This window comes from Hipposideros armiger, unplaced genomic scaffold, assembly GCF_001890085.2.
Source record: "Hipposideros armiger isolate ML-2016 unplaced genomic scaffold, ASM189008v1 scaffold_602, whole genome shotgun sequence".
NCBI classification, from domain to species: Eukaryota; Metazoa; Chordata; class Mammalia; order Chiroptera; family Hipposideridae; genus Hipposideros; species Hipposideros armiger.
Window position 1 is genome coordinate 933,919 of NW_017731952.1, and position 59,180 is coordinate 993,098.

Consider the following 59,180-nt stretch of genomic DNA (forward strand, 5'->3'; position numbering starts at 1 on the left):
TTTGTTCTTCAATTTAGTTGTGGAGGATGTTGCTTCACTGGCCCAAGTTGGCACCATCATTGCGCTCTTCCCGGGCGAGGCACATCAGTCACTGGCTTCTGGACGGCCGCTCACGTTGGCTGCTGGCTACATAGGGTAGCCCATGGCAACCCACTGCTGCAGGGGCGGCAGCCTACGCCATCGCCGTCGCCTCACAGCAGCCCAGCTCCAGGTTGAGCTGTTTATCAGCATCTTAGCTGTGGAGGGCAGTGTCACTGGCCCTCATGTAGGATCCGAACTGGGGCCCTGCTGCTCAGAGCTGGCGTCCCAAGCCAGCTCTTAACCAATGCTCCACTCGGCCGGCCCTACTTTGACATTTTAAAAGTTATATTCCATAACCATTTTGAAATGCTGGGCAAAATTTTTTAAAAATCCTACATGAAGTTATTTGCATTTATACACTGTTAATTGGGCATTTTGAAATTCGATAAAACATAATATGGTTGACATTTGCTAACATTTTAGTGTTAATTTTTACTCTACTGTAAAGTTTTTTATATGATGTACACACCCTAATTTATTTTTGTGTCTTAGTGTTGATTTACAAATTTATTACAGGAATCCTGAGCCAGGAACACAGTCAGGTTTCAGGCCAGTTTGATACTGGCTATTCTTAATTCTCACATGAGCGTAGGACTGATGACTAAATGTTACGTCAGTAGGACTGTGCTGTCTGTGGAACTTAATAAATTAATCATTTTCTTCAGACTTGAAGGAGAGTGATAAATAAAATTTGTAGTTATAGGATATTGATGTACAGCTTAAGGGTTAAATGTTTTTATAAATCAATTGTGAATAATGAATTATTAAATTAAATATTGACTTCAGTATATAACTACAAAAATAAAAACACATTCTCCAGCTTAAAAAAAAAACAGAAATTTGTCATAATAAGAAGTTAAAAAAATACATAAATTAATCTCTATGGATTGGTTGTTTAATACTTTGTATTCAACATATCACATTTTATTTCTTAAAGTTGCATCAGATATTTTTCAACTTTTTATTTTGAACTAAATGCCATAGCATTATTCTGAAGAAAGCTCACTGGCTGATACCTTTTTGTAATATCTGAACACTTTATATGAGGTATACTTGACTGAACACACCAGAGTAAGAAACCGCAGCAAATTAATGTAGAATCAGTCTACTGTATTCCCTCTAATTGAAATATGGTTTGGGTCTGGATTTATAAATGTAATGTGAATTTTATTTCATAATTCCCCTTTGAAAAAATTTTGTTGTGTCTCTATTGCCATGATAGAATTGATTTATGGGTGTTCAAACTTTGAAACATTTTAGAGGGTAGGATTCTTATTTTAAGCAGTTAAGTTGCTTTTGACACAGTTTTGTTGGTTTTTTATGGCATTTAAGTTCACAAACAACTTCACAGGGAATATTATTTTTGGGTAACACAGTATATTAAGTTTGGGAAGGGCTAGCAAAACAAAATAATAATAAAAAGTGCTTTAGACTGAAACTATTACTTTCCAGAATTCTCCCAACTTAAGATATTTATTTTCATTCCACAGAGTTCCCTTATTTCATCTCCTTCAGTTACAACCTTTCTTCCCCCAATAATAAACATATTTTTAAATCCACTGAATTGATATCAAAACTTTTTTCTTTGATATGAACAGTCACTTTGTATCCTAATTTAATGCACAAGATTTCTACTTTAAAAATACAAGCAGGAGACAAATTTTGTTTCTGCAAGCCGCCTTGTAGCTCTTTATATTAAGACCCAACAGCATGTTACTAATATAACAATAAATCTATTGGCATTGAATCATTATATAACACAATGTGCATCCTCTCACCTCCTGTGGAGAGTTTTGTACTGCGTTATTTTTCTGAGTTTTTTGATAGTAAGGATTTTCTAGTTAGAAGCTGAGATAAGCTATGTTTTGGGATTGATCGCATGATGTGTGATCTTGCTTGTTTAGTCAACTTCTAAATTCATACCTGACACGGAAACCTAGAATGAGAATCTTTTAGAAGCTCCAGTGAACAAGAATCGCTAGTCAATAGTTTTGTTTTCCATTTCCCTATATTGATGGTATTGTAAGCTGTGGCATGCTCTGTCTTTTTTTTTTTTTTGTGGGGTGGGGGGTTCACTCTAGTATTTTTATAGAAATTTGGGAAACATTAGAAAAAAGTTTAAGTTTATCTGTTCTTTGGGGGTTTTTTCTTTGTGATTTTGATTTTGTTCTTTCAGCTGGTGTATTTATCTTATATCCAAACCAGGTCTAACAGAAACATTTTCTTTCAGGATATCCTTCTTATTAATGTAGTAATTGAACAAATGATCTGTGATACTGATCCTGAGCTAGGAGGTGCTGTTCAATTAATGGGACTTCTTCGTACTCTAATTGATCCAGAGAACATGCTGGCTACAACTAATGTAAGAAATTACTCTGAAATAATAAACAGTTTTATCTCATCAGTTTTAGATTATTTTATATGTAATAATTATATATAAATATATAAATTATATATAAATATAAGATTTTTGAAAATCTGCAATTTTGAAAAGCAGTAAATAAATACGTATTTATACGCTTGGTATTCAAGTAGCATTGTATTCCTGTAGCAGTAAATTGGGGCAAAATATTGGGTTGTCAGAAAAGTCATGACCTATTTTTTCTGTTTTTCGTTGCAAAAATGCGTCATGACTTTTCCGACAACCCAATACAATATTGTAATTTGTTAAGATCTTAGTGAAATGTTAGCACTTCTATTTAGGGCCTTTGTGTGTTAACCGTCTTAAAAATTAACATACAATAACGTGAATTATACTGAAATATAAAGGTAACAATGATTAACATTGTAAATTTTTTGTGTTTTATATCATAAAAAAAGAAAATACATACTGAATGATCTCAACTTCAAAGTAAAAGGAGTCATAAAAAAAAGGATTTAAGAATTTATTCCAGAATATTAATAGTGATTATCTCAAAATAATGGACAATTTTTCCTTTATAAAATTTCCTTATATTTAGAGAACATGTATATTATTTTTAAGTCATTGCAAGTTTATGGTACCAGTTGTGTAAAAAACAGTAGCCCAGAAAATCAAAAAGTATTATTTTCCAAATTTTCAAGTAATAGATTTGAAAAAAATTTTAAATAGATCTAAATTCTATCCTGTTTCTAGTGGCTTCATGAATCAATTTGGTGGTTTTTCAAATTCCCTTATTGTGAAATCTGGGATTACAAATTTTAAGGAGTTACCGTAAGTTTCTCTCACATTGCTTGATAGAGTATAAGCCTATTTGGAAAAAAAGTGTTCTGAATAATTTTCTTCAGAAAAACTTTTTATAATACTATCTTCTTTCATTTTTAAATTGAATTTGTAATGTGAAATAGATTGATTTTTAAATTCTGCAGAAATAAGATTAAGGTGAATATAACTAATTTTTTATTCTTTCACAGTATCTTAAGTATGTTGTTTGTGTATGACCCACACTGCTAATTCTTAAATATGTTTTATTAATTATAAAGATAATAAAGTATTTTTTGAATTCTGTATGTTTCAGAAAACTGAAAAAAGTGAATTTTTAAATTTCTTCTACAACCATTGTATGCATGTCCTCACAGCACCACTTTTGACGAATACTTCAGAAGACAAATGTGAAAAGGGTAGGGTATCTTACTTATCTGCTTATGATTTCTGTTTTTAAAGAGTAAAATAAGCATTAAAACTAACATACTGTTTACTTGGTGCTTTATATGACAAGGAAATTACTACTGAAATTTAAACTGCAATATAAAATGATTTTCCTTGTTTCTGATTGACTGTGTTAGAGAATGGTATAGAAAATGTGGCAAAAAGTAGTAAACCTTGAGGAAGAGAGATATAAACACGTAGTAGAAGAAGATTGTTCCCAAAGTTGTTAAAGTTGATATCTGCAGTGAGTAACAGCACACAGTATATTGTCTACTTTAGAAAATCCAAGGATACCATCATTTTGGAGAACAATTTGGGAATATAGTAAAAGTTCTCCAATTTCACAACATAAGGATCAGAAATGGATGGGGTTAATCAAAAGTTGGTTAAAGCAGAGAACAGTTAAAAAAAAATAAGCTCTTTATAAGCATTTACTCTAAGCGCTGACTCATTTGCTGATATTTTGTACAGGGTCAAGGCTTTTTATTTTTAACATGTGTTTTTTGTTTTATATACACATTATCTTTCTTGTGTAAACTGTACCCTTAATTCATCTGCTACAATTTCTGGTTTCAGTCTATTAACATGGAGTGAAAACCTAAAGATATTTTAAAAGCAATCTGAATACAGAATTCTATAATGGTTTTATGTACTTCCCATTAAGTAGTCAGTTGTGTATATCTGATTTGGCAACAATTTTTTTATTGATTCTGTATTATGTAATATATACTGTATTTCATTAGTCCGCAATATTTAAATGGAATCATACTATCAAATATAACTAGCATAAACAAAGCATTGACTCTGATCAGAATACAACCCAACTTGTGAAATGAGATATATGTGGGACATACTCTCTGAGACTTGTTGAGTAAGTTAAGAGGAGATCAGTAAAGAGTATGTTTACTAATCTAATAAAGTTCTAGATGGGCACACCTGCACAATACCATCAGTTCCATTTCTGAGTATATATCCTTGGGAACATTTATGCATATGCATGACAGGTACAAGAATGTTGCATTGTTCATGGTAGGAAAAAAGTGTCATATATTTGTGTAATGGAATACTATATAGCAGTTAAATAATCGAATTTTGATTTAGCATCTGACTAGTTCTTAAAAATAGAAAGTTGAATGGGTAAAACACATCACAGAATGTTTTACTTGTAACTTAAAATGAATACATTTTTAACGTTAATTTTAAAATAAAACACTTCCAGCGTACAGAAATGTTTAGATAATAGTATAACAGTCACCCATATACTTCCTATTGGCTCTCTCAAAACTAACTTACCATAGTTTTTCAGATTTATTATTTTTTTTTAAGAAAATTACATATGCTATTGGAGTTTCCTATGTACCCCACATTCTCATTCCACACCACCCACCCCCGTCCCTCAAGGAATGCTGAATTTGGAAAACAAACGCTATGTTTGTTTATATTATTATGACATATATAATGTATTATTTTTTGTTTTCAAACTTGATATTCATTGACTTCCATTACTCTGCAATTTTTTTCTTTTTACCTACTGCTTTTTTTGAGATGTGTCCATATTTATACCGAGAGTTCTTATTTATTTTTAACTCTTGTGTAGCATTCTCTTATATGAGTATGCTATAATTTAGCCATTCTGCTTCTAATGTACATTTAAATTTGTTTCTAGCTTTTTGCTATTACAAACAGTGCTCCGATTTACATTCTTGTGTTTCCCTATACACATGTGCTCTAAGATAAGATGTGTGCTGAGAAATTGGAGTTTACTTATAATGTTCCATTTATTTTTTTTAATTCAAAGAGCAATTCACCTATTCACATGTGTTATTCTGGAAATTAAGAAATTCCTATATACAGAGATATATCCTAATTGTGAGAGGATAAAAGAAGGTATATCAGTCTTATCTCTGGTTGTAGTCTCCCTCTTTTATCAGAATATTTATAATATTGTCTTTTAATAATTCCTCATCTGCACCCAATTCTATAAAAGATTGCAAGTAGAGATATAATATTTGACTGAAACAACTAATTTTTAATGGCTATTATGCAAGTAAAATGAGACTATGATGAAAGATATACTTTGTATATTGTAGTGCTAGGGAAATGTGAGATATTATTCCTGAAGTAACTGATTTTTTAATTTTTTTATTAGATAATATAGTTGGATCCAATAAAAACAGCACGATTTGTCCCGGTAAGTATCAATTCTTATTTTTTAACTAATGCAAATTAGAATTTTTTCCTATTTCAAGTATAATGCATTTGTACAAGGCTAAGAAAGGTATATTTTCAACAAAAACAAAATCAAAAAAACATTTATTTTTCTTTATTATAAAGAAAAAATTCCACTTTCTCCAATATAAAAGATGGGAAACCATTTGTAATTTTATTTTGGGTTTTTCCTATAAATTTAAAACTTGTTTTCTGACTTTTTAAGAAGATGTCTGAACATTGAGGATTTAGTTTGTTCTTATTTTTGAAATCTAGTCAACTAAGGCCAATTAGGAACTCTAGTGTTCATGACAGCTTTATGTTTAAGTATTGTTTATGAGTCTGAGTGTAAATACTGTTGCTTTTACATGTAGCATGCATACCAGCCATGAGCCTGTAGTATGGAAAATGTGCGTGTGTGTACCTAGCATCCTTCTCTACCACACTCATAAAAGTTCTAGGAGAACCAGTTTCAAACAAGAAGACAGTTCAGTTATTGGGTTAATTAGAGATATGAGTAATTTTATGTCCAAATTTGGGAAAATGAAAGCAAGACATTTAATTAATCCTGTAGATCATTGTTATAAAATCCTTTGTAAATAAAATTTGGGAATTGAGAAATTAAAAGAATTTGTTTTTAATGGTAAGGGACTAGTTCAAATATTGGTTGTGATGTTGGCTGTTACACAAATTGGTCTGGAGCAAGTAAAACTGTTTATTTGCATTTAAAGTATAAAAGATCTTTGAAATACCAAAATTATATTTTATATGTTTAATCATTGTTTTATTGAAAAGAATGTTAATTTATTTATGATAACATATTTGCACAAAATTGTGTAATCTTGAAAAAGAAAACGTTGGATTAGATGATGTCAATTATTTTTTCTATTCAATAAGACTGTGATTCCAAAATTTGCTCACAGTTTTAATATTTCTTTGTCTAAAGCATTTTTAATGGTGTGGGTAATTACCTATATAAATTCTTGACATTATTCAATTTTGATGTTCAGGAAGCAGTTTGAAATCATTTCATGAATGCATAAACCAAAGCCTCTTGAGGAAGAAAATCTAGTGTATTTCAATAGGCCTCTCAGGGATATCATGGTTTGATGTTAAAATAATTTTGATGTAATCTTTTTTATTTGATCTTCAAGTAGCCAAAAATGTCCTTTCCTTAAAGATGTCTTTTAAGAAAGCATATTAATTTTTCTTGGGAAATTTGTGTTATATCACTTTAGGCAAAAAGTTTGAGGTACTTCCTCTTTATGGTGGACCTTTTTATAGATTTATTAATAATAATAATGAAAGCATGTATTAAGGAAACATTACGAAGAAAATCTCAATGCATTGAGGGTTTTATTATCATGTTTGTAGATGTCCATTGAGGGTTTTTTCCTCTTAACATTATTAAATATTTTATATAAGAGCCCTAGAAAAGTATCTATTTAGTAGGTAATGAAAAAGTAAAAATCTGTAGCTTCTTTAATTGATACAAAAAGGAGGAAATACAGTTTTACTTTTGCTCTAAAATATAGAACGCAAGCTTATTCTCTTTATTTGGATGTATTGCATATTTATTCTATTTTCATGTGATGACTTTCTTTGTAGATAATTATCAAACAGCACAGCTGCTTGCCTTAATTTTAGAGCTACTCACATTTTGTGTGGAACATCACACATATCACATAAAAAACTATATTATGAACAAGGACTTGCTAAGAAGAGTCTTGGTCTTGATGAATTCAAAGCACACTTTCCTGGCCTTGTGTAAGTAACAATTTAAGTGAACAGTCTTATAAAATGTTTTAAGGAACAACATTTATAACAGAGATAAAACCCAAAGTAACCCATGTGAATTTATTTATTTTAAGCAGTATATATGTTAGTAAAGAGATGATTGTGAGAAGTACTTGTTTTTTATTTAAAGGATAAGAGTAATAGATCATAGTGCTTACGAACCCTCAGTTGCTCACATTTAGATTCAGTTAGCTTAACTGAGATGATACCATGTGCAATGACAACATTTCACTAAGAGAACCAGTTCTGCTCTCTTTTACATCTGCTCATCAAACTCATTTAGTAATGACTATATTTTTGAGATATATTTTTGTGTAACACAGGTTATTTATTGAGCTTGTGGAATATTTGCTCTAGTGTTGATTTTTAACATTCATTGTTGACTTTCCTTTCCTCTTCGTAATTTCACCTGAAAATAGAGATAAATAAGCCTCCTTCTCCTTCCAAATAAAAAGAGCTCTGTGGGTTTTTTCTGAGCATAAAAATTATAGTTAAAATTTCAGCATTTGACTTCATGTGTTAGGAAAAAGTTAATCTCCCTAAGAATAAAGGTTAATCTCCCTACTACTTCCTTTATTTTTAAGGTTTTAAAGTAGCCACTGTTAACTGCCTGTACTATTTCTTTTCCATTCCTTTTCCATACTTGTACAAATTACATGAACATGTTTATACGTACAGTTTTTTTGTTTTAGTTTTACAAAAACAGGATTATACTAGCATACTTCTCAGTTTCTTAATGTTACTCTAAGTCATTGGATGTGATGTGAACCAGGTTTTTTTTCCTAAACGTAGTTGAGTGACATTTCCTAGAGTGGTTCTTCCACAATTTATTTCACCATTCTCTAATACATGGATTACAAGATTGGTTTGGTGTTTTGCCTCTCCAAACAATACTGTAGTAAACAGCCTAGGACATAAATCTTTTAAGTACTGGTTTATTTATTTCCATAGGACAGAACCCCAATAATGGACAACAAAATGTTTATATATTGTTAATATATCTTTTTAAATTATCATGCTGATAATGGAAAATGTATTCCATTTGTGTTTTAATTTACATTTTCCTTGACAACATTGTTTTGTATTTTAGTGCTTTTGCATTTTCCCTGTTGCAAATTGCCTATTTTTTTCTTAGATCTCTTCTTATATTAGAGATACTAACAATTTATCACATTTGGGGATAAAAATGTCTCAGTTTCATTTGTCTTTTCTTTTTGCCTTTATTTATGGTATTGTTTTCCATATGACTATTTTAAAATTCTTATGGCTCTTTTCTTTTTATGGCTTTTGAATTTTTGTCTTGCTTAGGAAAGTTTCTTATGTCCTAAGATTATATAAATATTCTCAATTTTCTGATATTTTTATTTCACTTTTTACATTTGTATATGTAATTCATTTATATATGTAATACATCCAAAATGTTTTTGCGTATAGTTTGAAGTGAGAGTATAGTTTTGTTCTCTTCTAGATAGCCAGTTGTGCCAACACCTTTATTAAATAAACTATTTTCTTTACTGAATTAAAATATCACTTTTGTTAAATAGTAAGTTACCATGTATACTTGTATCTTGTTTCTGCACTTTTATTTCACTAGATGAAATAAATGGGAATGTTTATTCTTATGCCATTATAGTATCTCTGCTGTAAAGTTTAATATCTGCCAAGTCCGCCCATCACTTTTTCATAATTTTCTTGGTTCTTTGACATTTCTTCTTTAGAATAACTTTAAAAAATATTTTATCCAGTTCATTCTGATTGAATTTACATTTAATTTTTATATTAATTTTGGAAGGGTTGTTCTCATGATAGATTTTCTATATCTGGCTTTCTATAAATAGGCCTTTTTGATGACTAAAGAGTAGTTCCATTTATATAGATGGCTATATCATAATTGAATGAATCTCTAGTATTTAAATATTTATATTGTTTCAAGATTTCCATTATTATAAGCAGTGCTGTTTTAACTGTAACTTTGTGTCAGTTCATTCACCAGCAGTGTATGAGAGTGCCCATTTGCTCACATCTTTGCCAACTTCAGTTTTTTTAATCTTAAGTAAACTATTTATATTTCTTATCCCACACAAAAGATGATGTTACAAGTCTAGAACTTCTCTCCACATGTGTTTAGTGTTGCAGTTATCAAATGTAAAAGATATCAAAATATTTTACAAGTCTAGAACTTCTCTGCATATGTGTTTAGTGTTGCAGTTATCAAATATTTTTACCTTATGTATCCTGTTTCTGTTTTATTCTCAGATAATATTTAGAGCCTCTTTCAATAGTCACAACTTCTTTTTTTAATGACTTCCATTCATGAACAGAGGGTGAAATGACAGACAACTTATAAAATTGGAAACCTTCTATTTTGAAAGATTTGGCTAGTGGTATCAATAGAATAAATTAAATTGGAGCAAAGTTACAAGTTAAAGGATCTCAACAAACATAAAAATAGGGATTAAAATTAGCCTTTGGTGTTCCATAAAAATTTTAGCAGTAACATTGCTAAATTTGTTTAGCTTTTTTAGCTAGAGAAAACACTGGTTGAAAGGAAATTTTCAGTATTCTAAAATATGAAGCCAAATTACACTGTTTATTTGTTACTCTATTCTCTTTTACAAATACAGTCTGATCTGCCACAGTACATGTTTACCTAAGGCAAAATAGTTCCTAAACAATTGGCGAACAAGAGAATGTTATAATGTGGAGGTAGTGTTGGTTCACAAATGATTTTTCCAAGGCAAATGGAACTAAAATAGTAGGAGTGGAACTATAGCCTTCATCAGAAAAGTAAAAACCCTTTAACTCTCCTGTTAAACTGGCAGCAGGAGCCCCACTGGCTGTGTTTTCAGAATTTTAAAAGCAGCACCTGCCTCCTAAGCTCCCTCCCCAGAAAGGAAAGGCAGCCTTGGTGCTTGGCAGGTTGTACCACTCCTGTGCTACCTTAATGACAGCACCGACTAATTTGAGCTGCCTTCACTACATTGTCTCCATGTCCACCAGCATTGCTCTGAGCACTGCCGACATTTGCGTTCTGTGGTTTTTGTGTATTTTTTAATCTTTGCCATGGAACTACCTGCCTAGGTAGTTTATCTTCCAGTTAACAATTACTGGGTTTTTGTTTTTTGTTTTTGTTTTTTCAGCTCTGGCTACAAAAGTTGTACAGGTTTTAAGTTGTCAACTACTTACCTCAAAACCCACAAAGTTCTGCTTTTTATTCTAAAAGAACATACACATTGCTTTATGTAAAAATACTTGTATAATAATGAATATTAGTAAGATGGTTGACGCATCCCCTGTGTTATTTTTAATTAGGTGCTCTTCGTTTTATGAGGCGGATAATTGGCCTTAAAGATGAATTTTATAATCGTTACATCACCAAGGGAAATCTTTTTGAGCCAGTTATAAATGCTCTTCTGGATAATGGAACTCGGTACAATCTGTTGAATTCAGCTGTTATTGAGTTATTTGAATTTATAAGAGTGGTAAGTTTATATTAAAAGATTCTTAATAAAGTAAAATAATTATGTTTAGTAATGTTAATACTTTAAATTGTGAAATTTAGTATAGTCTTTTAACCCATATTTACTCTATAGTCTTCTCAGTTCCTTTTTTATGGGCCAAATGTTTCAGGTTCATGTTTGGCATATTTGGGCATTTCAGTCCAGCATGCCATTCATGTGATCTCTTTGATCAATTATAGGGTAGTGATAAAAATAAATAGAAAGGTTGAAAAATAATTGCTTTGGTAGACATTGATAGAAGATGCATAAAAATAGGATGTTATCCTGGAATTTTAAGCTGAAGAGATGAGGGAGTTAGATGGACTACTCCAGCTGCCTTATTTTACAGAAGAGGGACTTCAGATGCCCAAAGTGATTAAGTGACCTGTTCAAGAGCATCCTTTTGGGCCCACCGAGTGGCTGTTGGTTAAGAGCTGGCTTGGGACACCAGAGGGCCCCGATTCGGATCCTACATATAAGGGCCAGTGACACTGCCCTCTACAGCTAAGATGCTGAACAACAGCTCAACCTGGAGCTGTTGCTGGCGACTGCATAGGCTGCAGCCCCTGCTGCAGTGGGTTGCCATGGGCTACCGTGTGTAGCCAGCAGCCAGCGTGAGCGGCCAGCAGCCGCAGTGAGCGGCCGTCCAGAAGCCGGCGACTGATCTGCCTCTCCTAGGAAGAGCGCAATGATGGTACCAACTTGGGCCAGTGAAGCAACATCCTCCACAACTAGACTGAAGAACAAAAAAACTACGGCAACTTGTCTGTTCCCCTTCCCCCAAATCCCCCAGCGCTGTTCCCATCCCCCAATTCCCCAATAAAAATCTTTAAAAAAAAAAAAAAGGAGCATCCTTTTGGTTAGAAGCACAGTCAGGGTTTGAAGATATGTTACAGCTCAGTTTTGGGCAACAAATGACTTGTCATACAAAGATCTGAAGAGAGCTCTATGTGAATGGCAGGGATAAGACAGATAACTATAGAACTGGTACAAAAATTTGCCCTCTTCTACACACTGAAATTATTCTACCAGAAAAAATAGCCACATGGTTAGAAAGGACTTGAAAGAACAAAGTCAAAGCTAGAAATTCATTCTCTGGTTTTGTTTCTTATAAATCAGATTTCTTCTGATGGCATGATATTCTCACATGAAGATTATTTGAGTGACTAGATTGTTTTTCTAATAGTGGTCACTTGCCAAGGGTATGACATTCAAAAGGATAAAGAGGATAGAAGTACTTACTGTCGTTAGCCTTAGAAAAGAGGAACATAGTTAACTAGCTCAAGCTCACCACGTATCTGAACCCAGAGTCACAGCACTGCTCTGATCAATCAGAGATTAACTTTTATATTTTATTCCTTTAAAATTTTTGGTGAGATACTGATAAATTGTAGGGTTCACAAACCCATCCTTATTCCTGTGATTGAATTTGTTTTTCTGAAAATAATTCTGAATGGTTTGATAAATGTACATTGAATCCCAAAACTTCACTCATCTTTTTATTGAGTTGTACAACACAGAACCATTTTGCCTAGGTTTCAGATTTTCCTTCTTTGCATGTTTTTTCATTGAGATGTCCAGTGGAACTCATTTAAAGATAATGCAACCAGATTATGGTGGATATTTTAAAGTGGCCTCTATATTTTTTACTATTATAATATTGAAGTTCTGAATCACAACTTTAATTATTTGTAATAATGAGCCTGCTTTGTATCCATGCATTTGCAATGATCATTTAGAATGGTTCATTTAGAATTAGAAATTATTACTGTCAGTTTATTTCATAAAGATACCATTGGAAGACTGTGGGAATAAGCAAGTTAATAGTTTTCAAGTTAATAGTTTATCCGATCTGTATATGTGTAAGTGCTTTTTAAATTGTAAAGTGCTACGTAAGCACAGAAAATAACCAGAAGACAAACTAAATCCATTTACTTCTGAAATGTTCTATATAATCCCCTAAAAGAGCTCCAGTGAATTGCTTTTCTTTTTTTCCAAGTTTTCTGTAGAGCCCTGGCTCATGTATAAAGAAACTGGGACATTTATTTTTGGGAGATGATTTTGAAAAACTTTTTGATCAGTTTTGGAATTATAAAAAAAAAAATTTAAGTTTTTCTCCTAATGAGTATTGTATTATATTTGAAATCTAAATTTTGTGTTTACACAGGAAGATATCAAATCTCTTACGACACATATAGTTGAAAACTTTTATAAAGCACTTGAATCAATTGAATATGTTCAGACATTCAAAGGATTGAAGACTAAATATGAACAAGAGAAAGACAAACAAAATCAGAAACTGAACAGGTATTGTTTCACTATATTGCATTTATAGCCTATAAATTTATATGCAAAATTGTCTATCGTTTGGATCTTATATATGAAATTTACCCAGGCATTTTCTTTCCATCATTAAATAGTATGGGGTTATATGTAGGAGGGTGGGATATCCTCCCTACCTGGAATCTTTTATATGAAAAATGACTGTTCCATATTGTAACTCAAAATAAATTTCTAGTTTAGGTTATAACATCCTCACATATTTTAGTGTTCTCTGGTTAAGTCTTGTATCAGAATTGAGATGATTATGTTATAAATTTTACTCAGTTAAAATTACTTCAGCTCCTCTTGGTTATATATACTTATTCTCAAATTTAATCTGATCATGAACTTTAATTACTCAGTATTTGCGGTATGTTTCTTACAGTGTACCATCTATATTGCGTAGTAACAGATTTCGCAGAGATGCAAAAGCCTTGGAAGAGGATGAAGAAATGTGGTTTAATGAAGATGAAGAGGAGGAAGGAAAAGCAGTTGTGGCACCTGTGGAGAAATCTAAGCCAGAAGATGATTTTCCAGATAGTTATGAAAAATTTATGGAGACTAAGAAAGGTATTACATTTTTGAATTTTTGAATAGTGCATCATCTTATAATTATTACAGAAATTATTCAGTTGCTTGTAAAGGTCTGCTCATAGTTTATAAAGCACAAAAGACATAAATTTTATTCTGAGTCATAATTTTTAAATTATGCACTTTTTCTAAATTTGTTTGGAATTCCTTTTCATGTTTAAAATGTTTATCTTGAAACTTGCCATTTTTATAATGGTCTTCATTTGGTATTTAGAAATTGCATTGTCTGCTTATACTTTCTTTGCCTTCTATGAACAATGTTGGCTTTTTTTTCTATTTTGAACTCTCTAATAATAGACACCATATAGATCCATAGATACTTTCCAAAGCACTCTGCCTTTTACCGCTGAGGAAACTGAGGAGTAAATTTGCTCTTTGACATTTTAAAAACATTATAAAAGTTTCATAAAGATACAGTGTCGAGAGGTAAAAGTAAAATTTTCCATCTTTCAAAAGAACTAATTACTTTAATTCTATGGCCTGAAAAATTACCATTATTGGAGTACTGTCCTGCATACATCATCTAAATGTTTAATAAAAATTTCTATCTTGAAAAGAAAAAGCATTTTCTGGACTTTATATGAGTTTATGATTTTGAATGTGAGATTTTCTAAAGGCATTTCTTATTAGTGTTTCATTGATTTCTTATTGCATTTTTCCTAAAACTTGTTCCCAGCCCCACTCATTTTCCACTCATTAATGCCATAAGTTCCATTTATTTTAGCCTGTGGGAGCAAATAGCCTATTAAAATGTCTTAAGGAATAGGCACCTTTTAGTAGCCAGATTCTTCTACCTTTACTCATTACAGGCATTGTCCTGACTGACTACTGTCAAAGGAGGCCAAACTTGAAGTACTGTATCTATTTAAGAATCATATACAAAAATAATAGCAACCAGATGTTAAAGGATAGTAGACCCCTATCTTATAAAGGAAACAGATACAGGAATGTGAACTATTCAAGAAATAAAAGACTGATAGACATGATCATATCATTGTCTTTAAGCACGTGAAATACTGACGTGTGGGAGAGATTATTAGGTTTTTAAGCAAAGACGTACAGAGTCAGTGAGTGGAAGCTGCAGGAAGACAGAGTCAGACAACGAATGAGTCCTTGGAAGTGGCCCAGATACAGCAGCATAGAATAGTAGCATAGGGTGGCCGGTTTGTTATATGATTCTTAAGGTCCTTTCTAATCCTGAGATTTCTAAGATTCCAGCTGATAAGTAAAGACCACCATACACATCATGCTCTACTCTTTTAACTCTTATAAAACAAAGACAATGTTTTATAAGTTTTTAAATTATTGTTCTTTTGAGATGCTTTGATTTAGCAATATTTACTGATATAGGTTCAAAATTTTACTTTTGCTTTAGCAAAAGAAAGTGAAGACAAGGAAAACCTTCCCAAAAGGACATCTTCTGGTGGCTTCAAATTTACTTTCTCCCACTCCGCCAGCGCTGCTAATGGAGCAAACAGTACAAACAGTAAATCTGTAGTGGCTCAGACACCACCAGCAAGTTCTAATGGGTCCTCTTCCAAAACTACAAACTTGGCTACGTCAGTAACGGCCACCAAGGTATGTGAAACTGCTCTGCACATAAACAAACTTGGCTTTTTCCATCTGTAAAATCATTTTTTGTTCACTGAAGAAAATTTGGATAATAAAAATAATTTCAAAGAAGAAAAAAGTTGCACACGTCATCAGAATATTACTGCTAACGTTTGATTTTTCTTTAGGTATGTGGGTTTGTTTATCTGACACATAATTGAGGTCTTTCTATAAACAATTTTGTATCCTGCTTTTATTTATTATAAGAATTTTTCTATGTTATTAAAACACTGTTGATGACTGTAGAATTTCATTTTATTTAGCTGTATCATAATATTTGTAAGCACTCCTCCCCCCAGTAATATTTTGGAGCACATAAGTTGATACCAATATTTCATTGATATGACTACCAGTGTTGTTGCATTTTAAATTATGTTCTTGGATATTTGAGTAGAATGTTTTCACACGTACTGTCAAATTCCTCTCAAAAAAAGTCTATACCAGCTTATGTTACCATAAGTGTTGTATGAGTGTGCTTGGCTCGCTGCTGCCTTGCCTGTGTCGTTATTTTTAATCTTTGCCAGTCAGATAGTAGAGACAGTATGTATCTCATTCCCAATTGTGTGTCCTTCGTTTAGTAGTCAGGTTGCATATTAGCCTTTTGAATTTGCTCTTCTGTAAGTTATCTGTTCATAGCCTTGCCTTTTTAAGGTTGGCTTATGTTTTCTTAATATGAATGAATCTTTAGTGAAGGATATTAGCCTTTTTGCCATTAGCATAAAAATAATATATTTCCCATTGATTACTTTTTTATAAACAAGTTTAAATTTTACATGAAACTTTTTTTCATTTATATTTTTCTTATATGTAACCATCCTTTTTTCCAGAATAGAGTAGCTTAAAAATAAAAAGACATAAACATAGATCAAAAGGTGGGAAATGCCATAGTATTACAAAACCCAACTGAAGTGATGCGTCTTGTTTTGAACACAAAATACAAGTCTGAGTTTACTGTTTTACAGAAATGTAGAATCCTTATTCAGTATTATAGCGAGGTGTGCTCTTGACAAAAATTTATAGAAGGAGCATTTTCAATGGGATTCTACTGTTCTTGAAATGCATTTTATGTTTTTCAGCTAGAAATTTTAAAATTAATTTTCATGTTTTGATAGGACAATTTAATGTAATATTGTGACACATTAAGAATATTTGCTTTGGAGTTATATTGTTTGGGTTCAAATCTTGGCTCTGCCTTTTCTTAACTGTTTGACCTTGAGTAAGTTATTTACTCTCTCTGGGCCTTAGTTTTCTCATTTTAAACAGAGATAAAATAGCACCCACTTTATAGGCTTGTGAAGATCAAATTATTTAATAAGTGTAAAGAGCTTAGAACACTATTTGGCACCTTCTCAGTACATTCTAGCTTTTCCTTTTTTTAAAATCATAGTAATATAAGTACTTACTTTCAAAAGGCAAAAAGTATTGAAAGTACTGAAAAAAATTAGTCCTCTTTTCCTCTCCACAAAGATAGCTTTGTGTTCTTCTAGCTCTACTTTCTATTTCTAAATAATATGTTAATACTGGCACATTGTTTTACCAAGATTAGACATAATTTATTAAATTCTTGTTATGGTAGATGAGAATTTAGCACACATGAATATTTTTCATTCGTGAATATTTTTCTGTACCTTTTTTCTTTATAACTTTTTTCTACAGTAAATAATTGCCACTGTTTTTTCATTTGTTGCAGTAGTTGTGTGCCTCTCACTAATTTTTTCAATACCTTTCAGGTCTGTTTCCACATAGTCTCCCCGTCTCTCTTAATGTCTCTCATACTGTTCTACCCTAGAGTGGTCGCTCTGTAGACTTGTTGCATAGCTGTTGTCTTATGGCTGCCTCTGCCATCATCCTAATACTTCCTTTTGCCTATTTTCTTTTCTTGTATTGATTGTTTCTGGATCTCCTTTCTCTGTTCTCCTTATTGAATTCTCCTCTCCTTTTGGTGGAGCATATCATCTAATAGTTTTCCTGAATAAAGAATTTAACAAGAAGTAAAACTTGAGACTTTTTATGTATGAAGATGTCTTTATTCTATCCTCATAGTTGATTGACATTTTAACTGAATGTGAAACCAGATTGGAAGTAATTTTCTTTCAAAAGTTATTGCTGCCAAGAAATCCGAAGATATTCTTATTTCTGATTCTTTGTGTGAGATTTTATTTTCTCCTTCTTGGAAACATTTGGGGTTTTATCCCTGTGTTCTGAAATTCTATTGTGATATACTTCGGGTTTTCTCAGTTGAACATTCTGTCCTTCAGTTTGGGGACATTTTATGCTCTTTCACTATAACTGTTGTTTGGATATTGGGCATTCTACAGATTGATCTTATAATTTTCATAATTTTTTTCTCCTGTTATTTTTTAATCTTCTTATTCTATTTTTCTGGGTTATTTTCTTGATTTTTTAAAATTTATTATCCTAGATAACTTATTACTTATGCATGAGGAAAAAAAAGTACAAGCACAAATACATTTTTCACCTTTTTTGACAATAACAGCAAATAGAGTGCCAAAAAACTGTATACACATTTTAAGAAAGGAAAAAACTGTGTTAAAATTGCTAATTCTCAATATATATCAATAACAAAAGATGAATACAAGTCACATTTGACTTCTGCAATTACAAGAGGTTCTCAAAGTGGTTACCGTCAGCGTCCAGACACTTATGGAGCAACTATTGCTTGAGCAACATTGACCAAAGTGTTTACTTGTATACGTATTTTTGGCACCCCGGGTATATTCCATAGCTTTTGGGGGGACAGGGAGAAAAACAGTGATTGCTCTTGTAAAACTAATTGTTCATTCACTCTAGACTATCAAAAAAATTGAAACTAAGCAAGATAGGAGTTCACAGAAGTAAAGTACTACACAACCTTCTTCAACAAACTGTGGCCACATTTCTAAATGATGGAAAGTTCTTCATCACCAATGGCCCTTTAGCCATTTTTACCATCAGTATTGATTGCTGCAATCTAATAGATTAGTTCTTAAAATTAAATAGTTCAGGTGTGAATTTGTCTATTTTCCTTTGCAAGGCTTCCTAAAGCTCTCATGTAAAAATCACACCACACTCTTTGAAAATGTTATAGTTTTCAAAGCTGGTGAAGACATTACTAATGAAATTAAGCAGTATATATATATACACACACACACACACACTCACAGACACACACTAATATGAATGCTATAGAGACATAGAATACTGCTTTGGTTGTAGAGCTATAAAACATGCACATTTTCCTTAAGGAAAAATATTTACAAAGTGAGAAGCCATTAGTGGATGATAAAACAAACACTTGCTACAGTCACAGAGGAGAACTCTGCATCTTGCTTTTTCACATAAACTTACCCAGGGGAGCTTTCCATAGCAGGACAGAAAAGAACTTCTTTCATAGAATTCCAAAGTATAAACCTTCATTTATAACTAATCCCTGTTGATGGATTATAAAGTGGTTTACAGCTTTTTACAGTTAAAATCCATTGTGTGTCACCTTCTATAATACATCATTTCACCAAAAGTGTACATCAGTATAGAATGTGCATTTACAGTTTTTGATCATTGTTATCAAATCTACTCAGTAAAATAGGAATAAATGGATAATTTAACATGGTGTATATGGTTGATACCAAAAGCTAGCTTTATACTTAAGGAAGAAATATTTGAAGCATTCCCACCAAAGATGGGAACAAGACAGGATGCCACTGTCACTGCTGTTTTTTTAGCCATTGCTCTGGGGGAGTGGTCAATGCAGTTGGATGAGAGAAAGAAATTAAAGCTATAAAAAGTACAAGATATAAAAACATCAATTTTGTTGATTAAAAGAATTTTTAAATCATATTTAAGGAAGATCTGTCTATTTCATTGAGTAGACAATAATACTTGAATTCTATCTCCTTAGATTTATTACTATGGTGAATTATAGTAATAGTTCCCTAACGTATGATTTGTTAGTTTAATGCTTTGTTGGTTCAGGAAAAAAGTCATTGTTTATTCATAGGTCTTTGTTGGTAATATCATTTGTTTTGATTCTGTCTTTCATACTGTAAACTTTCCTCAAGTGTCTTAGTGGTGCTTAGATTTTCTTTCATTAAAAAGTAAGGCAAATTTTTTACAAGAGTGCCAAGTCAATTAATTCAGTGAACGAAAGAATAGTCTTTTCATCAAATGGTGTTAGAAAAACTGGATATCCACATGCAAAAGAATGAAATTGGACCCTGCCTCACACCATGTTATAGAGCTTAACTCAAAGTGGATAAAAGACTTACCGGTAAATGTAAGAGTTAAACTATAAAACTCTTAAGAAAAAAAATATAGGCATAAATATTCGTGCCCTTGAATTACACAGTGATTTCTCAGATGTAACACCAAAAGCACAAGTGTTACAAAAGAAAAAATAAATTGGACTTCATCAAAATTTAAAAACTTTTATGCTTCAGAACACACTATCATAAAGTAAAAAGACAAACCACAGAATGGGTTACAGATCATATATCTGATAAGGTGCTGGTATCCAAAATATACTATAAAGAACTCTTAAAACCTCAACACAACAACCCAGCTTTTAAAATGGGCATTTGAATATCCAAAGAAGATGTACAAATGGACCATATCAGCACATGAAACTGTGGTCAGTATCAGTAGTAATTAGGAAAATGGAAATCAAAACGACAGTGCAATTCTATTTCATACCCACTAGGGTGGATATAATAAAAAAAGATTGACAAAAGCAAGTGTTGGTGAGGATGTAGAGAAATTGCAACCTTCATGCTTTGTTGATGGGGATGTAAAATGGTGCAGCAGCTTTGGAATACGGCCTAGCAGTTCCCCAAAAAGTTAAATTCCACTCATAGGTATATACCCAAGAGAATCGAAAACATGCCCACACTAAAACTTGTATGTGAGTATTAATAGCATTATTCATAATAGCCAAAAAGTAGGAACAACCCAAGTGTCCCATCAACTGGTAAATGAATAAACAAAATGTAATATATCCATAACATGAATGTACTTGGCCATAAAAAGGAATGAAGTGGTGATACATGCAACAATATAGATGAACCTGAAAACTTTATACTGAGTGAAATCGGCCAAATATAAAAGGCCACATATTGTATGATTCCATTTATATGAACTGTCAGAATAAATAAATGCATAGAAACAGATTAGTGTGCCCCAGGAGCTGGGAGGAAGGAGGAATAGGGAGTGACTTATGTGTATGGGTTTTTTTGTTTTTGTTTTTGGTGGGGGTAGGGATGTTGATAAAAATGGTATGGAATAAGAAGTGGTGATGATTGCACAACTTTTGAATACTCGTATAATAAAATCACTGAGTTTTACACTTTACCAGGGTAGATTTTACAGTATGTGAATTATGTCCCAATTTTTTAAATGAGACAATTGAAAAAACAATGAACAGGGCCTATTGATGTAGGCTTCATATAAACAGCTAGACTCGCAGCGGTTCTCAACCTTTCACAGGGGTTGCCTAAGACCATCGGAAAACACATATTTTCGATGGTCTTAGGAACCGAGACACCTCTCCTCTATCCGTCTCCAGGCCCACATGCAGATACGCCCACATATGAGTACCCGGCGACCCCTGTGAAATGGTCGTTCGATCCCAAAAGGGGTCGCGACCCACAGGTTGAGAACCGCTGAGCTAGAGCAAGTGCCTTGCTTTTGTTCAGGGATTGCTATCTGTAGATTCGGTTTGTTTTTATCATGTGGAGCCACCTAGCTTTTACAGGCTTGACTAGCCTACTGCGTGTGGCAAGTATAAACTTACCTGTTGGTGTTCTGAGAGCCTAGACAGGAAAGAGAGCTTGGGGGGGGGGGGGGGGGGGGGGGGGGGGGGGGTGCTTGTGCTCAGTATGCAGAATTGACTCTTCCATTTTCAACCTGGCGCCTTACCCACGCCCTTGACTGTGTCTGAAGTCCTGATGTGCAGAGCCTCTCTGATTCATTTTCTTCATAGTTGATGGTGGAAGAGCTGGAATCTCCTGGCGGGATGGGGGTCGGGGGATGGATCATAGAATTGAGGACCCAGTTGTCAGGTTTACTAAGGTGACTTATCCCAGTATTTTGGTGCCTTTACTTCCTAGTCCTTTCTGGGGTTAAGACAAATCAGTTTGATTCTCATTTGTATATCCCCGCAAATCATTCTTGACTTTCTCCTCTGTTATGTTGCCTCTGATTTCTCTTTTCCAAAAATGCCTTGATAGCTTTCATCTGCTGTTTTTTCCTATCCTTTTTTTGTCTTTGTTGGCATATACCTTTTTCAGTTTCTTTACTTTTAGTGAGGTTTTAGGAGACATAGGAAATAAAAGCATTTATCAGTATTCCAGCAGCTTAGTCAGCTTAATCTCTCCTGTAATTATACAAATATAGTACTTTTTAAAAACTAGCACTAAGAAAAATACTGGAGATGAATTTTACTTATGAATATAGATGCAAAAACCTTTAACAATTTAACATATCCATATGATACTCTATATACAAAGATGGTTCTCAATCAGTTCCGTTAATAGATGAGAATATAATACCCTGGAAAAACAATCTAAATGTCCAACAGGGAATTTAACTATATGATGGTATATTCATACTATGGAATACTAAAGTTTCAAAGAATGGAATGAAATAGGACTTTGTCTACTAACATCAAAAAGATTTCTACAAGGGCCGGCCGAGTGGCTCAGTTGGTTAAGAGCTCGCTCAAGAGTTTGAGCTCTGAGCAACAGCAGTTCGAGTCCGGCCCGAGTTGAGCAGCCGCTGAGCTACCAACAGGTAGCAGGATGGCTCAGCTTAAAAAAAAAAAAAAAGCTTTCTATAATATATTTTTAGGTGAATAAATTGTACGAGGATAGGCATAATTGCAATCTGATATTTGTTTAAAAACAATACATTTATAGTTAGTTGGTTATTAAAAATTTGAAATTGATCAGATTCTTCACAGCATGCATCTCTGGAGTACAGGCCTTTTTATTTCAATATTTCACATTTTGTACTTTTATTTTTACAGTAAATGTGCTTTTTAATGTATATGAGTTTGTTTTTGATGTGTATATATAGATAATAGAGATATAATTGAAAATTAAATTGTGTAGCTGAGTGTTTTAATAGAGTATTTATTAATCTTAAGTAAAAAGTAATTTTAAATGTTAATGATTTGGAACTGAAAAGTTAGTACATTATGACATATAATCCTAAGCATAATTAAAACTTTCCTTAATAACATACTGTCATTTTTGTGAATATCAGACTGCTGCCTTTATACTGTAATTATGTCTTTTGTCTCCTTCGTCCAACTTGTTTGACTTAGAAATCAAATAATAATGATATTAGTAATAGCATCTTAAATAGCAATTATTGAATACTACATACCAAGCACTGTGCCAAGTGCTTTACATGTTTTGTTTTCGATATATTGGGTTGTCGGAAAAGTCATGACGTATTTTTTTCTGTTTCTCATTGCAAAAATGCGTCATGACTTTTCCGACAACCCAGTATTTTTCAAAATAGTGCAACAATGTCTAAGTACTATAATACTATTATACTAATTTTACAGATAAGGAAACCGAGGCATAGAAAGATGAAATCACATGCCATTGGAATTTGAAGTCAGGCAGTCAGACTACAGTCAGTATAGTCTTAATAGTTTAGCCATATGGCCTTTTGCTTATCAAGCTGTGTGTGTTATTAAGCTGAGAAAGCAGCAGCAGGATTCTCATATAAGTTTTATATAGTTCACATACTTTTGGATAACTGTTTCTAGCTGCTCCAAGGCCTGTGTTAATATTGCAGTGTTTCAGTTATACTCTGATACAAAGTGTTAATGCCAGATACCTGGATTCTTGAAGTATGAAACTACTTAGGTTGAAGTATGAGTTATTTCAGTTATATTTGTTTATCCCCTGTAGGTCTGAAGGGTTTACAGTAGCCCCCTTAACCTGAAATGTATACAGATTTCATGGGATAGTTCAAAATGAATAAAAACCTGAGGACATGTAATTTTCTGGGTAGTGTCCAGAGCATTAATTAAGATTTTCAAAGGGGTCATTACTCATAAAACACCGAACATTTGAATTACCTCATCTTTACTTTTCTGTTCGTTAGAGAGACAGCCCTAAAATTTTTAGTCTTTAGTTTTTATGAACTGTTTCTTGTGTTTATTATCGTCTGCCATTTTAAATTATTCTTCAGAAGCAGAATAAAAACGATGTGTATTTAGTGATGAAATACATACACAAGGAACAGTGACTTAAAAGAGACTTCTTGTCACTAACTGGCTATTCTCTCTAGATTAAAATTAGAGAAATGAACTAGTTCACCTCCAAAGTCCTTCTAGCTCCAAATGTCATGATTCTTTGCCAGTCCCACTGTTTGGAAATGTAGTTATTTTTTCACAGTGAAATTTTGCTGAATTGAATTGTGGGGTATCATTAAAAAACCAGGAGAAATAGAAAAGTTGAGGGTACCTAAGAGTGCCACCAATTGCACTCACTAAGTGTTCATAATTTTAGGCAGTTCCTTTATCAGATTGAGATATATCTATTTAAGTTACATGTTCAAAAAAATTTTTTTTTACTCTTCAATAGGGAAGTTTGGTTGGTTTAGTGGATTATCCAGATGACGAAGAGGAAGATGAAGAAGAAGAAACGTCTCCCAGGAAAAGACCTCGTCTTGGCTCATAAAATATTTACTGGAGACCCTCAACATGTGGTCTTACTAAAATGCTGCAACTGTTCAATGAGCTGAAAATCTGAATCAGAAAGCTTTCTCACTTGAATTTATAAATGTATAAAGAGTAGCAAAAGACACTCGGTATCAGCTAGGAGAGTTTAGTTCTGTAAAAAACTAGGCTTCCCAGGAACTTGATCACTTGCTCTTACTTAAGGCTGTCAAAAACAAGGTTAGTAGCAAGAACCTGGGCGGTAGCTTCTCAGCAAGGAAACTCTCAGGTTTTAGGACGGTTTTAGGGGAGGGACAAGGTTGATAAAATAATAATAATGCAGGGTTGCTCCAGGGGGGTTATCGATCTAGAAACAAATACAGACCTTCAGTTGAAAACCTAATAACATTACTTGTATAATGGTGCTGGCCATGTTGTTCTTTTAATCAGTTGCCTCTTTTTAAAAGAAACTTTTATGGAATACAAATTCAACTGTCATAAAAAATGAAGTTAAGCTGTTGGGACCATTTTTTTGAAGATTTAACAAATTCAGCCTTATAGTTGGAGGGAAGGAAGTACACCCAATATTACAGCACATGTTGAGTTTTCTACACCAGAAATTTTCAGTATGTATTTTGATGAAAACAAGTGGATTAAAAATGACAGTTTTGTTAATGTAACTTTAAAATCAGCACTTTTAGAGATAACAGATGCCAAGAATCTCTACAATAGTATTTCAAAATGATTTTCTCAAGAAACGGGAGTAGATTGAACAAAATGTTTTCAACTGCCTAGAGTACAGTCTTTTGTGGAAGATACTTTTAACTTTCTGCTTTGTTAGAAAACTCTCCAGAGCTGCAGGCAAGTTAAAGTGTAATTTATAAAGACTAACATACAAAGAATAGTGCTGCATGGAGTGGAATTTAATATCTAGAGGACATTTTGATCCAAGAAGTTACTTCAGTGTCAAAGTCAGTATGCAGCACGTGAAGCTTTTCTGTAAACAAACAAGGGTGTTATATGAAAGCTGCTTTTTTTTTTTAAAGAGTAAAAGCACATTCCATGTACTTAAATGAATTTAAAATAATAAGTTGAGGCAAACAGTTGAGAGGTTTTATTTTTAGAACAAGCAAGTTAACTGTAAATATTTTAATGTTAGTTTGCTCATCTATGATCTGAGGTCATGCTGAGAAAAACGTCCCCCAGACTACAATTCAGTGCATTGGGAAAAAAACAGTAATTCCAGCTACAATCTTCAGATCACCCTTGTAATGTGTTATGGGTCCATTTTTCTTGGAATAAACTGAAGCAGTTTTCCCTGTTTTGGAGATTTTGTAGTTAATTTTAATTTTGGCTATGGTTTGGAAAAGATGGGCTGTCTGTGTAGATAATGAAGTATAGTTTTTCCATAAAAACAGATGTTTATTTTGTATTAAAAATACCACTGTACTTGTTTTACACCATTTGTATACATGTGGTGATATTAATGCTGAACTGTAAAATTCAGGAATTAAAATGTGACCCTGTAATTCTATAATTGTTGCTTTTGTTTGGTTTGTTGTAAATATAAGTTAACTCCATTTTGATATGTCCACTTTACAATTATCTTTTAAAAGCCAATAAATCACCCGTATTTATTATAAACCACTAGGTCATACACCAATTTGAATTAAAGAATTCTAAGCAAATGAGGGTCAACTGCACTTTAAATGTCACTGACTCGTGTAGAAGGAGTGCCTCGGGCAAATAAAGTCCCAGCACCAAAGCATCACAACATGGGGCTGTTACCACCTCTATGATTAAGGTCCAGCTCATGAAAAAGACCTTCCACCTCCTAAGGCAAGTGACACAAGATAACTTAAACCAAGATCAGTAATATTTCCATATGCGTACATTTTCTTTCAAGCAAGTTTTATCAAGCCCCTTCACTCTCAGCTCTTATTGAATTTCCTCTTGTAATCTAAGAAGCCCAGGCCTAAAGCATTTCCCTATTTACTCTTAACTCTACCAAATTAAGTAATTTTAAGTTCCAGTAGGAGGTATTACCTTTATATCCTATGAAGAATTTCTTTTAATTTTCCTTTCTGAAGAACTGCTATGAGTCTTAAACATTTTAATCATTATCATCATCACAGGATCCTTTTCTTATAGCAGAAATGTGAATGTTTTGTTGAATTATAGGATAACACTTTTCCTGGTACATATGCTCTTCTCGATGTGAGAACAGGAACTTAAAATATCCCTTAAAAGAGTAACTGTCAAGACTCTACATGTTGGCTGCCCTTAGGCAGATCAGGATTTTTATATCTTTATCTTCACTCAGTGAAGCAAGCCAGAGTCCACATTTGTATGCCTGAGGTCCTCTTAAAAGTATATCTGTAAACATGTATCCAATATAAAAACTATTTTTAATAAAAAGTTACATGAAACAGATTTCTGTGTTTTAATCACTAGTTTTTCCTCTTGTCCACTAAGTGATAAAAATGTAACAAATGTAAATTAATACTGATTTTTCTCTGCAGGTTGAAGGTTGAAGATAAACGAAATTTGGTATCCCTTTTTCAAAGTTTACAACTATAGATTTAAAGAAAAACAGAATTGTAAGTTAAACTTCAGGAGTGGCCCATAACTAGAAAAAGGGGTGCTTGGGGGATAACACAACACAGGAAGTTCCTGAAAAAAGGTCTCTTCTACAGATAGTCCCTGACAGATGATGGTTCAACTTGTGATTTTTTTACCTTTACAGTGGTGCAAAGCGATATGAATTTGGTACAAATCATACTTTGGATATTGGATCTTTTCCCAGGCTAGTGATAACGCCGTATGATACTCTGTCATGATGCTGCACGGGAACCGCCACTCCCAGTCAGCCACATGATCACAAGAGTAGACAACCAATAAATACTCTAGTGTACTGTGTTGCCAGTGTTTTTTGGATATTGTTTTATGTTTTCACATCCCCTCATGTGTCTCTTGCTTCTGGTTAGATGAAACTCAAGATAATTGCCCAGCTGTAGGCTAATGTAAGTGTTCTGAGCCACCTATAAGATAGGCTGGGCTAAACTAGGACATTGAGTAGATTACATAGGTGTATTAAATGCATTTTCGATTTAACCATGTTTTTAACTTACAATGGGTTTATTGGGATGTAACCCCCTCGTAAATAAAGGAGCATCTGTATTCTGGTTATCCTTAAGCAAACAGACTACAGAAAAACATCCAGGATCACTTCACATACAAAAGACCTACACATGGCAGCATTCCCTTCAATAGGTTCAAATGATTGTTCCCGTTATCTGTTCATAGTAGCTTTTCTAGGCAGAGTAATTGAGTATTTTGTATTTTCCCTCATCTATTGGGTTGTCGGAAAAGTCATGACGTATTTTTCTGTTTTTCTTTGCAAAGATGCGTCATGACTTTTCTAACGACCCAATATTTTCCAAGTCCTGTTTCTCCTACCCTAAATGTAAGATGCTAAAGTCTGCCTTACCACTGCCCAAGTTAACTACTCTTATCATTGAATTACCTAATACCTGGTACACCTACAACTACTGTAACTAGCCTAATAGTCTCCGTACAGCAGCCATGCAGCTTTTTTAAATGACCATTTTGATCTTGTAACTACTCTGCTGTAAAACCTTTCAGTGACTTCCATCTGCCATGAAATTTAAAATCCTCACATTCTCTATAAGGCCCTGAAAATCAGTACCCACCTATCTCCAGCTGCGTATGCTAACCTTCTGTCATTCTCCAGGGACTCCAGACATAACTGATCACTCCTCGGTCCAGCTGCAGGACCTCAGTTTTTTTTCCCCCCTTTGTCCCTGCAGTTAGCTTTCCATCACCTTAAACACTGCTTTCTCAAGAAGGCATGGCCAGCCCTGCTTGTCACACTGCACTTTTCCCTTCTACCACTTTGCTCTTTGGGCCTTCGTCACTAGCCCCATGAAGACAGAGACCCTGCTGATCTAATTGACTTCTTACTGTATACTTAGTACCTAGCACAATGCTCAGAAACAACAGGTAACCAAGTTTGAATGGCTGAATGCACTATCAATTAGTTTTCTATACCTTCTCTCCAACACATTCAGAAATTTATATTAAACTGGTCAGCATGAGTAGCTGCCCTCCCTACCACCTTTACCTTTAATAAAACAGTAATAATGACCTTATATTTGCTTTTACAAACACAAGTATTTGAAACTAACAGGCTCGATGTAAGGCTTCAATAATTTATTTTCAAGAAAATTTGAATTTGTTTTGCTAAATTGGTTTTAAATTCACTTATTAATAACTTCTTCTTTAAGTTTCTCTGCAAGCAATCTCCTCTTTAACAATGTTTGCTTCTCTTCTGCTGTCATTTCTGGTTTCTCTGTCATTTCCTTAAAAAAAAAAAATTGGCTTCAGTATAAGATGGGTTCATTTGTCTAAAATTCCCAACATACTTCCTCAAACAAAGATTAGAGCACTTTCAGTAAATTTTTTTTAAAAAATTAAAATTAAAGCCACACATGGACTGAGTTCCCTAAATCTCTCCTTTGTAAAAATCTTTTCTTGGGGAAGCGTCTTGGAGGTGGTGACTAGGGCATTGATGCTGCCCTATGATAAAACGTTTCAAAAGGCTCAGGTAAAATAGACTGCTGACCCTTAAGCACTCAGAGCAGGGAAAGTAAAGAAGAAAATAAATGTATAATGAAACTGCTATCATTTTTTTCCCCTCACAGAAGCCTATCACAACCACTTCACTGCCTAGAAAACACCAGGTACTACACTAGCAGGGCGGTTAATTATAATATGAATGGATCTATGAGCAACGTTCATTAGCAAGGCTTCCTTGCACACATTCTGATTTTCACAGTTCCACCTCTAGATTTGCTGATTTTTGACATACTAAGGCTAGCCTTACCTCTGCCTCCTCAGCAGGTTTTTCTTTCTGTTCCGAATTTTGCATCTGCTTGGTCCTCATATCCTTTCTCATGGACATCAACTTATCTCTCTTCTGCTTGAGATAGTGTTCTCGTTGCCGAAGCTCTTCCGTACCAAGTGTTGATAAATTCTGGGTCCCAAAAAAAAGGAGGAATTATTTTAAATTCAAGTCTGTATAATAATAGGTGGCACAGATACCTAGTGACTGATTCAATCAGAAGTTTGAGTTCAAGATCACAACAAAAGCCAAGTATATGGCCGTTTATTATTTGTTCCTAGTACTTTGTCATTTGCTCATAGTTTTTAAAAAGTAATATGGTTTTTTTTTGTTTTTTGGGTTTTTTTTACTTACTGCGATTGGTCCTTCAATGCTTGCATGTTCAAAGCCAGGAATCTTCAGGCCTTTTTGTGGGACGGAGGAAGTTTCAGGTAACATTTCCAGATTTCTTGCCACAGGTTGTACTGATTGATTAGCAAAATGCTCTTTGACTTCTGGCAGGAGTTAGATAGAGACCAATTAGAATATTACGATAAATATTAAGTATTAGGCTAGGTTCACCAAAATGAGCCAGTATTAATACCTTTTTTTCTGTCACATTTATTATATCATCACGCATTGGTTCAGTGCCTACACTGTGCCAGGCACTAAGTCAAAACAATAAACATGGTCTCTGTCCTCACGGAGGCTGAACTACAGCTTCTTATGAATAATGACATTTCAACATATACCAAGCTCCTGCTATTTGATACTGTAGCTACAAAAAGATACAATTCTTATCTAAAGATTAGAACACTAAATGTGATACAAAGTTGCCACATAAGCCAAATAACAGTGCTAAACTCCTTTACTACTAATGTAATCGGTTTCTAAACTTGCTTGCAGGAAAAAACTGTAAGTGATCCTATATTTTCACAACGTAAAGCTATAATTTTTTGTAGTGGAAGAGTAAATGCCTGTAATACCAATAATTGTTGTTTGTAATACATATTGAAGATAACCATAAACCTACCAACGCATTAAAAAGAATGTAAAGGTTTTAAAGTAAGTAGAACTTGGAAGCAGATCTAACATGAGCACTCGGTACTTTCCAGTTATTTGGTGACTGTGCCAAAAGGCAGGATTAACATGCTGATTGCTTTTCTGAGACGTTTTTTATTCTAAGGTGATTTTTTTAAAGATAAAACATTTTCTGTGTAAGTACATGGACTGTGAAAGACAGCAGAGTGGGACAAGCAAAGACAAAAATGCCAAGAACTAAAAGCATGCTGTGAGAACATGACATACATGTTTCCAAATGATTAACAGTCTTGCCAGCATAGTAAAACCAGAAAGAACTTGGCATGAGCAAGAAACCTGGTGAAGGACCAGTGCTCTGGCATGGGGTGAGTGGACTGACTGCAGTGCGGGGAGGTTGGAAGAAGAAAAGCTCTTCAGACTCTTGGACCAGACAGGAAGTCTCCATGGAAGAAATGAAGCTAGAGCTAACACTCCAACCAACCTAGACAAAGTGCTACAGAACTACCTTAAACAGAAATAAAGATGAGCTCAAAGAAGCTGGTAATAATATGCAGACAGTGAAACATGCTGTTCTTACTAACGGTGACTTAAAGGAGAGGGAGGCTTAGCCCCCAAATATGGAACCACAGAGCTGGAGAAGGGGCAGTTCCTTTCTGAGGCAGAGGACCCGAGGCACATAAGCATTGATATTTATTATACTTCATGTACTTGCTCCGGTTGCCTTCAGTTTGTTGGTTATGAACATCTTGTACATTCTAACTCGGACCTACTGAGGGAAGTATTTGAGGCCAAAATACTTAGCCTTTCTGATTTCTAGAAAGAGAGAATCAGAAAACCAGCAAGTTTCAAGAAAGATCATCTCATCTCTCTCAACTCTGTGTCAATCTGTAAAGAGATGCTATCCAGTCTACGGCTATACCACCCTGAACGCGCCCGATCTCATCTGAAATCAGATGCTATCCATTTCTAGCAGGAACCTGGGAGAGATGAGCAAAGGGATAAATAGGAAGTCGAACACCTTTATGATTCCTACCAATGTAGGTCTTCATAATGGGCTTCCATTACTTCGTATGAAGTAATTTTCTGGAATATCAGATATACTCATTGTTTTTTAAAAGAAAATAATATTGTTGAAAATTAAAATCATTACTTTTGCAATTATCTGCAATTTGTTCGTGCCACTAATGTGCATAATTGAATTACATATGGTTTGAGATTAAGTTTTCTATAGCTTCACTTAACTAGGCAAAGCAAATTTATTCAAATTATGTCAGACATAAGATTTAAACAGTGTATGTACACAGGTCTGTATAAAACAAAGTTAAATATGGGCCGGCAAATTAAAAAAGAGCTCAGACAAATTTAAAGCAGGTGCTTTCACAGATATAATTCAAATAAGGTTATTCTAATCAGAATCTGCAGAATATGAAAAAAAAATGGTTAGATTTGCTAGGAAGAAGCAAGAAAATGTCATAAACCTGCCCATTTCACATGCCTCATTTTTTGATCAATTAAGAATACAGTTCCTCAAAATGTAAAGATAAATATTGAATCCATCTTAATTATAAAAATTCTTCTAAGCTAAATTGTGGAAGAATACAAGATACAGAGTAAGAAGACCAAGGTAAGTCACAGCTTCACCATGTAAGAATTTAGTGGTCTTGGACAAGGCACTAAATTTCCTTGAATTTCTTGTAAAAAAAAAAGAAAAAAGAAAAAAGGATAATATCTACCTCATAGAATTATGTCTTTTGTTTTCTCATTAAACTTTGTTTTAATGGGTCTCAAAATTCCATGAGATTTTTGGTCAAGTTGTTTCCATTAAAAAGTACTGATTTTAAAAACTGCCACACACAAAAAACAAATGATCCACAAAACATTCTCCTTTCCTTCTGAAGGTTTTACGATACACTGGAATCATTAACCAGTGTTTTACTATTAAAGTCAAATGGCCAATTGAGACAAACAGTTCTGAGACCATTCTTCTACACTGATTAAGACTAGGGTGGCAGGCATTGGGGATAATATTCATTTAGCCTTCTGAGCTTTCTGGGCAGACTTGGTGACCTTGCCATCTCCAGCTGCCTTCTTGTCCACTGCTCTGATGACTCCCGCAGCAACTATCTCATGTTATGAACAGCAAAATGGCCCAGAGGAGGGTAGTCAGAAAAGCTCTCAACACACATGGGTTTGCCAGGAACCATATCAACGATGGTGGCATCACCAGATTTCAAAAACTTCCAGCTGTCTTGCAGCTTTTTCCCAGAATGATCAATCTGCTTCAGCTCAGCAAATCTGCAAGCAATGTGAGCTGTTTGACAATCCAACACAGTGTCTATCCAACACTGATTTGGCCTGGATGGTTCAGGATAATCACCTGAGCCGTGAAGCCAGCTGCTTCCGTTGGTGGGTCATTTTTGCTGTCACCAGCCACACTGCCATGATGAACATCTATGACAGACACATTCTTGACATCGAAGTCCACATTGTCCCCAGGAAGAGCTTCACTCAAAGCTGCATGTTGCATTCCAACAGACGACTTCTGCAGTAACACTGACTGGAGCAAAGGTGACCACCATGCTGGGTTTGAGAACACCAGTCTCCACTCGGCCCACAGGGATGGTACCAATACCACCAACTGTATAGACATCCTGGACAGCCAGATGCAAAGGCTTGTCATTTGGACAAGTTGGTGGCAGGATGCAATCCAGAGTTTCAATCAGTGTGGTTCCACTGGCACTGCCATCTTGACAGTGACTTTCCATCCCTTGAAAGGCATGTTAGCACTTGGCTCCAGCATACTATCACCATTCCAACCAGAAACGGGCACAAATGCCAATGTCAGGGTTATAGCCAATATTCTTAAAGTAGGTGCTGACTTCCTTAACAATTTCCTCGTATCTCTTCTGGCTGTAAGGCAGCTCAGTGGAATCCATTTTGTTAACACCAACAATTAGTTGTTTCACACCCAGTGTGTAAGCCAGAAGGGCATGCTCACGGGTCTGCCAATTCTTGGAGATACGTACTTCAAATTCATCAACACCAGTAGCAACAATCAGCACAGCACAGTCAGCCTGAGATGTGCCTGTAATCATGTTTTTTATCAAGTCTCTGTGTCCTGGAGCATCAGTGATGGTCACATAATACTTGCTGGTCTCAAATTTCCACAAGGAGATATCAATGGTGATACCATGCTCACGTTCAGCTTTCAGTTTATCCAAGACTCAGGTGTACTTGAAGGAACCCTTTCCCATCTCAGCAGCCTCCTTCTCAAATTTTTCAATGGTTCCTTTGTTGATCCCAGTACACTTATAGATCAAATAACCAGCAGTGGTAGAATTGCCGGAATCTGCATGTCCAGTAACAAGGATGCTGATATGAGTCTTTTCCTTTCCCATCTGGCGGTAGTTTTCACTATACCTATGTTCTGGCAGCAAACCCACTGCGAAAAAGCAGTTATGTGTTGTTGTTGTTTTGAGAAAAGAATATTTATTTAAAACCATACTAATCCATGATAAAAGGAATGAATTCATGATTATCATTCAATTTCTATTTCAGCATTACTTGTTTTCGTATCAAAAAAATCAGAGTATACTGAAAGTGGATTTGCCATATATCGAACAAGTTCATCTACTAACATTTCCCACAAGGATTCTCATTGATTTTGCTTTCAACGACAGTTTCTGACTAAACATCTAGATAACCTGGTTACCTCTTATTTTCTAGTTGTTTTAATTCATTAGGAAAATAACAATATTATCTTCCAAAGCTCAACTTTTAACTTACAAACACTATATAACTGTAGTCAAAGAAGAGAATATGAAATGTTATGTGAACATATCTTGGATGCTGCAGTGTGGCACCAAAAGACGGTGGCTCCCTCAAAGAATTTTGCTTACTGCTCTAGGTTCCAAACTTTACTTAGAAATTTGGGGACTATGGCCAGCCGAGTGGCTCAGTTGGTTAAGAGTGCAAGCTCTGCGCAACAGGGTCGCCTGCTCGATTCCCACATGGGCCAGTGAGTTGCGCCCAAGCTGAGCTGCTGCTGAGCTGCCAACAGGTGGCAGGATGGCTCAGCTGGTGAGAGCATGTGCTCCTAACAACAAGGTTTCCGGTTCGACTCCCGCGTGGAATGGTGGACTACACCTACCCGCAACTAAGACTGAACATGGCACCTTGAGCTGAGCGGTCGCGAGCTGCCGAAAGAGGCCAAATGGCGACTGGACTGGGAGCTAAGCTAGGTGCACCCTCCACAACTAAGATTGAAGGACAACTTGGCTGTTCCCCTTCCCCAATTCCCCAATAAAATCTTTAAAAAAAAAAAAAGAAAGAAAGCAATTTGGGGACTACACCCTCTCTGTCAACTGGGTATTTCCTACCTGCAACCTCTTTAGCTAAATTCGCAAAGACCTTTAAATATAATGGCCATTCAACACTCCCTCTGAGAGGTTTTGAAAGTTAAGTATGTATTGAGAAAGTAACACACTCTTTACAATGTTTATGTATTCATATTATTAGAGAAAGTTTAGTAACACTTAAGGCTTACCTGAGGGTGGGTGTGCAAAATGTTCACTATCCCCTTGGGAATTATTCATTTTTGCAGTTTCATTAGCATGTACTGGGGGCTCTTCTGTTTTAGCCTCTGATAACTTCAAAAGTCCGTAATAGAATTAAAAAAGACATTGTAGATTAATTTTGATTAATTCATTATTTAAGAGATCCAAAGACATTAGTTTGAAAAAAATTACTGTTTACTAAATAGATAATAAGAGATTCTATTTTTCCAAAGTTTTTTAAGATGTTTCCAGTATATCTTCCACTTTGAGGTAGATAAACATTCTCATTTCAAATCACATAGTGCTAAGAATAAAAACCTAGTATGATTAGAATTTTGGATTTAGCAAGAAGTGGGTTCAAACTTAGACTTCATTCTTACTACTCATGTAACCTTGAGCAAGACACCAAGAAATACTCTAAGAGAAATAAAACCACTGAATTATAAGGTGCCACAAATTGATTTATTTCCATTTCTACAATGGGATAGTACATTTAAACTACATACTTAATTTAAATCTTGGAAAGAACTAAGTAAATTGATCATTTATTTTTCCTTAAAAATGGGAAAATCCAATCATATGTAGCTTATTAGGTAATTCATGGATATCGAAATCATAAGCCCCTATATGCTGGGTGATGGATACATGAATATTATTATTATGAGCTCACTTTTGTGTGTTTAAAAGTTTCCATAACAAAAAGTCTTAAAAAACCATATGCCCCTAAAAATATATTATCCAAGAAGCCTAATATAGTTTGTTTATAAATCAGAGGAAAGGGCCAGTCGAGTGACTCAGTTGGTTAAAAGTTGGCTTAAGAGCGCGAGCTCAGAGCAACAGGGCCACCGGTTCAATTGCCACATGGGCCAATGATGCTGCGCCCGAGCTGAGTTGTCGCTGAGCTGCCAACAGGTGGCAGGATGGCTCAGCTGGTGTAACAAGATTGCCTGTTGGATGGTGGGCTACGCCCACCCGCAACTAAGACTGAACTCAGCACCTTGAGCTGAACTGCCGTCCAGACAGCTCAGTGGATAGAGCACGCGCTCTTAACAACAAGGCTGCCGGGTTCGACTCCCGCATAGGATGGTGGCTATGCCCACCCACAACTAAGACTGAACTCGGCACCTTGAGCTGAGCTGCTACCCAGATGGCTCAGTGGACAGAGCATGTGCTCTTAACAAGACTGCTGGTTCTACTCCTGCATGGGATGGTCGCTATGCCCACCTGGAACTAAGATTGAACACAGCACCTTGAGCTTAGAGGCCACGAGCTGCCGACGGGCAGCCAGATGGCGACTGGCGCTCTCCACGACGAAGATTGAAGAACAACAACTTGGCTGGTCCTCTTCTCCAACACTGTTCCCCTCCCCCAATTCCCCAATAAAATCTTGAATAAATAGATAAATAATCAGAGTTAATACTAATGTTTTCTGATAGCAGTTTTTGTTGTATACCCTTACATTTTAAAAATCTTTATTAATATCTATGAATTTCACCTCCAATTACTAAAAGGAGATTTACTCAAAGATACATGAATCACCTCTGAACCTAAACCATCTGGCTTTCTTCTCTTCATTGGGTGCCTTGGAGTAAAATAGGTTTTTCCAAGACAGTGACTGATAGAAGCATGTATTATAGTGATTGAAGGGAGAAAAGGAAAATGACTTTCAAGTGATTGAGAGAGTTTATATTCAGCTTTCTTTCCCTTTAAGGAGATTTGGGAAAACATGGAAAGGGAGGCAGCTAGAAGAGAGGAAAGAATGAATATTAGCTTCCCTCACCTTAGCCAGATACATGTTTAATTTATCCTTAGGAAAGATTGGGCACTTTATGGAAATAGTTTTTAATAAAGAACAGTATTCCAGGAAATGTGATACTGAATCATTTTGCTTCGAGCTAATAATGTTAAAGCCTGCAGGGGACCCTCAGTAGGAACTGCAGTTGCTGTTTCAACAGTAAAGGCATCAAGGAGAGTAGGAAAGTAAAATATTTTTCTTAATCTTCTTTTATTCTTAAAATTAAGGGGAATTTTTAAAAGGAATCCTCCCAAATATGAATGGTAGTACCATTTTTTGGAGTTAATCTCAGTCTTTATTGGAAGTTTAAAGGTAGGTTGCTGGATGAATTATAACGTGAATAAAGTTATAAAATTAAATATAAATGCTTAGAATTGCCAAGATAATATGAATACTCGGAGGAACTGTGTACTTCCATATAAGCTTGAATTTTAACACCAAAAACTAGGTATAAAAATAAGAGATAACAACAATGAAATACTTTTGTTATATTAATATGTTCTGTAGGCACCTGATTTTTTCTCTTTTTTTCTTCCTCCTGATCATATTCCTCTTTTGATTTTCTGAAAAATATAAAATAAGGTATAAAAGTAAATTTTCTTCTTTAATCAAAGAAAAATATTCAACAAGCAACATGCTCAGCTCACAATGTGTGCAAGGAATTTTGGAAACAAAAATGGAAATCATCAGGCTTTGCTTAAAGCAGCTTACAGTCAACTGAGAAAGACATGGATAGGCATATACAGCATAATGTAGTTAGTAACATGAAATACAGGTTTACCCATTCTCCTGGAAATATAAATGACCCACAGCTGAACAAAAATCAACATGTTTGAAATCCTAAACTCAAATTTGAATGGCAAATCCCATTAATACAGATTTTGACCTCTAGTTTTCCCAGTGGCACCTGGGCTAATCATAAAGCTCTCCTGATGCCATTATGCCAAAGCTCTATCAGTTTTTGCAAACTGCTCACTGAGGCACTCTGATTTTGGAAAACAGCCAGGACAACTCTCGTACATGTTCTTATCTAAGCTCTACTACTTACGTAGTGGTACACACACACCCCCCCCAAGCCCTTAGAAAATAAAATCTAAAAGTACAATGTTGATCGGTTTTCAGACCACCAATCAACCAAAAACAGCAACCAGTACAAGTCAAAACTTGACCAGTCTTCTAAACCTATTACCTAATATCCTGACCTCTTCAAAAGCGTAAACCCAAAGCATTCTGTGTTGTCTCACGCTCTCATATGCCCCTGCTATGGAAAGTAGGATCTGCCAGGAAAGGACTGGGTTCACCCACACACCTGCCTCCCTCCTCATAACCACACAAATCCCCTGAAATTAAGCAGTGAGTCCTAGAGCAACTTCCACAGTTCCCCACTTGCCTATCTTCCCTTCACTTTGGAGTTGGGGACAAGGTGGGTAGGTGGGGGGACAACAGGATGCTAGAAGATGGGCATGTGTGTGGTTACAGCTGGAGAGGAAGGGCCCCCAAAGGCCAATGCCCCATCCTGCAGGTGACACTGTGGCTGCAGGTATCCATTAGCCTTAAACCTATACATTCTCACAGGACATTTAACAATTAGGTGATGCAACTGCCTATCCCTTCCAAAACTCCCATAGAGGTCAGGGATAACAGGCCCAACGAAAAAAAAAATGCCCCTTTAGTGGGCTGAACACTGCATGTTAGGCATTTGGCTGAGAATCATGTTAAGTGGGGCAAGAAAGACACAGGAAAGACAGTCTTCTGGGGCAAGCAACGCCCCCTAGCCTCTTTCCCTGGCAGGTTACCTGCCACCCAGTCAGCTATTCGGTCGGTTGAGTCTGAATGTCCAGCCTCCTACTGTGACAAACGTGGCTGAAGCCACCTCTAATACCAGAAGCCATGGAGTTTCCTGGTCAGCTCAGGCCCCTACAGGTATCAGACTCGGTCTACTGCACCTTATCCCTATTTGGTTTGTGTCCTAGCCCCATGATGGGAGTGGAAGAAGACCCTCCCATTTGGGTTAGTCTAGTCTGAGCCATATGAAAACAATTTTTTCTGTCCATTACAAAACATAATCTATACATAGTTATAAACAAATAAAATGATAAATCATTCTCATGGTCTTCAGTAAAGAAATTAAATCACTTACGAGTTCATAATATTTTCTGGGTAAAAAGGATATATACAGTCCATATGATAATATTCTAATGATTCGTTCAAAAAATAAAGAAGGATACCTGAGAACTTCCCTCAGGATTTTCATCTCTTCCTGTTCAAGGTCACTGACCACATCAGAGCCATCTGTTAGGCAGTCAGGTAATACACCTGTTCAAAACCAAAGACCACATGGAAGCATATCAACTCATCTGAAAAGATTTATTTCTCATTATCCTAGATCATCAAAAAGTACAAATTAATTTATTAAGATCTGTCGCTTAAAAAAATTCTAAGCTATTATCTTTTTAATTATGGTCTTTTTATCCTTTTCTTGTTTTAGGAAACCAGTCCCACAAAAAAAAACCCAAACACTATTTTACCTAGAAATGTCTCTTATTTGTATTGCCTATTAAAACTAACAACAATTATATATGGTAATAAAAATTAATATAAGCTATTATCTTCCACAATCATATACTATCTGAGGATATACCACTGAAATCAATAGGCACCTACTAATGAAACTATGATTTCAAAAGTATCCCTTAAATGGGAAAAGAGTTCACAAAATAAATAATAAAATGCTTTGTTAGTTGAAATAGCACAGTAATACTCTTCATTCATACTGCAACAAACGCTACTGAAAAGGGTCCTGCTTACTACATGCAGAAAAAGCCTGGTGCTAAGCATGTCGGGGGAATATAAAGATAAATAAAACAATCTCTGCCCTCAAAGCTTCTATGCAGATATTGGGCTAATAACTATAAACCAGGACAGTACCGACTTCAGCCCAAGGCAAATAATTCATGGCAAGTAATTTTAAGTATTGGTTTAATTTACTTTATTAGCTATATCTTCCTGAGAAGCAGGTAGAATGGTAATGAGTGTCTGTTCATATCTATAATTAGTATATTCCCATGACATTAGCAGCATGTCTCTTAATTTTTACCTTCTATTTCTTTATCCATATATGACTATGGGATCTTGGGTCTGCTCTAAATTAAAGTAGCTTTATCATTCTAATCCCCCTGATGTTTAAATGCATTTTTTCATTAAACTTTTTATTTTGAGATAATTGCAGTTTTACATGCAGTTGCAAGAAATAATACAGAGTGATGCTATGAACCCTTTAACCAGCTTCTCCCAATAGTAACATCTTGCAAAAACTACAGGACAGTATCACAACCAGAAAACTGACATCTATACAACCCATCAATCTCAAGTGCATTTTTGTTAAGTCGAAAGATATACAATTAGTATTATCCTAATAAAGACTGTAAGTAAAATGAAAAGAACTAAAGAAAGAATAATGTAACAGTATGCGATACTTCAAAACCATCAAAATGATAGTCTGATGTGTATTTTTCCCAAATTCTTTGATAAGGTACAACCAAGAATCTAGAGGGCTTTTGAATTTGTCTCACCACAAGGACAATTTTCAAATAGTCTGCACTTTTTAATACAATCAACATCATTGTAAGGTCCTTCCCCCTGGATCTAAATTAAGCAACATTCTTAGATACATTACTAAAAATTCTGTGCCAGAAACTAAGTATTAGTTTATGTTTAAATGAAAGCAAACTGTCCCAACCTGTGGTTTGAAGCAGCAGGATCCCACATCATTCCCCCGTCCATCTGTCCGTCCCCCCCACCCCCAATATAAACCAGGTCCATGTTAGTTGTTTATACTTGGAGGCAGGGCTCTGCTCTACCCCACCCACGAGTGACTCATGTAAGTTCATCATAACGGTCTCATTCCCCCTGACAGAGGGTTTAATAAAGGCATGTGACCCAATCCTAATCAAAGGACTTATGGGGAAAACTCCTGGGGCCTTTCATGAAAGTGTTGTCTTGCTAACAAAAAGAGATGTACAGGAAGAAACATCCCTTTTCTTCTTAAGATACTGTTGAGTCTGCATTCAATGCAGTTAGAGAGCAATCATGACAGAAGATCCTGAGAATAAGAGTACAAAGATGGAAAGTGTCAGGGTCCTTGATAACATCACTGAGCCATCTAATTAACCAACCCTGGACCTATCTTTCTTCCCTCCCTTCCTCTGGACTTCTTGTTCTGTGTGATCATTTCTTATCACCTAAGCCACTTTCATTGAGGTTTTCTGCTAATAACAGCCTGAGGCATCCAGCTGATACAAGCTATATGTACTTGTTCCTTTTTTATTAAAATCTAAATGAATTTCCAGTTAAATTCCAAATGGAAAACTGTAGTGTACCAATATCAAGTTCGCTATTTCTTCTATCAAAACTGATCCCCCAAAAAATAATTTTAACTAACATAAAAAATTATCCAAATTCTCTATCCATAGGTCAGAATAAAGCAGTTTCAGGAAAATTCAGAGAAAAGGATTTTATAAAGTAAACTGTGGTATTAAGACAAAAAGAAGGAGACTGTTTCCCAAACGTATTTACACTAAAGCAACAGCATAGTATCATGCATTATTCAGGGTTAGGGCCACGTTGTCGCCTAGATCTCTTACCTGTTGTGAAAAGCATCTTAGGATTTGAGGGGATAGTTATGGTGGTAGTTGGCTCTAAAGGACAGAGTCTCTACTCACATCAAACAAATGAGAGAAGACTCCATAAGGGCCCTGCAACATTCTAATGTTTTCCCTGCAACAACAGAAGCCCTATTGTTGCATGTTCCAAACCCTTAAAAGCACAGTACAACTAAACTCGAACTCTCATATCTTCGAGAAACAATCAAACAAAGGGTCCTGCTGCCAAACCATTAAAGGGTACGTAGGCATGGTAAAGAATATCAGTGGCAATCTATTGAGCAAAGGAACATATAGGTTATTAAGGTCATGTTACCAAAGTCAGAAATCTGAAACAGAGATAAGAATCTGGGTTGAAAAGGAGATATTACAATAACAAGAAGTATGGTTAGAAACTCAGATGTTTTGCGTCAAGCTGCCAAATATAGTAAGTACTCAGGAAAGGAACAAAAGTAGGAAATGATAGAGAGAAACTGAAATTAGGCACCAAGTCAGGGAAAAGATAAAGTCAAAGAGCGTTACCAGGGCTTTGAGTAGTTTTCTTTTCCACCTAATGATGGCGCAATCCCATCTACCCATTGCCCAAAGAACAGTAGTTCTCAGTGGGGTCCCAGGAACAGCGGCTTTAGCATCGCCCAGGAAGTTGTTAAAAATGCAAAGTATTAGGCCCTACCCCATACTTACTCAACCAGAAACTGGAAGACAGCCATATGTGTTTCAACAAGCCCTCCAACAGTTTCCAACGCTCGCTAAGGCTTGAGAACCACTGTCTCCTACAAAGGTCTTAATGATAAGCCAGGAAGAGACAAGTAGTCACATTCTCTCAACAGTAACTATAACTGTGACCACTCAAAACTATTGAATTTCGTAAACACAACAGCTGGGCAGAAAAATCACGCTCTTTAAAATGTAAAACATCATTAAATCAAATTCTGGTCTGCTTTTGAGATGTCAAACACCCATTGATCAGGAAGTTTACACTCTTGAATCTCTGAAGTCAGCCATTTCACACTTGAAATAAATGTATACAAGGCAGCTATATTTACAACCATGTTAAATTCAGAATAGTCAAAACTGCAAAAAAATGCATTTAGCACTTAGATTTCTAAATTCAACATTTTACCATTTCTCTCTTGAATTATTCGAATGGCTTGCAGCTGCATTTCAATGTTTTTCTGGACCATCATTGCTTTAAAGATAGTAAAATCTTCTGCAGCTAACACAGGTTGCAAAATGGCCTGTGGAAAGAAGTCTGGAAGTTAAATGAAGATTTCAGTTTTAAAACTACAGGCATGCCTGTTTTATTGTGCTTCACAGATACTGCGTTTTCATCAACATTGAGGCAAGGCCCTCCACCAACACAAAGATTACGATTCACTGAAGATTCAGATGATGGTTAGCGTTTTTTAGCAATAAAGTATTTTTTATAAAGAATGTACATTGTTTTATTAAACATAAAAAAGAATACCTGGGTTTGTTTTTCAGCCTATAATCTAGTTGGCTTATATTCTGTCACTTGAAATTTACTATTGAATGATACATCAGTAACTACAAAATTACCCCTTATTTAATAAAAGTATCAAATTAAATAAATGCCTACTTTCAGCTTTAATGAACCAGCTGTGTGACTCTGGATATATCATTTAGTCCTCTAAGCTTCAGTTTCTTCATCTGCAAATTAGTATAATAATAATAATAACAGTAATAAAGTATTTCATTGAATCTAAGACTCCATAGATTAGTAAAATAAACCATTATTTCATGTACCAGTAAGAAAAAAACCTTGCCAATTAAATTATAACAGGCCATCAATTATAAAATGCATCCTCATTTCAGAGATACTATAATATGAAAAATTTGCATTTGAGAATGAAAAATATAGTAATAACTTTCTGGCTGGGTGTTGGAATTAAATAAGATTAGAAAGTAATTTTTTTTTTATTTAAAGGTTTTATTGGGGAATTGGGGGAGGGGAACAGACAGGTAGACAAATTGCTGTTTTTGTTCTTCAGTCTAGTTGTGGAGGATGTCACTTCACTGGCCTATGTTGGTATGATCATTGCGCTCTTCCCGAGTGAGGCAATCGGTCACCGGTCATTGGTCGGCCACTCACGGCAGCTCACGGCAGCTCTCACCCACTGCCAGCTGCTCACGCTGGCTGCCAGCCACTCACGGTAGCTCATGGCAGCCCACTGTAGCCCCGCTGCAGCCTACATCGTTGCTGGCGACTCATGGCAGCCCAGCTCCAGGTTGAGCTGTTGTTCATCATCTTAGCTGTAGAGGGCACAGCGTCACTGGCCCTCACTGTGGGATCCGAACCGCGGCCCTCCTGCTCAGAGCTGGAGCTCCCAAGCGAACTCTTAACAGCTGAGCCACTCGGCCAGCCCAGAAAGTAATTTTTAAACTGAAGACAACCTATAAAAGTAATTGTTCTGTCCCTTTTGAGGCTGGTTAAATATCAATGTTGTGCTAAGCCTAATATGTTAATAAAAATTGGGCTCTTCTGGTCCAAGGAAATGGCTCTCCTCTCTCTTAAGAGCTTTCAATAAGGGCAGGTAGAAGAACTAAATACAAGAGTTACTCCAAAACACTAGCAAGTAGCTTAAAAACAACAACAGTCTTAAGTATCCTTTAAATTAATTGAAATGTGAAACTATTTTGACAGAAGACTATGAAGTTAAAAAAAAAAGACTATGTTTGAAAAAACCACATTAATATCAACATGATCATTGAGTCTTTAAGACTCTAACTTAAATAAAAGACATTCACACTTAGCCTAAAGTTACCCTGCTGAGAGTTAGCAGTAAATCATACCATAGTTTCAAAAGGTACAAGTGATTTCATGCATTCATGCTGCTCCATTAATAGTTAGAACTGCAAGGAGAAATAGATGAATTCACAATCACAGTTGGAGACTTCAATACCCACTATCAGTAATGGGCAGATCGGGCAGAAAATCGATAAGAACATAGTTGAACTGAACAGCACCTTCAGTCAACTGGATCAAACTGACATTTCTCCAACAACAAAAAATACACATTCTTCTCAAGCTCGCACAAAACACCAAAATAGACACCATCTGGACCACAAAACACATCTTAATAAACTTAAAAGAACAGGAATCATACAAGGTATGCTCTCAGACCACAATGGAATTAAACTAAAAATCAAATAACAGAATATAGCTGAAAAACCTAAAATACTTGGAAAACAAACAACATACTTCAAAATAACACAAGTCAAAGAAGTAATCTTCAGAGAAAATTTTAAAATATTTATAACTAAATGAAAATACAATATACCAAATTTGCAGCAAAAATAGTACTTTGAGGGAAATTTATAGCATTGAATGCATATTAGAAAAGAATATTGAGAATTAATAATATAAGCTTCCACCTTAGGAACTATAAGAAGGAAGCAAATTAAATCCAAAGTAAGCATTAAAAATCAATAATAGAAATTAGAGAAGAAATCAACAAAACTGAAAATAGAAATTCAACTAAACTAAAAGTTGATTCTTTAAAATGATAAATAAAACTGATAAACCTCTAGCTATGTTAACTAAGAAAAAAAGAGAGAAGATATAAATCACTAATATCAGAAAGGAAAAAGGGACTTCACTACAAATCCTAAGGACATTAAAAAGATAACAAAGAAATATTAAGAACAACTCTAAATCCACAGATTTGAAAACCTATATAAAATGGGCCACTTCCTTGAAAAACACAATCTGCCAAAACTCGACAAAAGAAATAGACAATCTGAATAAGTCTATATTTATTAGAGAAAAGGGATTAATAATTAATACCTTCCAAAACAGAAAGCACAGCAGGGTTCGCTGGTGAATTCTACCATTTAATGAATTATACTAATTCTTTACCAAAAAAAACCCAAAAAAACGATAACACTTTGAAGCAATGTTATAGATTCATATTATTTCTCAAAAGAATGATGATTATTTATTTGCAGAAGAATAGCAGCATAGCATACAGAACTGATGTAAAAGTATTTCTATTGATTCAAGTTAAGGGGGAAAATGTATGACTTTGACGTCTATATATATATATCTATATCTATATCTATATATATATTTTATTCAGTATCTATGGTATTTTCCCACCACCCCTCCCTGCAAGATTCAATTAGCATTTACATATATTTTAATATGCATATGAAAAACTGCACTCAGATAAGAATCCCTGAAAGAAAAGAAATTATACCAATTCTCTACAATCTCTTCCAGAAAATAGAAGCAGAGAAAGTATACTCCCTAACACATTTTATGAGGCCAGCAGTACCCTAAATACAAAACTAGACAAAGATATTGCAAGAAAAGAAAACTAAAGACCAGTATGTCTCATGAACAGAAATACAAAAATCCTCAACAAAATTTAGCAATTAATTAATGAAAATTAATGTAGTTTCACATCAACATTCTGAAGAATAAAAATTATATGATCACATCAATAGATGCAAAAAAAGCATTTGATAAATCCAACACCCATTCATGATAAATTTTTTTAAAACTCCCAGCAAACTTGAAATAGAGAGCAATTTCCTTAACCTGATAAAGAACATCTATAAAAACCTATACCTAACATCATACTTAATGGTGAAAAACTAGATGCTTTCCCATTTAAGATCATGAACAAGTCCCCTCTCACCACTTCCATTCCATATTATACAGGAAGTCCTAGCTAATGTATTAAGAAAAGGAAATTAAAGGTATAAAGATTGGGAAGAAAGAAATAAAACTGTATTCGTTCATAGGTGACATGATTGTCTGTAGAAAATCCCATAGAAACAATTAAAAAAAAAATCTCCCAGAACTAATAAGTAATTATAGCAAGGATCCAGAATATAAGGTACTATGCAAAAGGTAATTGCTTCCTAAATACCAGCAATGAACAATTGGAATTTGAAATAAAAAACATAAAACCATTTACATTAGCACCACACACAAAAAAAAGAGAAATATTTAAGAATAAATCTAAGAACATACGCACAAGATCTATATGAGGAAAACTAAGAAACTCTGATGACAGGAATCAAGGATGATCTAAATAAATGTTCATAGATAAGAAGACTCAATTGTCAGCCTGTTAATGCTTCCTAATTCGATCTGTAGATTCAAGCAATCTCAGTCAGAATCCCAGCAGGTTACTTGTGAATAACAACAAACTGATTTTAAATTTTACATGGAAAGGCAAAAGACCCAGAATAGCCACATAATATAGAAAAACGGACAGTCACAGAACTGACACTACGTGACTTCAAAACTTACTGTAAACTACAATAATCAAGAAACTATGGTATTGGTGAAAAAACTGACAAACAGATTAATGGAAAAGAATGGAACCCCAAAATAGACCAATACAAACACAATCAACTGATTTTTTTTTTAATTGGGGAATTGGGGCAAGGGGAAAAGACAAGTTGCTGTCTTTTTGTTCTTCAGTCTAATTGTAGAGGACGTTGCTTCACTGGCCCAAGTTGGCACCATCATTGTGCTCTTCCCGGGTGAGGCAGATCAGTCGCCAGCTTCTGGACGGCTGCTCACGGCGGCTTGAGGGCCACTTACGCTGGCTGCTGGCTACACACGATAGCCCATGGAAGCCCACTGCAGCAGGGGCTGCAGCCCACACCGTTGCCGGCAACTCACAGCAGCCCAGCTCCAGGTTGAGCTGTTCAGCATCTTAGCTGTAGAGGGCAGTGTCACTGGCCCTCATATGTGGGATCCGAACCAGGGCCCTCTGGGGTCCCAAGCCAGTTCTTAACCAACGCGCCACTCAGCCGGCCCCAATCAACTGATTTTTGACAAAAGAAACAAAAGCAACCTAATGAAGAAAGGATTATCATGCCAGCAAATGGTCCTGGAATTACTGGACATCTACATGCAAAAAGATGAATCTAAACACTGACCTTAAACCTTTCACAAATATTAACTTAAAATGGATCATAAACTTCAATGTAAAAAACAAATCATAAAAGTTCTATAAGAGAGCATAAAGAAAATCTACATAACATTGGATTGGCTAATGACTTTTTAAGATACAACACCAAAAGCATAATCCATGAAAGAAAATTTATAAATTGAATTGTATTAAAATAGAATCAAAAAACAACTCCTGTCAGTGAAAGACATTGTGAAGAGAATGAAAAGACAAGCCACAGAAGAAACTTTTGTAAAATATTTGCAAAACACATATCTCATAGTGAAGACTTGTAGCAAAAATATACAAAGACCTTTTATAGGTCAAAAATTAGAAAACAATTCAATTAAAAAATGTACAAAAGAAAACAATGAGATCTACACATCTTCTAGAATAGCTAAAATCCAAAAAACTGATAACACCAAGTGTTGACAAAGATGTAGAGCAACAGGAATTCCCATTCATTGCTGGTGAAAATAATGGTACACCTACTTTATTTTTTTCAATTTATTTTTCAATTACAGTTGGCATACAGTATTGTATTACTTTCAGGTGTACAACATAGTGCTTAGACATTTATATACCTTATGAAGTGATCACCCCAATAAGTCTAATACCCATATGACACCATACATAATTATTACAATACTATTGACTATATTCCCTATGCTAGTACAGCTACTTTAGAAGAGAGTTTGGCAGCTTCATACAAAGCAAAACTTAATCTTACCATATGATCCAGCAATCTCGTTCCTGGGTATTTACCAAATGAATTGAAAACTGTATGTCCACACAAAGGCCTGAATATGAATATTTATAGTGGCTTTATTCATAATTGCCAAAGACTAGAAGCCACCAAAATGAACTTCAAAAGGGAAATGGAAAAAACGAACTGTGGTACATCTGTATAATGGAATATTATTCAGCAATAAAAAGAAGTATTAAACAACAAATAAACATGAAGGAACCTTAAATTCATATTGCTTAGTGAAAGAAGCCAGTCTGAAAAGGCTATACACTATATGATCCCAATAATATGACATCCTGGAAAAGGCAAAACTAGAAAGACAATAAAATTATCAGTAGTTGCCAGGGGTTTAGAGCAACCATGGAGAGATGAATATGTGGAGCACAAAAGATTTTTAAGGCAGTGAAATTATTTTGTATGATACTGTAATGATGGATATATGACATATATTTGGCAAAATCCTTAGAACTCTACAACACAAAGAGTGAACCCTAATGTAAACCATGGACTTCAGTTAATAATAACATGGCAATATTGGCTCATTAACTGTAACAAATACATCACACTGATGAAAAATGTTAACATTAAGAGACTCTGTACTATCTGCTCAATTTTACATAAACCTAAAATTGTTCTAAAAAATTGGCTATTAATTTTTAAGACTTTTTTTAGCACTCATACAAATTATTGTTAATTATCCTGTGTTTTTAGAAAATGAAAGTACATCACATATGTAATCTTTTCAATGATACAAACTACTGGGGAAAAAAGCATCATAATTTTCCCAAATTACTATTATTACAAATGTTTCTGAAAGTATTAATGTCTATCTTATAAAAGTCAAAGCAAATCAAGTAAAAAACAAAAACAAAAGGAAAAATATTGTCTCTTGCCATATAGAAGTCCCTGGCTTTTGCAATACATAGAAATCAGTGATGAGCTCTATCCTCATCAAAAAATCACAAGCGGTCCGGCCGAGAGGCGCGTTGGTTGAGAGCTGGCTTGGGACGCCAGAGGGCCCCGGTTCGGATCCCACATATGAGGGCCAGTGACACTGCCCTCTACAGCTAAGATGCTGAACAACAGCTCAACCTGGAGCTGGGCTGCTGTGGGTCGCCAGCGACGGCATAGGCTGCAGCCCCTGCTGCAGTGGGCTGCCGTGAGCTACCGTGCGTCGCTGGCAGCCAGCGTGAGCGGCCGTCCAGAAGCCGGCGATTGATCTGCCTCGCCCAGGAAGAGCTCAATGATGGTGCCAACTTGGGCCAGTGAAGCAGCGTCCTCCACAGCTAGACTGAAGAACAAAAGGACAGTGAATGTCTGTTCCCCTTCCCCCAATTCCCCAGCGCTGTTTCCATCCCCCAATTCCCCAATTTAAAAAATAAAAAACAGTCTTTAAAAAAAAACAAAAACACACAAGCGATAAAGGAAGTCACTTTTGCCAATTTCAACTGGAAAATACCACAGAATTACAAAATTCAACCGACGACAACTGAAATAATAAATATATCAGTATTTATTGTCATATTTTTCTTAACTGTTTAGAAAGATATCCTAAGTCATGAGCATTTTTAAAGAAACCACACATATCTAATAGAAAAAAATGCTCTTAAAAAGTCTTTTTTTTAACTAGTGTCCTTCATCTGATTAAAGTCATGAGAGCCCTTACTACTACAGCTGACTTTAATACACAAAGAATAACCAGGTCCAGTGGTCTAGGTCTTAATGATGACCAAACCAAGTGTAAAGAATTTGTCAAGTTGGCTTTAGCAATACAATTCAGTGGGAGCTGGCAGTTGGTTTAAAAATCAAAATCAAACAAAGCAAACCAAAACAAAATAAAAATTACCTCTTAAATTACCCAGAGCAAGCAATTTGTTTCTTGACTTTGTTCTTAGGTGCACCATATTGGCATAATGAAATTAGCATTCTGATCTTTATGTATAAAGATGGCTGCTGCAAAGCAATGTATATAGTGTGCTTTGAGCTGTTTTTCTGGTAATAATTACAGCCTTGGGCTAATTCTATCATGTTGCTATTCAGCATCTGGTGCTAAGAGTTTGCTCCAGAAGAGAATAAAGCTAACTAGTTCACAGGGGGATTGAACCTATGACCCTGGCCTGATTAGCATAGTGCTCATCAACCACCAAAATAGCTACTGACAATTAAGAGGTGCTTCCATTTATAGACCACCTTATACATGTCAGGTATTGTGCTAAATGTTTTATGAACCTTATCTCTTAAATGTCACAAAAACCTTTCAGGGTAGATACTATTGATATATCCCTATCTCATGGATGTGGAAATTGAGAATAAGAATGGGTAAGAAAGGAAAACAACTTTTGTCCCGAGTCTTACAAGCTAGTAAATGAAAGATCAAGGACTCAAATCCCCGTCTGTCTGTGTCAAAAGAATTGCCTCCTTGTACCACTCCAAATAAATCAAAGGTGTTGCAGAATAGAACAAAAGAGAAAGATGTGTTAGTCTTGATCTAAAAACGATTATTTTAAAATTCTGGACATCTTCACTCACAAATAATTTAGTTATTCTGATAACAACAGCAAAAGATGGATGTGTCTACTATTACTGTGAACACCTTTATTCACAAAGTAATTCAGGCTCATTCACAATGGCTTAATTAAAAGGTTGACAAATGTTAACCAAAGCAGAGAAAATTCCTGAAAAACAAGGAAAATAAAAATAAATACCAATGTCCTAAAAGAAATTTAAATACTAGTTAATAACTTTCAATTCTTCCAATTCCACTAAACAGAAAATAATGCCTATCATTACTCCTTAAACTAAACCTATGGTACATAGAGAACAAAAGCAATTAGTAAACTGTAAAACAACTTTTGTTTTATAGAGTTAACTAATAAGATCATGTTTGTTTACATTAGTATGGGCATACCAATAACTTTTAATATTTTTTTAAATGTCATGTTATAATAAAGATGTTCTATCTCTAGAATTACAGGTGGTCATTCAATGAGCAGTTGTACAAAGAGAAATGTAGCAGGAAGTGCTGGTTAAACAGTAGTCAAAGCAACCTCTTCAAAGCCACAATAAAAAAGGTAATTTAACAAACATTTATTAAGAATTACCTACTAGAAACTAAGTTCCCCTCTCTGTGCTAGATGCTGAGAATGCAAAGACACTAACAATAGCTCAAAGGATTTACAATCTAGTAAGGCAAACAGACTTGTAAGAAACTATAAGTCAAGGCAAAGTACCAAAAATGTAAAAGTGCCCCGTGAGGCAGAATGAGCGCTAGTCAGACTAGAGAGATGAAGAAAGCTGCCTTAAGAAGTAACATTTCAGCCAAGCCCTGATGATTGGAAGGATTTTTCTGGGTAAGGAAAGGATGGTGGGAATGTAGGGGCTGAACATTCCAGAGCAAAGGAATAGAGTGAGCAAAGTCAAGTGCATGAATGCTTACAAGAATGAATGGCCTGGAATGTAATACATCATGTATTGGAAAACTACAGCAGAAGAAGAAGGCTGAAAATAAAATTTGAGGTCAGATCACTGACAAATCTCACTATAATCTCATTATGAAATTACAGTTTATTTGGGGGCCAGCCGAGAGGCTCACTTGGTTAAGAGCGCAAGCTCTGAGCCACAGGGTTGCCGGTTCAATTCCCACATGGGCCCGTGAGCTGCGCCCAAGCTGAGCTGCCACTGAGCTGCCAACAGGTGGCAGGATGGCTCAGCTGGTCAGAGCATGTGCTCTTAACAAGGTTGCTGGTTCAACTCCCTCATGGGATAGTGGGCTACAACAATCCACAACTAAGATTGAACATGGCACGTTGAGCTGAGTGGCAGTGAGCTGCCAACGGGCGGCCGGATGGAGACTGGACTTGGAGCTGAGCTAGTTGCATCCTCCACAACTAAGATTGAAGGACAACAACTTGGATGATCCCCTTCCCCAATTCCCCAACACTGTTCCCCTTCCCCAATTCCCCAATAAAATCTTTGAAAAAAAAAGAAAGAAATTGTAGCTTATTTGGTAGAAGCTGGAAAGCTCAAGCCACTCTTTGAGAAGAAGGCTCTTTGGGGAGTGAATAGTAACGTACCCTTATCCTCAACCTCTGAGGAAGGCCTCTCTGTTGGAGTGCCTGGGCTGGTGGCCCATTTTCACTGCCTACTTAGCTGTGGACTTCGCACTAGTTGCTTAATGTATTTGTGCTTTACTTTCCTCATTTCTAAATGAAAGTAGAATAGTACCAACTTCTTAAGGAGTGTCAGGAAAATTAAATGAGATAATACATATCAAGTGCCTAAAACAGCAGCTAGCATAAGCCCTCAGTGAATATAAGTTAAAAATACACATGATACCTACTTCAGCCCAGCACTGCAGACCTAATAAAACAATAAAAGTAGTTCCAAGAGAACGAAGCCCAGGAACCGTGTACTGTGGAGCTGATGAGATTAAAAAAGGGGCAACTGCAAAATTATCAGAGATCTATATAAGTAAAACAATGATCTATTACAGTGCTGAGTTCAGAAAGTTCCTTTTTCATTGCACCAGTTCATTAACAACTCCAGTTATTACTAAAAGTACTCATTAAAAGTAATCCAGTTATCATTATGAAAAAGAACCCATATGTGATGAATCAGCTTTTCACTCTTACAATGTCTAGAATATTATACTTTGACAATCAAACATAGCAAATTTAAATAACATGCTGGGCATTCTTGTCAAAACTATGTTAGCAGAATAACACAAAAGCAAAAACCTGTGATGTATGGGTCTTTGCAAGAGGAGAAGTGCATGCTTCTTGAAACTGATCTTCGTTAATTCCAATCTCTTTGAGATAACTTTCTAACAACTTTTCAACCTAAAAAGAGAAAGTTTAACTTTTATAATTTACATAGAAAAGTTCCAAATGACAGTTTTCATGTTAAGTATTGAGTTTAGAAAAGTATAAGCAAATGTTTGTTTGCAATTATTAATCTACATAAAATTATATTACATGGCAGTGACAATGTCTTTGATGGAAAAAAAAAACAAAAGTTAAAATTTTTGCAGTCAAATGAAATTTTATTTCCCCTACTAGAAATAACTAGTAGAGGATCACGTCAGGATTATGAAGTTAGATAAGGTACAATGCTTCTGCTACCCAGGGTCATTTTTAAATCACAAGATAACCATGACTAAATTAATAATTAATACTTCCCTGGATGCACAAGCAAAAGAATAAAATTTAAAGATTAGATGCAAGATCCCTTAACATGGTTGTCCTAAATCCATTCCTTAGATTCTAGAGTAGAAGACATAAGAAGTCTTAAGGATGAGAAACCTTGGAGTTTGATGCAACTGGTAGTACTATTAGGATAGACTGAACTTTTTAAAAGAATTTTACAGACAAATCCATTTTTTTTTATTTAGAAAAGCTAAAATTAGTATTATTCGAATTACCTTTGAAAATTAGTGAAAAAAAATACTCACTAGTTCTTTATATTCCTGATGAATTGCTGTATAGGTCAATTTGCTTTCTTCTTCATCATCAAAAACTAAATTTAAGGGAAAAAAATATCGCATGGTGTAAAAAAATAATTCGTTAATGCAAACATAAAAGTCCATTCCTTATATCTTACAAATGGATACTTGGATACATACTTACAAGTCAAAATATTTGTATGTGTATAAACACATATACATACTATATATATATGGTGTTAATTGTAAACAAGTTATTTTTCCTACTTAAGATCTTCATATGTAAGACAAACACTAATTTACTACATTGCAGTCAATAACGTAAGACAACAGTTTCTTTATAAACTTTTAATGGAATATTATTGTTAATAGTTTGTAAACATTAATTCCTTTTACAACAGGCTCCAGATTATTTTATTGTATTGGACCTTTGCTGATGCAAATTTTACTGAAAGTGACTAGGCCATTTTTATTACATATAAATCAATAATGAAGTTAAAATAAATAAAACCAACACAAATGTTTACTGAATGATCATATGTGTAAAACAATGTGGATTAGAAAGATATATATTCCCTCAAAAAGCTACAATCTAATTAGGAAAACAGGATAAATTCATGAATTGTATATAATAATCATTTTTTAATCCTCCTTGGATCATCTTTTAAAAATGCAAAACTAACTTCTGTAATTTTGGATTTAAAACTCTTCAATGACTGCTCTTTGCCTAGAGAATAAGTACAAGATCCTTAGAAGCCCAGATAAAACCCTCCAAGACTGGATCCCAAGCATCATATCCCACCACTCCAAAGCCCAAACTTTGCACTCTTAACAATACACAATTACTTGGAATAGCACCAAACAACACATGCGGTGTTTCAAATCCTCATCTCTTTGCTCAAGCCAGTCCTAGATCTTTTCGCCTTTATCTGGCCCCCTTTCTCCCAACCATTCTTCAAGACATTGTAAGTGGCACATTCTTCTTGATCTGTTTGTTACCCACTGACCTGTTTGTTACCCACTCCCAACTCCTAGGCTGGTTAGATCCCTTCCTCTGAACTCTTACAATACAGCACCATGTGACTACCTTTATTATAACACCTGCCACTTTACATTTAAATTACACTTACCTGCCTGTCTTCCCCACTAAATTATAAACTTCTCAAGCACAAACATTTTGTTTTATTCATCTTCCTATCCCCAGCTTCTAGCCCAAGGACACTCAATAAATGTTTGTTGAAATCAATGCTGATATTACAAAGTTGCACAAAACTAATCTTTAAATTATCTGAGGTGGACAACAGCACATTGACAACCCAAAGTCAGTGAAGTATAAACACTGTTATTTCAAGTGTCACTGGGAATGTTGCTTTGATTTCCTCTGGCATCTGCTCTACATAACACTAGGCTTACATGCAAAACAGAAGCTGTTTTCGGCTAAGTCTGAAACCAAATTACTACATTACATGTTTATGAGGTTGAGGATAACTACTTTCCTGTCAAATTACAAGTGTATTATTACTGAGATGCAACACTTTAGACATTTGGAGATAAAAATAAAAATGCTTTAATTTTTTTCTATTTCAGCATTTAGTCTCAGTAGGGTAAATGAAATTAAAAAGCGACATCATTTCTTTTTCTCCTAAAGAAGGTCAGAATTCCACATGCTTCATCAGTCTCATAGTAGCATTTTAAATTCTTAAAAAGAGTACAAATAAAAGTTACTTTGAATTTCTTTAAAAACTAACTGTAAAAACAATATATAATAAATACTATTTGAATTTTGATTATGGCAATGAGAATGTAATGAAAAGAGTCAGTACTGGGTCAAACCAAATTGCATTTCTACCAGAGTCAGGGTATCTTAGGGTTGAAAGGACTCTTAAAAGGTCATCCAGGATAACCAACCATTTGGTATTTGAATTCTCCTCTATAGCATCTCCATTAAATTGCTGTCAGAGCCATTCAAACGCTGCCAGTGCCTGGGGAACTCATTACCTTTTGAGGCAGTCTAACTTACCTGGGATATATTGTTATGAAGAACTTCCTTCATAGAAATTTGTTTCCCTGTAGCTTATACCCACTGATCCTAGCTCTATCCCACTGAACGTTACAAAAACAAGCCTAATCGCTCCAACATAAGTCAGAAGTTCAAATAATTCATGGATATTACTACCCTCAAAGACTTGGCTAAACAACCACAGTAACAGTTGGGCATTCATTTATATGGCATGGTTTCTGGTTCTTTTTCCGTAAATGGGCTCCAATTTGTCTCTAAGGATTGAAAGCAGAGTTCCAACGGTGAACTGATAAGAACTTGGAGGTGCCCTTCCGTCACAGGAATTATTATGCCACGTTTACACACCTCATTTGGTAGAAGATAGCCCCCAACCACCATCCATTTTTGGTACAGCTGAGAGTCAGTAAGTTAAATAAAGGGAACACAGGCCATTGGTATCAATGGTTCCGGGCCTGCAGGAGAGTATTCACATGCCCCTCTTTGCGGTCAACTCTTGGCATCAGTAGGAACTCAGAGGCAAACTGACGCCTCTCCTCCCAAGTCACTAGCGAAACTGTTGAAGAGGCCCACCTAAGCAGTGCACTTGCCCAGAGGATGGGGTGTGAGACCCAGCACAGGATTAATGCCTAATGTTTTTCGGATATGTGCTTGGACCCAGAGGTACGGGAGTCTCGGTCCCCTTTTTCTGTTCCATGAAGGGAAAAAAAAAAAAAGGCGCAGTGACAGCAGTATCTCCTACAAACCAGCTCTAAACCTGCCCGACAGAGGTGGAGACCCGGGAGATGAAGATGGTTTGTGGGGACCACCTCCCTGCCGTCTGCTGGTATAAGAGAAGCGAGAAGAGATTGTCCGTTCCGGATCTGCTTTTTACCTTCACATTTCTGCTCCACGAAGTCCAAGATGGGGATGGACCAGTCCGGGCCTCGCAGGAACCCGGCGATGCTCTCCACTACCCATTCTACCTCGTCCTCTTCTTCCGCAGCCATCCCGCCCCCGCGGAGCGCGGCGGAGCCTTAGGCCAGACTCCCGGAGCCTGCGAAGGCCTTCCGGCCGCAGGGAGCCTAGAGGGAATGGGCAAAGGGAAGAGTTGCCCCCGCAGTCGCCCCGCCACCTGGATGAAAGCTATAAACCAGTTAACGTAAAATGGTCGCTATGGCAACACTCGCAGCCGCCCGGGGCAGCCGCCCAGAAGTGATGCCAAATTCCCCGGAGCCTGCGCATTTTAGAGAGGGGCGTTTGAACAACGTTTCCGATTGGCTGGAAAATAACAGTGGCTCAAAAGATAGCCTCCTGCTCATTGGCCTGCCGTTGCTAAGGCTGAGCGTAGAAGTGTAGCCATTGGTTGGAAGTCCTAACAGAACTTTACGCGTTCCCCCTTCGGAGAGGTGCGTGGAACCCCTGGCGTAGAAATGGCTTGGTGAGTTTCACGTAGTGACCTTGACTCGGACTAAAAGGGCTTCAAAGGCTTCGAACCCAGCTAAGTGCCAATCATTTTCAACCCCGCTGGCTCAGAAGCGTTTGTAGTTCAAGAGTTGTTTGAAAATGCAAAGTTGAGCAAAGTAGCTCTGTAAAACTTGCTGATGTGGCTCTGCATCTTGTAGCTCCAGGCGGTTAGCCTTTCATGCATACGCGTAGATAGAAAAAAACTAGAATTAACTTTTCAAGGACAAAATAAAAGTTATTATTCATTTAAGTAAATGTTTTGCTTAAGCAAATCTTAGGTCACAAACCACCAAATCAACTGTTTGGATAAGGGTCCGTGGTCAAGATGCTTGGCGTCCCAGAGTATCTTCAAACATCCTTATATATTTACAAAAATAGTGTCATGTACAGTTACGGAACTTTTTTCACTTTCAGTATAGTCATAATTTCATATAAAACTCCTTTCTTTACAGCTGCATAGTATTCTGCATAACATTCCATTTTTATTTTGTGTATACACACTATCTTAATGTGGATGCGTAAATGTGATCATTAGTGTGCAGGGTTTTTTTCCCCACTATATTTGATGTGGGTGTATTCATTTTACCCTTCTAAAAATTGTTGAAATACACATTTTTGTGTCTCTTGAAACTGTTGTTTTTATTGACTATTCCAAAGGAGTAGATTCTAGTAGAATTGCTAAATGAAAGTACATATACCTTGATTTATTTGACCAATTCTCAATTGCTAGATTTAATTACTTCTAAACTCATTAACAATTATATAATGAGCGTATTTGCACATGTGTTTTTGAATATCAGTCTCATTTCCTTTTAATAAATTTCCAAAAGGAGAATTGCTGAGCCTGTTTTTTAAATCTTTTTGAAAAACATCTTTACCTATCTACTAGGTTAAAAATGATGCAAATTTTAATTTGCATTTTTAAATTTGAAGTTCTGCACCGTTTCATGTTGATTAGCCTTTGTGTTTCTTCCTATGTTAACGTTCATATCCTTTGACCATTTCTTATTGGCATTTTCTTTTTTTTTTCCTTAACGATTTGTAAGAGCTTTTTACACATTATAAGAATTTTAACCCTTTGTCACATGTTACAATGTCATGTTTGTTATTTGTCCTTTAATTTAGTTCAGCATGTCTTTTGCCACATAGAAGTTTTATATTTTCCATGTAGACTTTAAAAGGGTGGTAATAAGTACTTTTTTATTGGGTAGCCATGCCTGAAACACCATTTGCTTGAAATGGGTGTGGTAAAGTGTTGTGGCTTTTGAATTAACTGAGGCTAAAATAATGTGATATCAGAGATGGATTACTCTAGTTTATTGTTCTGTTTTTCTGTTTACTAAATCAGCTTAAAATGGAAATCCCACTTTTGTTCTGACAATTTCCTCTTTTCATAAAGCAGTTGCCTGTATGGTTTATAATGAGCCTAGAGGCCACAAAGTGCTCTTCAATTGCATTCAGCATTACTTGGCATTAGAGTCTTTATGTTCGGTCTCTTCCATGTGTTTTCCAGTTCCACTAGATGCAGATGATAACTGGGATTCACAAGCTCTCTTTTCATTTATTTCCTCAGCGTTGTTCCTGAATGGGAGCAATGTGGATTCCCTCAGGTCTGTAATGTCTCTCACTTATTTCAAAACATTTTATTATTTCAAATTTCTCCTCAAAAATTAAGGCTTTTCTTTTTACTCTGTACTTGGGATTCTTATAACCAGGATGCTTCTACAGGTTTAATATGATATAGTCAATATGCTTATCATGAAATAAACACAAACTCAAAAGAACAGTGCACATGCTCTTAGGGCAATGTATACGGGTACATTGGCGTAAGAGTAAGAAGATGAGGTGGGTGTGTGTTGTGTATTTTACCATAGGTCACTTTGTTCAGTCAGGTAGTATTTTTCATGTTTCACAGGAGTGTAGGTAGTCATCTCTTGAAAAATCACAACTTCTCATTTTTGCAATTTTATTGCTTTTTATCTGCTATGTGAACCAATTTCCATATTGAGGATATGTGTTGTAAAACAAGAGACTGAAGTAGACCCCTCACACACACACACTCACAAACATATATATGTCATATATATATAAAATATATATAATTATTACACATTATATATATACACATAACATTTCACACACACACACACACACACACACACACACACACACACACACACACACAGATATCTCCAGTACTTTTACCATAGGGTTGATAAGAGTTCTATTTAGAG

At 35.3% G+C, this 59,180-nt stretch overlaps 2 protein-coding genes across 4 annotated transcripts in view; one reads left to right on the forward strand and one right to left on the reverse strand.

Moving 5' to 3' along the window:
* The window catches only part of PPP4R3B (protein phosphatase 4 regulatory subunit 3B), a 55,810-nt gene extending 29,870 nt beyond the window's left edge, over positions 1-25,940 (forward strand). Inside the window, exons 8-16 of one of the 2 annotated variants that reach the window (XM_019624704.1) lie at positions 2,312-2,443; positions 3,579-3,681; positions 5,859-5,900; positions 7,526-7,684; positions 11,027-11,196; positions 13,382-13,521; positions 13,922-14,106; positions 15,503-15,705; positions 24,333-25,940. In XM_019624704.1, coding sequence (XP_019480249.1) covers positions 2,312-2,443; positions 3,579-3,681; positions 5,859-5,900; positions 7,526-7,684; positions 11,027-11,196; positions 13,382-13,521; positions 13,922-14,106; positions 15,503-15,705; positions 24,333-24,428 — 1,230 coding nt within the window. In that variant the 3' untranslated portion in view covers positions 24,429-25,940. The remainder of the gene's footprint in view (positions 1-2,311; positions 2,444-3,578; positions 3,682-5,858; positions 5,901-7,525; positions 7,685-11,026; positions 11,197-13,381; positions 13,522-13,921; positions 14,107-15,502; positions 15,706-24,332) is intronic. The other variant, XM_019624705.1, reaches the window with a different exon arrangement.
* A 2,677-nt stretch (positions 25,941-28,617) lies between these two features.
* Positions 28,618-56,732, reverse strand: LOC109371932 (cilia- and flagella-associated protein 36). Of its 2 annotated transcripts, XM_019624708.1 has the most exons (10): positions 56,375-56,732; positions 53,493-53,557; positions 52,780-52,881; positions 42,486-42,600; positions 38,930-39,017; positions 37,213-37,264; positions 34,897-34,999; positions 29,685-29,824; positions 29,313-29,462; positions 28,618-28,788 (listed from the first exon to the last, which is right to left on the reverse strand). In XM_019624708.1, exons 1-10 carry the CDS (start codon positions 56,487-56,489, stop codon positions 28,687-28,689), a joined length of 1,032 nt encoding a protein of 343 aa, XP_019480253.1. In that variant the 5' UTR covers positions 56,490-56,732; the 3' UTR covers positions 28,618-28,686. The 2 variants fall into 2 exon arrangements, with proteins under 2 accessions (XP_019480253.1, XP_019480255.1); XM_019624710.1 differs by lacking the exon at positions 52,780-52,881 and having other exon boundaries at positions 28,625-28,788.
* Between the last annotated feature and the right edge of the window lie 2,448 nt (positions 56,733-59,180).

Bases quoted from the DNA above. Each gene is read 5' to 3' on its own strand.
- LOC109371932 (XM_019624708.1), bottom strand. From the start codon at position 56,489: ATGGCTGCGGAAGAAGAGGACGAGGTAGAATGGGTAGTGGAGAGCATC. The intron at 37,265-38,929 runs GTATCCTTCTTT...TATATTTTTCAG, and splicing joins ATCCTGAGGGAAGTTCTCAG to AAAATCAAAAGAGGAATATG. The intron at 35,000-37,212 runs GTGCCTACAGAA...GGACTTTTGAAG, and splicing joins AAAAAAAGAGAAAAAATCAG to TTATCAGAGGCTAAAACAGA.